Raw genomic sequence first — 61,063 nt, 5'->3', positions numbered from 1 at the left:
CTTTTCTCCTCTCTATAGCTATACGTCCCTTTGCACTCTCTCAAAACTTTTTAATTGTACTATATACAGATAACTTAAATTCAAGTGCTAACTTCTACCACAAGGGAGAGACGTGAGGCTCAGGTGTCTTTTCCATTACAGTAAGAGTTTGGGGGACAAGTTTTACAATAAATGTTAATTAATACATTTCTGGTTTACTGTATTTCTAGAACTCTATGTTCACCTACACAAAAAGTAGTTAAGTGCATTTGTTCCATTTCTCTTATTACTTAGCGATAAACAAATCGTGTCAGCACTCGCTTACAATACCATAAGTTCATTCACACCTAAATTTTTAGTTTATACCTTAAATTATTTCATACCTATATTTTTAGTACATATATAAGTTTTTAGTTTACTTTTTTTTTTTTTAGCTGAAATTAGACCAAACATAAGTGTTTTGTTAAATTGGTTCATACGTGAGTTGTTGTTTTTTTTTAGTTTATATCTTAATTTAGTTTATACATGCCTAAATTTTTAATTTATATCTTACGTTAATGCATGCATACCTAAGGTTATAGTTTATACATTAAATTAGTTCATACTAAGTTTTTAAGATCATAACTAATTTTTAATTTTACCTTAGAATAGTACATACTGTTTTTAAGTTCATAACTAAGTTTTTAGTTTGTAACTTTAATTAGTCTATACTATTTTTTTCATTTATACGTTAAGTTTGTGCTAAGCTAGTTTAAACTAGGATTTTAAGTTTATACCAAAGTTTTGAGTTTATCCCCTAGTACATTTTATTAGGTTTCATGGTCCGCTTGACCAATTCTTTTCAATTAATGAAGGTTTTGGTTGAGATAAAAAAAGTCAGTGTCACAAGCGGGATTCGAACCCACGACCTTCAGCTAAATACGCTGCTGCTCTACCACTTGAGCTATCCCTTAGGTTATTTCATACTAAGTTTTTGGTTCAAACCTTATGTTAATGCATACCTAAGTTTGTAGTTAATACCTTAAGATAATTCAACCTAAGTTTTTGTGATAGTTCCACATTTCCAGGTATAAACCTGTAAATCAAAAACTTTCCACTCTTGTAAACTATCTAGGAATATAATTGAAATGGAGGTTCTTGAATATATAATGAAATAATATACTTAAATAAACATAGTAATATACATTTTAAACAGAATCATGAATTACATTGTTTTAAATTAACAATGAAGTTTATTTTAATTTAAATCAAATCATGTCATTCAGTGTTTCAGTATGCTTTTTTTCTCAGACTAAGTTAGTTGTACATTAGATTAGGTTTTTTGTTTTAGCTGAAATTAGATCAAACATGTTTTTTTTTAAGTTTTATGTTAAATTGGTTAATACTTAAGCTTTTTAGTTTATACCTTAAATTAATGTATGCATACCTAAATTTTTAGTTAATGCCTCGAATTAATCCATACTGTTTTTTATGTTCAGAGCTAAGTTTTTGCTTTGTACCTTAAGTTAATTCATACTATGTTTTTGGTGTAAACCTTATTTTAATGCATACCTAAGTTTTTAGTTTATACCTTAAATATTGCATACTTTTTTAAGTTCATAATTAAGTTTTTTGTTTATACCTTAAGTTAATTCATACTAAATTGTTGATTTAAACCTTATGTTAATGCTTACCTAAGTTTTTAATTTATACCTTAAATATTGCATACTTTTTTAAGTTCATAATTAAGTTTTTTGTTTATACCTTAAGTTAATTCATACTAATTTGTTTATACCTTATGTTAATGCTTACCTAAGTTTTCAGTTTATACTTTCGGCTAATTCATACCTAAGTTTTTGTGATAGTTTCCACATATTCAGGCATAAAATTATAAACTAAAGGCTTTCAATTTTGTAAACTATCTAGGAATAAATTGAAATGAAGATCCTTGCATAAAATAGTGTACATATATAAAAATAGTAATTCATTTGAAACATTGAAATCATGAACTGCAATGTGTTTATTTAACAATGTATTTTATTTTAATTTAAATCAAATCATGTCATGCCTTGTTTTTTCGTTAATGGTTTTTATATTCTAATGAAATTATTTCTTTAGGTCGAAGTAGATCTGAGTAGAAATTTTTTTCTTTGTTAATAGTGTAGGACCTGCACGGTAGCCTGGAATGTGCAACCGGTGCAGTTAGAAGTTACCTCCTCCATGAGAACAGTGAAGTTTGTATCACAAATTTAAAATCTGAAATTTGTAAATAATTGGACTTATCACAACAGCCACATTTAACATGAAGAGCCGTCTTTTTATGGTATCGTAAATATTTTCCGTGGAAACGCTCTTTTATATGGAATTTCAAGAAGAAGAAAGAGAAGTCGTCCTCTCCATCTACGATGGGGATCCGGCATTTAACCAGGTCTCCCCTGTTACATTTCAGTATAAAGTAAATATACATATTCTTAAATAAAGATTAAATCGCGGATTTTATGTAATTTGTATCTTCCAGTACGGAGAAGAAGGCCAAGCGAAATCATTCCTTCTCGAGCTGACCTGGGGCGAACAGTACCCAGATGAGAAACCGACATTAAACATGGACATTTTTTACAATAGGCATATGTAATTGTTTTATTTTATATTGTTATTTATTAATGATTTGTTTAAATAATTGGTTGATGCAACTTGAGCAATGAAACTTGTTCAAGACAAAAAGTAAAGTGGCGGTCTGCTTGTCAGAATTAATTTGTTCCAAGATGTAAGATTGGCCAAATAACTTCAATAATACAGTAGCAAGCATTGGTACAGGTTTAAATTGCACCTGGGTAATCTCTTTTTCAATAATCTTGTACCTTATAAAATAAAGTTTTATAGGTCCTGTGCTCTGTTATATGCTATAGCGCTCAAGTCTGGAGCTTTTAGGCCTATGATCTTATGAAAACATTTCAAACATTTTTTGTGAAGAAACTTCTGTTTACCACCTTTTTCCCTAAATTACAAGCAAACCCTAGAATCCTGTAACCCCCCCCCCCATGGAGAATTTCAACGACAGTGTATCACAAACCCTGTGGGGGGGGGCAGTGTTTTTCAAAAAAGCCCATTTGTAAGTATATCGGGTTCACCTGGACGTTTACCTTACATTGATGAATGCCGTGTCTGCCTAAACTGTTGCAGTCACCGACACCCCCTAGGATTCTGTTTGCCTCCTCTATTTTCTTTGCCTTTTCCTTCCACCTAAATTTATCTAAATATTATATAAAATTAATTATTCTTTTTATGTAAGGTCTTGGTTGAGTCAAAAAGTTAACTTCACGAGCGGGATTCAAATCACGTGAAGTTCACATGAGAAAAGAAAGAATTCACGATAGTTCAAGTGGTTAGAGCAGCAGAGTATTGAGCCGAAGATCGTGGGTTTGAATCCCGCTCATGACACTAACTTTTTCATTTCAACCAAGAACTTACATAAAAGAAGATTAATTGAGATAATATGGTCAATCACACCCCTAAACATAAATAGATAGACATCTGAAATGTTGAGCCTATCAGCGATAGGGGTAAAAGAGGTGGCTATAAGGCCTTCTGCACCTCGACCTGAGTAGATTATTGTGCTCTGAGCCTCCCAGATGATGAACTGCCTAAAATTATTGCTGTACATTTCTTTTAGATCATCCCAATAAAATAAACGAAGTTCATCGTGAGGAAACTGAATAGGGTGAAAAGTACAGAGGTTTTACTTGTATAAGACAATTTTCAATGAGCACTTATTCCAGTATCTTAACCTTAGGGATTCTTGTTGGCTTTTCAAATTAAGAGGAGAAAAAATGAAATCTGTCCACTCTGTAAAAATAATGCCCGGGAAGATTCGTATCACTTTTTTGGAGTTATCTATAAGGAGGTATCTTACTTAGGAAGGCATGACATCCAGAGCTGAAATACTGGAATATCTTTTCAATAAAAAATCTGTTTCTTTGCTTGGCACACCTGGATCGTGATAAGATTAGCACATAGGTCATGGACTTAGTCGTGACATTGTCCACATCCATGAAAAATTCCAGGACTATTTCCATATAATACCATATTTGATGCCTTGCACCTGATGCACACTTGCTGCAAAAGTTATCGCAACGTTCTTTTCAATTGTATAGAAAGAAAAGTAAATAAACTATTCGAGAGGTTTATAAAAGACGCCGACATGACTCCCAATAGTTATCAAGGGTGACTCAGATACCTATGGGATGCGTGTCACATCTTAACACTTCGATACCTAGCAGTACTCAATTGTCAGTTTGACAGTGCACATCTGCCACAGCGTCCTATCTCATATCTTGTTAAAAACAATCCATCTTGGTTGGTGGCAAACGAGAAATTGGGAAAGGATAGGATAGGATGGGAACCTAGTGTGCATTGATTCGCCGATAATGTGCAGGTTGAAATGTCACGGCATCACAATAATTTTGCAGCGAATGCCTTCGATAGCAAGTAGCCTGTTTAAATCATCCATAGACTTCCCTGCCTGATATTTTATTGTTTAGCACCCGATTAGTCTTCAATGCTGTGCTCCTAATGTGATTATACATCTATTTCTCTATTGTCTTCTGTATAAACAATGAGAGACTGATCGGTCTGTATGAACCAGGCGTCTGTTGCCCTGCCTTCGTTTGGTATAGACAGACCACTTTCACTTCTTCCATGCTGTGGGTCAATAACTGACATAATACCATTTAAATTTATTTAGCAAATACAAAAACAAATGTATATTTTGAAATGTATTTAAATTAGGAAGACATTTGGATTAGCAGGACTCCACCGTACTATAGTGTAATTATCACAAGAATATTAGTAATTTATATTTTTTTTTTGTTCATTTAAGCAAAGATGAAGTGAAAGCAAGGATAGCTAAATTTGTATTAGATGAGGCCGAACAGTTAATAGGTTCTCCGATGACATATTCGCTTTTTGAATGTCTGAAGGATAAATTCGAAGAGCTTATAGGAGATGAAGACATCAGCGGGATCGGCGACGTCGTTAATCACAACGAACCGTGTTCGGAGGGCGAAGATGTAAGCGTTTAATTTTAAACATCAATTTTTGTTTTATTCATTCCTTAACGGTTGAAAATTCTCAGAGCGAGCATGAAGACGTCACATCTTCGAGGAAAAAGAAAAAGGAACAACTGACAAAAGCGCAGAAAAGGAAACAATGGGACAGGCTGGACTGTAAAGGCGAAAGGGCGAGAGGATGGGATTGGGTCGATATCATTCATCATTTGTCTCAGTCAGGCTCAAAGAACTGTCCCATTTCTGAATCATCTTAGCATCTTTTCATTACTGCCTTATCATTTTGATTAAATAAAAAGATCTATGTATTTTTCTGTTTAAAAAACAATTGTATATAATATATTTGTATGAAAATTTGTCTTTATATATTTTCCAAGAAGTAAAAAAATAAAGCAATCAAGAATCACAGTTTTATAAAAATATAATTGAATTTGTTAATAAAGTTTCCCTATGAAAACTCAGAAAATATATTAAATATAAAATGCAATGGTTTAAAGTGATCTTACTCTTAATCGCATTCATCTTACTGGTATTTAAATATTTACTCGTGTGCAATTACTAAATTTTTGTTGAACTAAAATAAAAATGTGGCATAATGTTATCGATTTATCATTAAAATTGATTTTATTCTCAGCTCTTTAACAAAATACTTATTTTGCCAAGAGCAAGATACAAACATGAACACATATAAATAAACATAATTAACAAACATATTTAACAAAATAAAAACAAATAGTTTTGTCAAACAAACAAAATATAATTATTTGTAATCTCGTATCAAGAGCACTCTCTGTGGACCTGACTAAGAAGACTCATTCTCATCTGATTAAGAATAGGCCATGCAAGGTTGACATTAGACACTTACTTAAAGCCTGCATATGTGCCCGACTCGTAGAGAAAGGTTGCTCGATGTGTCCCACCCAGTAGAAGGGTGCGATACCTTGGCTCCATATAGAGAGCAAGTAGAAATGCTACCCGATATAGAGAATTATACTTGCGCTGGGGTCCCCTATTTAGATTCTTGGAGGGAACAGGGTTATTTTACTGTGTATAGTTCTGATATGCCTGTGCCCCTAGTGTGCTGAGAGTGAATGTATTTATTAGTGTGAATGCTTAATGTGAGTATATCGTGATATTGGGTACCCCATCGACCCTCAAGTAAGCTAGTTATATCGTTAGTTTTTAAAAAAATTATTCTTCTTTATGTAAAAGGCTCGTAGGACATGTTTTTAGGTTTTTTGTCAAGAAAAATGCAAAAAATCCAACTATCGAAAAAAAATTCATTGTCTTTTTCGATGTAGGACACGTTTTTTTTTCAACAAAAACCCAGAAAATTGTTTATTCTTTTTTTATATAAACGTTTGATATAAAATGTGAGTATATAGTGATATTGGGTACCCCATCGACCCTCAAGTACCCTGAAGTAAGCGAAAACGCAAAAAACCCAAAAATATCTAAAAAAATTTTATTGTCTTTTCGATGTAAAAGTACGAGCCTTTTACATTGAAAAAGACATATTTTTTTGTTCTTGCGTTTTTGTTGAAAAAAAGTGTCCTACGAGCCTTTTGTTTTTTTTTTCCAAGAAAAACGCAAAAAACTAAAAAAAAATTTATTATATTTTTCGATGTAAAAGACTCGTAGTACATGTTTTTATATTTTTCCTCAAGAAAAACGCAAAAAATCCAACAATATCAAAAAAAAAATTATTTTCTTTTTTGATGTAAAAGGCTAGTAGGATACGTTTTTTTTTTTTTTTTTCAACAAAAACCCAGAAAAATTTTTGCCTTTTTTTATGTAAAAGGCTCGTAGGACACGTTTTTTGTCAAGAAAAACGTAAAAAAAACCAAAAATATCGAAAAGTTTTGTCTTTTTCAATGTAAAAATACGAATCTTTTACATTGAAAAAGACAATACATTTTTTTTTCGATATTTTTGGATTTTTTGCGTTTTTCTCGAGAAAAAAAAGTGTTCTGGGAGCCTTTTGTGTACATTTTTTTAAAGAAAAACTCAAAAACCCCAAAAAATTGAAAAAAAATTTTTTTTTTTTTTTTTCAATGTAAAAGCACGAGTCTGTTACATCAAAAAAGAAAATAATTCTTTTTCGATTTTTTGCGTTTTTGTTGAAAAAAAGTGTCCTTGGTGAATTGTTGGAAAAAGTTAGTAAAATTTTTAAACGAGGTTTTAGAATAGCTTTTAGAAACACGGGTTCACTTAAAAACATCCTCTCACAACCTAAAGGCAAGGTAGACAACTTGGCAAAAAGCAGCGTTTACCAACTTAATTGTAATGATTGTGATATTAAATATATAGGACAAAGCTGTGGAGAAATAAAAACAAGAGTAAAAGAACACTTGCCTAAATTGAACAAATTTTCGCAATTTAAGGACAATCTAAAAGAAACAAAACAAAATTTCAATTCAAATTTAAATATGACAGTGTTACGTAGTTTCAACAAATGGAGAGAACTAGATTGGTTTGAGAAATTTGAAATTAAAAAATGTAAAATTGAACATGGAGATAAATGCATTAATAATATAATAGATTTTGATCTACCTTTCATTTTAAATATGTACATAAATAATATGTATTACAAAACTTAAATTAAACATCCAAATAATTAAATTAATTTTTTAAATTGTTATTATTTTTATAATAATAAGGTATTATTCTAATTTTGTATCTTTAATCATTAATTTATAATTAATTCCTTACAGAAATTACCGTTATAATATTTACTTGTGTTATAATTCCTGTTTTTCGCACGTTCAAATTGAGCACCATGAAACCAGCTCCTCATTGGAACGTCGCGTTGGCGGGGGTATTGGCAGGTTCACTTTTGCAATTCATGTCGAGAGACATGCTTGTAGAAATCCTTCAACCTGATGATGAGCTAAGGGGCTCGAAATCCGGATCATTGGAAAACAACTTACTGTGAGTAGGAACTATCTTTTTTAAAAAAGGAAATTCCAATGTATGAGTTTAACTAGCCAGCTTTTATTATTATGATGTGCCAGAAATGGCAACTACTTCTTTTTTAATCCTCGGGGTCGGTGATATGCTGAGATGCTGTGTCCTATCCACTCAACCTGTTCTGTAACTGGAATTTATTAAAAAAATGAATAGAAAAATTTTGGTTAAAAAAAATTGTTACTAGTTGGAGTACACTATAATGGTAAGACATAAAATCTTGTATGGAGAAGATATTGGGACTAACCCTCCTCCACCATATGATAACGAGAGCAACATAGAAAATCTATCACTAAAAACCATTCAATAGGACAAAACTTAAATGATGAAATAAAAGCCTAATTAGGGAACATAGCCCCCAGGGACATGTTTAAATTAAAAAAAAAAAAAAAATCCGAACAGGCCTAGAAAAAAAAAAATAGGGAACGATCCAACGTCAAGAACTGCACCATCAGTTGGTACACTGATGGATCTAGAACAAGAAGGTATGAAGGCAATGTTCAATCTTGGAACCGACTACTCGTAACTCATGAAAAAGTACTCCAGTATCTTCCGGTCCATGCAATCGAGAAATGTACTCAGTTCAACTGGGGCAAAGCATGAAGCTCTAACATCATTTGCACAAATGGTGCTAATGTGCAAACAACCAAATAAATTAGGTATGCACCAACCCTTTTGGGGTGTAGGGGTGCACACTATCAATGAGTATCTTAGACAAAAAGACAGGATGAAAATGTGTTAACAGTAAAATTTGCTCACTGGAAACACTCCAAGAACCTCCTAGTGAGTTTTGGAAGGAAAGAAACAACAGAATGTATCAAAAGAAGCAGCTAAAAAATAAAAAACTTAACAGGACACCGAGACAGGTATGAATATTGGTTTAATCCAACACGGTATATGCAGATTCTGCAAGAAAGCAGAGGAGTCATCAACACACCTAACAAACTGATGCTTGAACTCACAGGAGAAAGTCTTTGGGATGTTTAACATAAACGTGGAAGAAAGTGAAAACAGGCTTATAAATCAAATTTCTTAATGGACTAGGACGGGGATACAAAAGCTTTTAAAGGACCCTGTTTATTACAGACCCTAAATATTAGTTGGGTGTTTAAAAAACTAACCAAAGTTCATTTACTGCTTTCATGAATTATTTACAATCATGGTCTATCAAGTTTATGTTTAAATGCCATCACTAGCCAGTTTTTAAATTATTTTTAAGATGTGGATCCATCGACACGTCCACTTTACCAGGTCTGTTTACAATTAGTGGTTAAAATTTCCCTCATGCATTTCAGCTTCACACCATCTTTGGTGAGGATTCTTGCCAGTAAGCAAATAAATAAAAGAGTGGAAAATAAATTCAATAAATATTAAGACAATGCATTAATTTTTTATTTTTTAAGGAGAACCCTAACCCAATTTTATTAAAAATACAAAAATTATAAACATAAAACTAACAGTTTGTTTTTAGATATTATATATATATATATATATATAAAAGAATAAACAACTTTACAATTTACTTTGTACAACTTCCCTTAATTTGCTTATTACTTCTGAAGGATTTGTAGCACCAGTCACAGCCGTCCCTGATACAATCATGTTGGCACCAGCCTGTAAAAGAGCGCTTTTGTTTAAAAAATTACTTTTGTTTAATTTTATTTTATAATTTAATTTATTGTGGATATCAGGAACTGGAGGAGTTCCCTGAGCACTGCAGCTTTATAGCTTATTGTACTCCTCCCTAGCTACATTTTTGGGAGCTCGCAACAACACTTGTGTGAAACAAAAATTTGAACCCCTGGTGTGCCGGTCTTCTTCCATCAAAGAAACTCTTTTTTGAAAAGGGTAGGGACTGAATTCAGAGTAGCTGAAAGCCGATCCCATACCGGACCTTCCGTTAGTGAGTACCGTGCCAACTTTGTGGACATCACAAAATAAACATTTTTCTAATTTCACCTAGAAAAGTCTTGTGGTCTGAAAAACAAATAGTGCTAATGTACAACGCCAAGCTTTCGAAGATATATTTCTTTATTGTATAGTAGGTGCAACAGCACTATTTGTTTTTCTGACCACAACCCTAATCCACAAGACTATTATAGAGTAAAGGCTGGTCGATCGCTTGGAATATACACTGGAGGTCTAAAGTTTAGGATCACCTGTATATTTAAATCAAAATCACTTAAAACAGCGATTATCTAATTTTAAATACATGCTTACACACAATACCCTGTAGAAACTTGCATTTAAGGTCAATTCTGTTAATCAGATGTAAGAAAAACTATGAGAAAAATTAAGATTGTAATTAAGAACAATTTCATTAATTCTGTCAATGACAATGCCCTAATAATCGTTAAGAATTAATTGTGTTTGTTGTGTCTAGAGTTTTGTTTACATTCCGGTCTATCTACATTTCTGACATTAGTTTCTTTTCAGTGCGTTTCAGACCACAAAGTTTGAAGATTTTAATTGTCTGTTTCTATTTTTCTGTTTTCACTTACAAAAATGGTAAAAATTAGGAATTTTCTGGTAACCTGCGCAGTGCGATTTACACACTACACAAAGTAAACAAGCCAAATTGCTGCTCATCTATTCTACCATTATTAGACTGAAGACAAATCATGGCCTATGGGGTAGCTACAAGAAGAGATTCGATTTGGCATTGTCTCCGAACTGTCCCACTTGCGATTGCCCTTCAAATCTTTCCCACATAATTTTCGAATGCCCAGAATACGAAAAGGAAAGAGAAAAACTGCTAAAAAATCTGAGCAAAGTCCCAAACGTTCCCAAACCAATAAACTTAGAATCTGTTCTAATAAGCAACAATCCAGCAGCATTCAACATAATCTATAGATTTCTAAAGTTGATAAATGTTACTTTTTGATTAGCTTCAACCATTAAAATTTAGAAGATGATTGAGCGGAGTGAGTGGGTGCGGGCATGCGGTGGGGGCCTGGTCCTGGTCGGCCAATCCTGTTGGGGTGGACAGGGGGGAGACAGGGTGAATTAGCCCCAGTTTCCTCGAGGACGTGGACTTTTCCAACATTATCTCAATGTTATTGGGTCTTCCTCCTCTCCTGCCCTGGTGGGGGGATGTGGCGGGGGCGGGGTTTTTCGCCGGGGGATTGTGCCCACGATCCTGCTCGAAAGTAAAATTTAAAAAAAAAAAGCCGCTCAACTGAAAATGTCAAAAACAGGGTTCTATAATACCATTGCTCACTTCAAGGTGCTCTCATCATGACAAAGCTCGATCAGGATAACCCAGAATAACATCTAACCAGGAAGATAGTATTATTTTGAAAATCAAGAGGGACAGAAGACTCACTGGTCCCAGATTAGAGCTGAGGTTAATACTACCAAAAAATCAATTTCTGTTTCAACTGTAACAAGGAGATTCAGGGAGGCCAACTTGTTGTGGCGTATCATTACACTGAAACCACTTTTACGTCCTGCTAATAAGAAGAAAAGATATCGTGAGCACTTGCTCATAAGTATTTTACAGTGAAGGATTGGAGAAACGTACTCTGGACTGTCAAATCAGTTTCATGTATTTGGATCAAGTTGTAGGATTATGATTTGTCATACTTCATCAGAAAAGTTTATTCCTCAGTGCATAATCCCAACTGTTAAGCATGGGGGGGGGGGTTCAGTTTTTGTGTACGGGTGTTTTTCGGGCTTTGAACAAGGAGATGTTGTACAAATTCAAAGAATACTCAACAAAGAGACATTTTGAAAGACTGCACAATCCCTTCTGGTTTTTGTTTAATTAGTTCTGGTTTTATTTGTGTGTGGTGTTTTATTATGCAACAAGATAATGATCCTAAATAATCATCCAAACTATGAAGAGGCTTTCTTTCTTACAAGAAAAAGAAAATGAAGGTGTTTTGAAGAACATGACTTGGCCAGCTCAATCTCCAAATCTCAACTGAATGCTTTAAGACCTGGATATGAACATCCGAACTCATGCCCCAACTTCACAAAAACACCTTTGGTAGCTCCTCCAAAGTTGTTGGAATAACATGCCTTTTGAAAAATTAGAAAAACTTGTAGAAAGAATGTTACCAGTAGTCCAAGCCGTCAAGCAAGGGGGGATTTTTGGATGAAAAAAAAACGTAGAGATCAATTTTTTCTACATTATTACTATTAATACATTGCTGTATACCATTTTATGTACATTTATTTCACAGATATCTTATCATTGTTTTAATAAAAATTTTGTTTGAAATCTTTATTTTCATTTTTTTATTGCAAAAAATTGAGTTGGTCCTAAAATTTTGACTGGCAGTGTACAACTTCACCTAGAAGCTAAATATATCCTATTCTTGTGAAGAATTATTTAGAATTAATTACATACCTCAGCGCATTCTTGAATGGTGTTAAGACCCACACCACCGTCAACTTCAATATCCATCGTTGGAAAGTTGTCCCTAAGCCATCTGACTTTCTTCATCATGTCACTCATGAACTTCTGACCCCCAAATCCTGGTTCGACCGTCATGATCAGTATCATATCAACATCATCAACGTAATGTTTGACTACCATAACATCAGTGTTCGGTTTAAATGCCACACCGACCTGAAATTTAAAAAGAATATTTTTCTTTGAAACTACCCAATATGCCACAGTATTGTGGATCCTAGCTAGTTTATAAAGCACTGAGAACTGCCCACAGGTGTCTTTTAGTATAATCTCCTATTTTGAAAATAAACTTCTAGTTATTTTCCCATGGATCTTAGCATTCAGTAATACCATAGTAAACTAGATTTTCTCTAGTTTAAATGGAAAATAGGAAAAATAATGAAGTTACTATGTAAAGGTAAATAAAACCATCCAGGGGCTTATACTAAAGAAACTAACTTGTGAGAAACTTTAGTATATGCTCCAGTTATGATTATGCTGTCTGATCACTGTTGGTTCAATCTGTTTATCAACACCTTCTTCAATATCAATAATACATTTCAATATATAACAGTAACAGTTACATAGTTATGAGTTAAGTATGCAGAGTGTAGCAATATTTTACAGTCTTGAAATGGGTCTGCTTTCCTGAGCCGCACATATCTTTGCCAAAGAAATTCTGTGAGGTGGTCACGAATATTTTTAAACCCACTATTGACAGAACGCCATGTAGTCTGTTTGCGCTAAACTTTTAGGATCTATGAAGTGGACTGAATGATTGTTGGTGTTCAAAATTCTGAGTTGCTTGTCTACTGTAAGCACTGATCAGAAATAATTGTGATACCACCTCGCACATTCTTTAATATACTCACAGTAACAATTTAAGCCCGGTTCACATGGAGGCACGAGATACAAAAAAGTAACCAGGCGACTAGAATCAGTCACCTCTCCTCCATCTCTTCTCAATCCTCTCCCGAGTGGTTTAAAGATCTAGAAGTTTTATTATTTTGACGAGTTAGAAGCTGTAGCTCTTTGGCATTTAATTAGGCGAAAAACAAGTAAAAGTATAATAATATGGGTTCATCCAATTATTATGAAACATGACACAAAAGGCTATGAAATAAAGAATTTTGGGATGGTTCTAACAAGTTCTTCAATTATTACCGCATGTCATTACCTTCTTTTGAAAATCTGTTATCCAAAATACAATGCATGATCCAGAAGAATACCAACATGCGAGATAGCATTGCACCGCAGTAATTCAGTAATACTAAGGTAAATTGAAAATATAATAATAATAAGTTTATTGCATACAAGAAGAAAAAAAAATTACATATAATTCAGACAAGAAAATAAACTTAACACGGCAAGGTAACTGTCTGCCGGAGCTTGGATTAATTATTGACTAATCCTATAAAATAAACGTACAAATACATTAAACTAAATCTATGCTAAGCGTAATATCTATAACAAAATACTAAATCAAAAGGACACAAAACTGAGAAGTAAAAATCAATGAGTGGAGCTGAGACCGGAGAAACAAAAACACCAAATATCAAGGAAAAGAGCGGGAGCAAAAACATGGGCAGTAAAAGAGGAAAAGAAAAGAGAATTACTAATTAAATTAGTTTACTATTAGCCTTCGATAGGCCCAGACCGCTTTAGCATAATTTACTAAGTTTGTCCAATCTGGTCCGTTGAGCAATCTGATACATCTGTCCATTGATACTGTTCTTTCGCCGAACGCAGACAAACGATAGGGGGACAGAATGGGGCATTCCGCGACAAAATGGAACATGTCTTCCTTTACCCGGTAATTGCATAACTCACACTCCTGTTGGCTGAGGAGATCATACGGCTTATGCCGTAGGTTCAGCAATTCTCCCCTCAGTTTTAGGATCCAACGTATGTCTGTAATGTTCTTATTTGGCTTTTGGTCCCCAACAAAGCTGGCACATCTAACTCCGTGATCCAGCATCCTATATATACGGTATCGATGGGAAGCCTGCACTCGCTCTATGTTACTCACCATAAAACTATCTTTCAGTCGACTAATACTTGACTGGAGTTGAAGAGAGAGAGCCTTACTCTCGGGTTGCAAAACGGACAAATCTACTCCCACCCTGTCCGCCAGCTCCCCCAGTTGAAAATATAATTTAACTATATTATTACTGAAAATATTTATTATTATATATTATCAACATATGAAATAACTATTCAAAAGGTATAAAATGTTTTTGTTTTTTTTTAATATAAAAGGTTGAGCGTACAATTTTATATCATTAGAAATTGAAAATTTTAAATTAATTTCAGGATTGAAACCTCTGAAGCCGAAAGTTGGGAACCGTCTGGGTTGATGTAGTTTGTGAGTTGCTTGGTTGAGACAATCAGTAGGAAGTCAAATCTTGTTGAAACTGGAGTGTAATGAGCATAAGAACACGAAATTGGCATGATTATAATTAAACGATTCATTTGACACAAACATTTCGGGTTGGGACCATCATTGATGGCAGTTACGATATTTATTTCATCTGCCGTCTCTGAGAGGATAATAGAAATAACCTATCTGAGTCGTTCTCTATGGCTTCTTCTCTTTCCTGCCTCCACTTTAATCTGTGTGCTAAAACTTCGGCCAGATGCTCATTATTTTCATGTTGTGATTTCCTCTTTCTTGATAACTTGCTATGCTATTCAGTGGGTGGCTCCTGAAGATCATATAATTTTCCTCAATTGGGCCGAATAGGACTGAGATTCAATACACTACTTTAGGAATTGACTACTACAATATTAAAACAATTGTTATTAAAAGGTAATTTAAAAAATGCCGATTTCGTTCTTCTTTTGCACATCCCAAATAAATCTTCTTCTTGTAAAGCGATTGCAACACATTTAACCAAGCATTTTATTTTTTAACTTTATCAGCATAATTGGGGCCACTGTTGGCCTAAAGCTATCATGGGATGTGTTTGCACTAATGAAATTAGTTTGTCATTATCAAAAATGTCACTTCTATCCATTTTTAAAAGTTACAAGGTAAAAGTTTTTACAAAGGTAAAAGTAAAACAAGAATCGAACTGAGAAATCTGCTCGATATATTCAAATTGTTTGAATGACACCATGCAATGTCCTGTCAGTCACCTTTAAAAGTATCAAGCGACTAAAGCCCCCCCCCCATACACCTTCGATCAAATTGTGCCAACGTACATTGTACAATAGGCTGTTCTGCAAACAAAGGCCCCATACACTATACACATTTTTTGCACACTTTGTCTTGTTTTAATGGTAGCATGGCGTCTCACAACACGACCTGTTTAGCCATAATAATTTATATTGCGTCCGATGTTGGTGTTCAAAACAGAAAAAGGAAGCAAAGAGTGGTTAAAGAGAAGATCTGTTTTTCACCACGCGAATCTCCTCAAAGAACTTCAATCGAGTTCATCACTTGACTATAAAAATTATTTGCGAATAGACCCCATAACTTTTGGTGAATTACTAGAAATGGTGACACCATTTATACAAGCAATGCGACAGTTGCATAACACCACTTGTTGTGCAATTAATTTCAAATAGTTTTGAATTTCTGCAACTAGTTGCATAGCACCTCAAACACCACCATGTAGTCGTAGATGTAGATATAGTTACAGGGTGTAGTATACTGCGCCCTTTGAGAGCTATTGTATCCCCCGAGCTCTGCCTAAAGCACATCAGTGAGTCCTATTTCATCAAGAAACTTGATTAGTAGGCCCGGTTTCAATGGTTGAAGTCTTCTATGGTCACATTATACATCCCAAAACATTTCCTCCTGCAGGCTAGTGTGGCTCCGCAATTTGTTAGTAAATGTCTCTTCTACCTCCTTGCAGAATCTGCATGTGCCATCTTGGATTATTCCAGTCTTCTTTAAGTGTCCATTTAACTTGCAGTGTCCTGTTAGGAATCCTGTTACGATTCGCAGTTTATTCCTGCTTCCCTTGACACATTCTGAAATTTCTTTCCTTCAAAAATTGGTTAGAAGATTCTTGGATTGCGTCCAATGAGTGAATTCCATAGTTCCCTCATTTTCGTTTTGGGATTTAAGTAGAATGTTTATTCAGCATCAAAGCAATGTAAAAAGGCCATAAAATTTATAATTTTTGCCCATGAAGATCAAACTGCAGATAACTAATGATAGTGTAGGTAGATAGATGGATACTTTTTTTTTAATGTATTTTAAAAAATTATTTACATATTAATTCATTCTTTTTACTACAATTTTTGTACATTTGATACAAATTTATACACAATCATGTACTTCTAAAATTCCACATCTCTTTGGATTTCTTAGACAATTTCTTCCCATTTTTTTAAGTGTCCATTTAATTTGCAGTGTCCTGTTAGGAATCCTATTAGGATTCGCAGTTTGTTCCTGCTTCCCTTGACACATTCTATAATTTCTTTCCTACCAGTTGGTTAGAAGATTCTTGGATTGTTAGTGTCCAATGAGTGAATTCCAAAGTTCCCACATTTTCTTTTTGTCCTTCTGTCTGAGAACTCGTTAATAATGTGGGGTTCCTATGCTACAGAAGGGTTCAGGTCCTATCAGCGGTATAGCAGCCCCTTTTCTTGCAAGGGTGTCCGCTTTCTCGTTGCCTTCTACTCCCACGTGTCCTAGGACCCAGCAGAGGCTGACTTTGTTCTGCGTACCTAGTATGTTTAGTTCGGTTTTGCAGTTCAGCACCATCCTTGAACTAATGATATTTGAGCATAGTGCTTTGATGGCTGCTTGACTATCTGACATGATAGCTATATTCTTGTTTTTGTACCCTTTACTTATGTTGAGTTGGGTACATCTTTCGATTGCATGAATTTCAGCTTGGAAGATACTGGTGTTTTCCCATGGGTTCTGAGTATTTAGTTCCAGGTCCAAATATTCCTACCTGTGTACGTTCTTGTATTCTAGATCCATCTGTGCACCAGAGGATGGTGCCATTTAAACACCACCATACACTATACAATTGTTTGCACAACAGCCTCAGTTGTGCAATTTGTTCGTAACTGTATGGGGGTTTTAAAATCGTTATCTTATACTGCCAATCTCCCTGTCTGAATCACAGTATCTGTCCCTGTCACATCGATTTCCTCAATACGATCTCTCATACCTCCGTGTAAACTGGGCTTTATTCTTACTTGTACAAGTTATAAATCTAAAATGGTACTTATTATGTCAGGTTGTTCTAATGGTCTTACCTTCATCCCTAATTCACGGACCTTCCTGCAAGTGGCTAGGACGTCGTCTGAAGCCTCGACGTGAAATGTGTACTGGTCCAGGCCACAATCAGCCATCGGTTCGATCCACTTTAAACAGATATTTTAGAAACGAAACATCAGGGTAGAACTACCCATCGTTACCTGATCTGGATTAGAGACCATCATATGTGCCTCCATGAAGGCATTTACGAGCTTGTTACGAAGGCACTTGACTACCGGGTGGCCGAAGGTGAGGTTCGGCACGAAGTGTCCGTCCATCACGTCCAAGTGAAGATAATCGGAACCGCTGTCCAGCAATTTCTGTGATTCTTCGTACAGCATCGAAAGATCCGCGTTCAATATCGAAGGGCCTATTTTACACGTTAACGGAGACATTATGACGACGAAATAATATTTTAACTATGGAAAACAGTTATATAACAATCGATAAACTTTGAGAATAAAAAACAAAACAAAAAGCACGTGGCTACTAAAACTAGACGCAACACGTGGTTGCTATGACAATTGTCTAATCAAAACCGAGCAATGCTCAGTACTGATCTGAATTCTGAAGTAGCCAATTACTATCCTCTGTCTCTGTCCTCATGATGCATGCTTGACCTGAAGCATGGTGGCGTTGCAGTTCACACTCCAACCTTTAAATTTCCAAGAAAACACTAAAAACTCAAACACTTCCAACTGTATTATACATAAGTGTAATTTAAATAATTTTCATAATACTCAAGAGTCCATGTTACCATGTTATGCTACGTACGGTCATGTTACATGGTTGAACCATTGTTATTGGTTATTACTTATTATTGCTTTCATTTATTTTTCTTAGGAGCATCCGACACCTTGGTCACCCCCGAGCGCATGCGAAATATTACAACACACGTTCAATACACATTCACACTAATAAATACATTCACACCTATGTACATTGCATTCATTCTATTTGGTGGATGGAGTACTCAATATTCCTCCATCGACCTACATACAAGAACAAACTAATCTAATCGGGGTACTTTTATAAATATTCCGCCGTTCACCCAAGTCACGTACACAGCTCGAGGGGCGATGGGAATGCTATTCCACCATCAGCCCTTTCCCATTCACTCTAATAAATACACTCATTCATACAAAACACAGAAACACAAAACCTATTTTGACGGCTAAATACAATAAAAATTTCCACTTCCCCTAATATATACGGTTTATTACTAATGATATTATTATTGGTTATTACTATCAATGGGTCTACATTTCCATCTATGACTATATATCTTAACTTTATATACCTAATTTAAAATTTAAAAAAAAGATTCTGATGACGGGTGTAAATTCCCGAATGCAATTTAATGTAAAAATAAAGCAGGAAATTTAGTTAAAAAAACCACACGGAAATTTTTTTTTTACCACAAATTTATTTATTTATTCATTCGTTTAAACATATGCCCCAAATACAAAATATTGACCCTCAATTAGAATTTATAGTGATATAATGTGTGGAGGATGGAGGAATATTGAGTTTAACAACACTCTGAGTAAATGGTGTTTAGAAAATAATGTATTTAAGCGTGAGTGGATCTAGACACTGATTGCGTAGGGTGCTGAAATGAGCTAGCTGTTGAAAGTCGCTGGAGCCTATCCTCGGCTGTGAGAGAGATAGAACCGAGGACTTACCGTAGACTGCCAAAACCCGAGGCTTGCCAGTAATTTATTGTAAATTACCAAAAGCGGTAATGGCAATTTAATTGATCCATTGTTATTTTAAACATTTATTACAGTGGGTCAAAAAAGCATTGGCACACCCCACGTTTTTCTTAAATTGTGTAAAAAATAAAAATTGTGTGATACTAAATTTATTTTAAAACTAGCATCAAACATTAATTTTTGCTCGCAACAAATTGAGCACATTAAAAATAAGATAAAATTAATAAATATGAATATCAATTTTAAGGGCCAAAAAATATACATAAATTATATTGGCCCCATAGAAAGTGTTTTTTTAAATAAAATTTTATGTATACAATTTGCATCAGTTACCTGGAGAATTCATGGCATTGAAGATACAAGGTAGTGGCTGGCAAGTGGGAAGTGTTAGGTTCACAACTCTATACATGTGTATGTATGTATATACACAGAAATGTGTAGAGATTAGTGACCGTTAATCGATAGTAATTCAGATATCGTGAGATGCGGTCGGGTGTGATGTAGGTTTCAGAAAAACATTTTCTTTATAGTGCCAACGTTTCGATCTTTTATTGAGATCATCTGAGTGTAGGCACTCTCAACACAACACGCAAGGATGGCACAATTACACAGAAGACAAACACTTTGAGCCCTGAAGATGATCTCAATAAAAGATCGAAACGTTGGCACGATAAAGAAAATGTTTTTCTGAAACCTACATCACACCTGACCGCATCTCACGATATCTGAATTACTATATACACAGTGTTGAGCCCATATAAATCAGAAAAGTGAGTGAGCGAATAGAAAAGAAATAATCAGAATATCGGGTAAATAATTGTAATTCTTTTGAATAAAATAATATTACATAAAGTATTTTGATATACCAAATAAACTTAAATAACATTAGTATAAAAAAAAAACAACTATATGTAGTACAAATTTACCATATTTACAAAATACAACTATGATCTAAATACTTACCTGTTTTAAAAATTAAATATATATATATAAATAAAAAATAATAATCTATGGCTGCAATATAATATTTTTCTTATTATAATTAAGTAATTAGTAGAAAATTGCTAATTTCATACACTTGTATAAAGACTGTGTAAACAGTGTAAATTACATATGTTTTAATTCTTACATGAACATTAAATATAACCATTATGTGACAAGATGTTTTTTGTTCTTCTTTTGCTTATACCAATTAAACAAAACCTGTCTAAATAAATAAATAAACCTCATTTTAACACCATCTTTAAATAATTAAACAATATAGTATTCGCATAAAAAAACATGTTCTGGCTGCAAAACATTTATAAATCATTGGATAGACGACTGAATCGACACAATAGGATAAGAATAAAATTGCCAAAATTGAAAAGTCTCAAAGATTCAAGGAGCGGCTTGTGTTTGTATGTTATTTTATGCACAATTATGCACAAGGCTCAACATAATTTCCAGGAAAGAGGCCTGTGATGCCATCCATGACGCCTTCCCACCAGCCGTCGTCGTTCTTTTTCAAAACGTAAATAATAGCAGACTCTTGGAAACTCAGCTCATCATCTTTGTCTGCATAGTAATCATAGATAGCCACAACTATAAATTATTTGTACGAATTAGAACAATATAAAAGTATTCAGTACAAATATACGTCAACAATCAAACCTTTTTCAATGTAATTTTTGGGAACCCAACCAGGAAGGTCCAATTCATCTGTGACAATTGGCATGGGAGTGAACATTGGTGGAGGTGGTTGGTCAATTGGAGCCGGTGGCGGCGGAAGAGGAGGTGAAGATCTAGCCATATGAGGAAGTGTCATAACACCACCCCTCGGATCGATAGGTTCCATTCCTCCATGGGCCAATGTAAGTGGAGACGGTGGAGCTGCAATATTGAAATTATAATGTTAGAACAAGTGTTGAGTCAAAACACAAAAGAACATACGAGGCATGGAAGTATGATGATCTAAAGTGTACGAGTTGATGTTGTTGCTTGAAGGAGGAGGTGGAGGAGTGTTAGGCTGTGAGTGATGAGCGGGATTACTTGCAAGTGGAAGAGTACTATAACCTCCTCCCTGTCTCCTAGCATGGCCCATCGGGTAGTTTGGAGCATAATGACTCGGCACCTGCAAACCATTGCTCATTAGAGAACAAATTTATAAAATAATTGCATTGTTAATGTGCAAAGCAATAAAATGTTACATTGTTAACAAAGAACGTTACATCCAGGGTTACACTTGCATCCAGAAGTCTTTTAAAGGAAAAAAGCTAGGAGGGGTTAACAACCCGGCGCCCAATAGTTAAGCATACAATAAAGAAGAAACCTTTACTTTTGATATACGATGGCTTGCCTTAGAACCAGCATTCGCCTTGAAACCAAATAGACATCAGTTAAGACCTCAGAAAAAAAGAATAATAAATTAATGCTGCGAAAGTAAAACCGTTTAAAATTTGTCTGAAGATACAGAATACACTAACATTTTTTTCCTTAACCAAAAATTCAGCTTTTTTCCACTTTTATATCTTTATGGCAAATTGTAATAAATTCCACACAAAGTAATTAGATCACTTCAAACTATTTAAAAAAAATATTAATTTTTAAATATTTAACCTTCTGACATGTACATACAGAACAGTTGCTCCAAACTAAACACTGTTTTACTTTTAAATTCAGTGTCAAAATCCCTTTAACAGAATGCAATTCGACGATTATCTTGCCATTTGCAAGCTTAAGAAGAATTTAAGAAACTAGATAAAAATAAAAGTTTATGTGCCTTGGGGATTTTCCTGAAATTGTCCTAAAGGGAGAAAAAAAAAACGACGAGAAGTTAAACTGACCCATGAGCACCTATTTTATAAATTTACTAAATTTGAAATTAAAATAAATTTTATTTAAAAATGTAAATGTAATTTTTGAAAACACCTGCCAGAAGGTTAAGCAATAAATTAAAAAATAAAACAAATCGACTATCTAAATTATGATGGTAAAACAACACAGATGCATGTGCAAACGTGCTTGTATATAAATATCTTTCCCACTGTACATTTTTAATGATGCCCCTTTAAATTCTACACATAAAAAAGCATTTTTTTTTACAGCTTCACAAATAAACAATCATAAAATTTCCAAATTAGGTGTATGGTACAATTCTTATCATCAGGATTATAGTACATTTTTAATTATAATTTTTAAGAACAATGGTCAGGTGTCAAAGTAGGCCAATATTTTTGTAAGAAAACAGAAATATTTATTCCCTTTGCAACATAAATTCTAGAAGCTTATGACAGTGAATGTTTTCAGCTCGACTTTTTAAGCTTATTACACATTTTGTTTTTATTCTCTACATGGTAAAATCATTATTAAAATTCCTGGGTTGGTCTGTATAGTCATTTCACATTATTTATAAATACACCACACACACACACACACACGCACACACGCACACGCACGCACGCTACTATCTCACTGATATAAAGTTTGGAGCAAAATAATAACTGCTTCATTTTTAAAATATTAATTAGTTAATTACATACGTATTTATTTTGTGACTTAAATAATTAATTTTAATTTATTTAGACAAAGGAGTGGAATAAAAAATGAGCTGATTATAATTTTCTTTGTTCTTGACTTATTTCCAATCAGTTTGGACACGCACGCACGCTACTATCTCACTGATATAAAGTTTGGAGCAAAATAATAACTGCTTCATTTTTAAAATATTAATTAGTTAATTACATACGTATTTATTTTGTGACTTAAATAATTAATTTTAATTTATTTAGACAAAGGAGTGGAATAAAAAATGAGCTGATTATAATTTTCTTTGTTCTTGACTTATTTCCAATCAGTTTGGACACAATATCTCAAAATGAACAAACAAACAAAAAAAAAAAGAAAATGTGTCCATTATGTTTTACTGGATATAATAAATTCTAAGTTTTCAATTTAAAAAAATCTCAACAAACATTTAACTAATAATAAAACAATAATTTTCATCATGGTAAAATAAAAATTAGTTGAGATATAATAAATATTGATAATTTGTTTACAAATCATTTGAAATTGACTTGATTATGAAGTCATTTTCACGAATTTTTTTACCTGAGGTGGAGCCACTGCAGGAGGTGTTCTGTACTCTCTAGAACCTTTGCTAAGCGACCCAGTCGACCTTATTGCTGAAGGTGGGGTGGGTGGCTTCGTCGTTGGAGCTGGCCCGACACCGCTCATGACCATGCTCGATTGGGAAGAAGTTCGTGACTTGGTCACCCTTGACGTATTTGACTTGTACCCATGGCCAATCTCATCGAGTGCTAAAAGTTAAATCAAATAAAGAAAAAATAAAATTCAAAAACTTTTAATCTACTTACCATTAAAGTCTATCGGCATTCTAACGTATTTAATAGGCTTTTCTGGTTCTTGTGGGGCTGATATTTGGTGTTGTTTGATTATGGTTTTGCTTGCGGTCAAAACACCTATTTCTCTCCTGGCGACTTTTTCTTTATGAATCATCACAGTCTGGTTGAACAAACTTTGGTTGAACAAAAATTGTTACAATTAGTTTTATTTCTTTTTTTTAACTTACTTGTTGAATATGATTCATTTGAGCTTCCATTTCTTCGAGCTGTGATGATTGCAAATTCAATAATTGTAAAAAATTATAGGCCAATGTATTAATTTGATAAGCCACACTGGCTAGAGATTGTGTTGTGTAATTTTTTGTCTCTTCTAATGCGTATCTTTTATTTTCAGCCTATAACCACAAAATAAAAATTTGTATGATGAAATTTCAAAATAAAAACTTTAAAAGTTTTAAAATCAGAAAATAGTTTAAGTAATCAAGTACTTTTGCTATATTGTACCTGGAAATAATTAGCCTCGCAATATTCAGCGACTCGTTCTAGATTTGTGTAGTTGTCAGTGAGGTTGTTCTGCCCCTCGGGGATCTCTGTGTTGAGGAGGGCAGCAAGTTCGGCCATGTTGTCGGTATCGCTGCCCAGGCCAGACTCACGGCTTGGGTCCATCATTCCTAAAGCAGACTCAATTAGAAGGAAGCATCAATAAAATTCCAATTGGCCTATAAAAGAGGGAAATAGAAAATAGGGCCAGCCCCCACCAATACCAATGTCCAACAGGCAAACTACTAAAATAAGTATACATTTATTTATTTTAATGAGCTTATTGACTTTATCCTTTGTCTACAAATTTATAATAGCAAATGGTACACAAAATAAAGCAATAGTTACCATATGAAACTGAAAACTACTATAATGAAATACATAATTAATCAAATCATTTAATAAAATCCTAGGCTTTGAGCAGATAAGCGATCGGATTTAGTCTTCTGAAAAAGAATCCCATTCTCCAAGAGAGCAGTTTGAAGCTGTTAATGACTGTTGGAGAGGGTGAACGAGGGTAATCCATAAGCGTACTATATGAGAGAACATGCTTGCCTATTCATTGTGTAAACCCTATATTCTCCAAAGTAATGGAGAATCTTGGGACTTAAACTTGAGATATATGTGGTTGAAGTCCCCAAAAAATGAATCAGCTTCCAGAATAACTTCTTAAATGGATCTTAGTGCGCTCAAAGATTCATTCTGTAAGATTATCACTTCGGTATGGGCTTTACCTTGATTCCCCCTGTGTTATATGACGTTCACATACCATCACTGGTTGTCATTGAAAAACAGTCCCGGTCATCTGATTGCTACAAACCAAACCGGCACACGTCTGTGAAAAGAACACTCCCCCCATTGTTCAAGAATCCAAGTGAGATGCTGATTTGCGGCAGTCGTTTTTCTACTCAGACCCTTTCCAATAGTAATGAACCCGACGTCTAGCGACCAGGCTATTCTCAAGCCTTCTGAGGACTGTTTTAGAGATCACACTTACATTACAGACCATTTAGAGTTAATCAAGGAAGACTTTACAGGATGGTGCCATAATGCGGTAAGAGCAATAAAAAGATCATCTCTAGCTGACTTACACCGCGATCGACCACTACCTTCTCTTCGATTCAGACTTCCCATGACCCTAAATCACTGAAGACTATCATGGATGGTAGAGCACAACACACCCAAGACGACGCCATGTCCAGCATTGGATTAATAACTCTATAAGATAATAAGTTATTAGTGTAGTGTTTACGGTTTAAGTCAACTATATAAATATTATGCCTAAATTATTATGGAAATTAAACAAATAAATACAAGTGACCGGTTTTTCTGTCTTTGTGTGTATAAAGTTCAACCATTAATCTTTATACATGTAGTTTATGCACTTACTTCCATTGGCTTGTGAATTTTTATTAAATCATGGAGATCGTTAAAATATTAATGAATATAATAAAATGCACCAGACTTCATTACTTACTTTTGGCGTACATGATAATTATCACATCCAACGGAAACGAGATAAAGAAGATAATTTTTGCCTTCTATAAAAGTATGATAATGCCTGACGTTCTTAGTATATGAAAATTATTGGGGAAAAAACTTTTTGGTTCTTCAAAAAAATGTTCGAGTAACTTGGGGTAGAGTCGAACAATTAAACTATACACAACTATCAATAACATAAATTTTTCAATATTCCCTGAAATAACATCCCACTGAGCTTTAAGCACCGTCAAGTGTCAACCTCACCCTAAACTCTGTGAGCTTTCAGGTTCGCCAACAGAAAAAGCTCCTGAAAGCTTTGGCATGGTTTAATTTAGTTTAAACCGCCGGATTATATTTTTATATTTTGAAAGTAAAACAACTTAAACTTGGGTGTGGATATTTTTTATTCCCAAAAAATATTTCTAATGACTCACCAGAAATTAATCAGTTGTAATATGCAAAAATACTGCAATGATCTTGAGCACTGTTGCAAGTAGGGTACTTCATTGTTTATTATTTTTGAACCAGGTTACAATCAATTGTTATAATGTTTACTTATTCAAAGACTGTTAAAATTTAAAATATATTTAAAGTAAGTAATCTGTGACAAAAATGAAACAGATTTGTGTTAAAAACGGCCAGAGTTATTACATCCACAGTGATCTGAGTGATAAGAAATTTTCAATTGATATCACCGATCTCAAATCGATTTGGAGGAAAATTTTGAGTGAAGATAGCCTCTTGAGTGAATTCAAGGTATAAAAGTGTAAATTTTCGCGTTTTTATTTGATCCTCGTTATAAATTGTCTCAGGCGGTGAACCCACTGGTGCAGTCCAGCGATGAGAAAATCCTTGAGAGCGTATCATCCATGCTGTCAGACAGCAATTCTTGTGATTTGAAAGAGGAAGGCAGTTCGTTGGTGCTTGACGTGAGCAAGAAAATAGGACCAGTCAAAGTCAAGCTGAAATTTCTACTCGATAAGGGAACAATGCAGGATGTAAGCTTGTCGACTATTCATATTTAAAATAAACTTGATAAAGAAAGATCATATATCACATTTATTGAATGATAGTTTCTAAAGAGCATCGAGGTTCTTAATTAAATTGAAAACTACAATTTGTTTCTCAAGGTTAGTCAGGTCAGCTACAGTTAAAAACACATTCAACGAATTAATCACTAAACTGCATAACATTCTGGTGAAATATGCATTACAACATATTAAATTTCTTAGCCCAGAAAGCTTTAAGAAGTTTTATCCCTTGATGGTGAAGTACAACTGATCAATGCTATTTAGTGACAGTTAATTAATGGTTATTTGGCGTTCGTGAGATGTGGTAGAAAAACATTTTCTCACTCTCAACACGACACACAGCAATGACACATCTACACAGAAAACACACACTTTGTGTGAGTACAAATACTTTGTACCTAAAATTTCTATCATTGTGTAAATTCATTTTCACATCTTACATGTATTTGTTTAATTTAAACAATGTTTATAAATCCCAGGACCTGGAGATGATCTCAATAAAGATCAAAACATTGGCACGATAAAGAAAATGTTTTTCTAAACCTACGTCACACCAGACTGCATCTCACGATTTCCAAATAATCATTTGCATAGTTCATGCTAATTCATGTGTCAATTGTGGTTTTTGTTGAGTTCTCAAGCTAGGGTTTCAGACTGGTTGCTCATGGACCAATTTGCCAATTGTAATGTTTCACTTTTTTATTTCTAAAGGTTTGTTCTCAACTTTGTTGACCAATAAAAGCTTAAAGAGGGTTGAACCAGTTTTTGTTTGAAGTACTACTGCGACTACTCGGCGCTACACCCCTAGTTATCTCTACATTTCTCGCTCAGTTTCTTCTGCCCTCCACACGTCTCCTCCATTGTCCAATCTGCATCTTTCTGAGGTTGTCCTTTAAGTCATTCAACCATCTCTTTCTACGCCTTCCTCATAGCCATCCACCACCTGGCTTACCCAAATAAACTTTGTTTATAGTCCTGTCGTCTGGCATCCTTTTGTTTGAATATTTCAATAAAATTTGGTCATCCTTTTTACAAACCATTGAATGTTCTTTCTTACTCTCAAACAGATTATTATAAGTAGTAATTACAAGTATAAATATCATTATAATTGGCTGGTTATGGGCCGACAAACAGCTGAGATCATTGCCAGCCCTCTACGCACTTCTTTTTTCTGGTCTTTCATGTGTATTTTTTTAAACTGCAGCCTTTTGAGTGTCTCAATCACTGACTCTCTGTTTTTATATGTACACAATGTAGATATCCTAAAATGTTACCCTCTTGTTTGTCAATTACCAAATAAACACAAAAACATGAATAGAATAGAGAAGAAGAACATGAATATAAATAGAAATAGCATCTGATAACCCACTAGCATTGTGGCCAGTGAACATCCTGCTGCGCATAAGAGTCACACGCCCAACATTAGTAGTACTTGATTCCAACAACACTGGTATCCATCACCACCCGATACATACAAAAAGTATGGCCACATTCACTCCCCCGGAGTACTTGGTATTTCTCGGGCAGGGTTGAACCCATTCTTATAAATAACTTACTTATACTCCTCAGATGTTACACGCTTACCCCAGAGGAACATTCTTCAGGCACAGATAAACAACCCCAGAGATTCATTACGGTATTTCAGTAATATTGACGACACAACTCTGCTAAAGATTGGCCAATGAACATTGCATTGCCTGGTAATCCGAGGCAAAAAGCAAATATCATAATGTTGTAACAATAAATCCGGCAGTAATGCTCAGGATAAAATTCTACTAATTTTAGCATCACTTGTCGCACATTTTTATTGTTTAACTTTATTATAAAAAATAAACAAAACACACATGTAGTGAAAATGTTAAATAGGAAAAGTCAACTGAGATGTTCACATATTTGAAGCCATGTTTCAGCTTAAAAGGAATGACTCATAACTTGAACAACAAAAGTTTGACTGGTTTCCTTGACAAAATCTGTTTCTGAATAATGTTTTCGTTGCTGAGCTCACTATTCAGTACAAAATCAATTGCTACAGTTTCAGCCTAATTGTTCTTGCATCCATTTGCCAATCGTTTCTTCTCACTTAGTATAAAATAATATGTCAAACGTATGCTTTCCAGTTTTTCAGTGGAGTTATGCTACCGATGGTTGTACTTGTAAATCAATTGTCAGAACAGCAAAAGGTTTTATGCTCAATGCTCAAAAGCAAGGACTTGGAGTTGAAAGAATACAAAATGGAAGGTGCTGATATTTCAAGGCGTAAGTTATTAAATTTTATATATAAATTTTAGTTACAGTTTTCTAAAAATATGATTCTAGGTAATGTTGAAACTGATAACTTTAACGAATCCGCTTTCCAGACTGATTCTATAGAGAGTTTTAAGAAAAAAAACTCTGATAGTATTGTCGAAACCAAGTTGGAGTTTAACGATAATATTAATAAACTTTTTACAGAGACATACAGGTGTTTAATGCTAACGATTACAAAAATTGTTTTTATCATTGTAATTTCTTTTTCTTTTTAAGGATGATACAAAAACACAAAGACACCAAAATAAAAGAGGAACCGGTTTTTGAAGAAGAATCAACGGCACATGAAACCGGACAGTCTATATTAGATGTTCGTTGATGGTTTTTTAAATTTATTTTTAAATTGAAATTTTATTTTTGATTTATTTACAGAATTTGGTCACCAATTATGATGAAGTATGGAAGGATGAAAAGAAAAGGTTGGTTCCCATCGAGAAGAATTGTGTTGCAAACAGGATTAAAAAACCAAGGAAAAACTATTTTTTATAAATTTGTATTGTGTCAAGTAACCTACAATATGGTTTTTTTTATTATATATATATATATATTTTTTTTTTTTTTGCATCAGCAGTCAAAGTTTTACTCACGCTGGTCGTTTACGGCACCATCCCTTTCAATAATTTCCCTATTTCTTTTTTAAAAATTAATTTTTTAGTATTATTGTTGTGATTTTATATTCTTAAGATAATTAATACGTAAGGTATTATCGTTTTAAAAATTGTATTTTTCTAAATTGTTAAAATTTTTGCTTGATAATTGTATTTTCTTGTTTAATATATTAATTTTTATATCCTAATTTGTATTATTTATAAATATGTTTTTCACCTAATCTGTAAAATAAAAAATAGATTTTATATTTTTAAAATTTGAAATTAAAATTGAACAAATATATAAATATATTGGAGTTAGTAAAATTTTCATTATTGTTATTTTTAATAACTTGTTAGATATTGTTTATACGATGTATTGTTTCCTCCTACCCACTCATGCGTGGCTTGAGAAAGTTCCTTTTTTATCCAATCAGGCACCTGCACAGAAAAGAAAAAAATTTGAAAAAAACAATTGAAATAATAAAATTGTGAAATATCAGAAATGGCTTTAGTTCTAACCGGTCCAGAAGTATCAAAGTCTGCTTGTTTTTCTTCTTTCACCGGCGGTTCAGGGTTTATTGGTTCAGACATACTCAATGGTGCAGTTGTGTCTACAAGGACAAATATGCAGTGCCAGAGGGCACAGATAGAATTTAATTTTACTATTTGCCCTTTAGATATTTGTTCTGGTGAAGCATACAACCTGAAATAAATATAAATGATGTAGTTAATTAGCATACAATCATCTTTTAAGAGAATATATTACATCAATACTTCCTGAGGGTCTTTAACAACTTGAGATTCGAGTGTAGACATGGATATCCGAGCTGAGTCATTGGATCGTTCAATAATCTACAAAAATGAGATTTCTTGTTGAGATCTACAGGGGGTGATTGACTTTTACTTTGGTCGTTTTTGATCAGTCAATACTGTAAGATACCGAAACGACCTGACTACAAGTCTGTAAATATCAAATTAAAAGTATACGAAAAATTGTGATCCTGTAGATTAACCATCAATGATCGGTGTGATTATATCAGACGTATTTTGACACTTTAGTTTGATAGTTGGCCTGCGTGTTAGATTTTCAAACAATGTAGATACACCCTTAATATTTTACAATTTAATGGACAAAATAACACAGACCAACCATTGAAGTTAGTGAAATGTGTTTGATATAAAAAAAAATAAAAAATAATAGACCAATTAATACAATTAAGCTAGAAATTTATTTTTGTTTTAATTAAAAATAAATACTTGGGTAAACCTGGTCCCCCAAAAGTATATCGCATTTTCCTCAGTACCAATAATCGTATATGTCGGCCCACATGTCACCATCTAGATAATTTGTAGCAATTAGTAAAATATTCAGTTAAAAATTAGACAAACTTTAGATACTAACAGTAACAACTCTGTCTGTGACAGATGAGACGATTGAAGGTGATTTCTGATTATGGCCCAGTTGCGCTTCCAAGTTGCTCCCCATCGTTATGACATATCCATCTTTTGTGAGCACTACTGAATGATTTCGACCAATTGAGACTCCAATGACAAACCACTTTTTCAAAGCTTTCACATGCGTTAACTTTTCAACTTTTCGAACTTTACTCTGAACAAAATAACAAACAGCCTTCATAAAAAATTAGCATAAAAAAGTAAGTGTTGTATTGAATTATTAGTGTAATATGTAATTTATGGCAAGGAATATTTCAATATTTCTCAGTAGAATAATTGAATATTACTGACAAATAAATGTCACCTCATAATTTAGAAGAATTAGATCCAGTCCTAGTTTGTTATATGTATTGTTTCCACATACAAACAAACTACCCGAGTTAGTTATCATAGCAATTGCATCTGGACCAGCGACTACTGATTTAGGAACTGCCTTGTTTGGAATTTCTATTAAGCCTGGAGAACATCTGTAAAAAAATTTTGTTTAATGCTTTTGTAATTTCTTTTGTAATTAATATTTTGTGTATGCAAACAGTACATGTTATTTCCAGATGGAAGCATTCCCCAAGTGTACAATTCGCCATCTCTTGTTAAAATCACTACATGCGACTCTCCACTACTTACATGGACAATGTCAACATTTAAAAGTTTTTCTACAAAAAAACAAAAACCTTGGAAATATTTTTATTGGAAAATTATTGTTTTTAACTACCAATTAATTTAGGACATTCTTGAGTCTCCCAGTCTCCATGGCCTAATGTGCCAAAACTGCCATCACCGCATGTGAGAATCATACCTGAGTCGCTGACAAAGACACTAAATCCATTTCCAGCGGCAATTCTTTTAAATTTCAAACGGTTAATAATTATTTACATAATTTTTTTTTTAAGCTTACATATGGATGGATTTGCTGACAAGACATTCGACAAGCTTCGGCTCATCTATCCAATCAGGACTTCCTTCTAAACCGAGCTGTCCTCGTTTTCCTTCTCCCCAGGTGTATACCAGCATATCTGGAATTTCATACTTTTTTAAACTGATAACACAAACAAAATCTTACATCTTACCAGAAGTTAGTGCTACATAGTGTGTGGCACCAATTGCGACACTAAGTATTTGTGCTTTTGGAGGTAAATCAATTGGCTTCATGGAAAAAGAGTGTTGATGACCACTGATATTATACAAAACAGACCTGAATATTTAAAAAAATGCATATTAATATTTATAATAATATTAATTAAGAAAAATAAACAAATTTAAACAATTCAATGTGCCAAATTTAGCATGTAATTATGAATTTAACATATTTAAAATATTTTAGGATCAAATGTACTTACCTAACATTTTGCGAATTTCTACAATAAAATTAAAAAGATTATTTTAATCATAATCGCATTTTTTTTTTGTTTTTTTTTTTTGTAAGGTACTTACTTGTAGTTGTTGAAATGATTGGAATTAGCAAATTTCTTTTTCATCTTTTCATAAAGGAGATTGACTCGAGCCAGAACAACAGAAGCAGGTGGCCGAAGAGCCGGATCTTTTTGCAATAAGTCACTAACAAGAAGTTTCATGCCAGAAGAATAAACAGTCGGTAACGGTTCATAGCTACCCTAACAATTGTACAAAAGTAAATTTAGTTTTGAAAATTAAAAATTTATGTGTGGTGATTAGTGACCGTTAATCGATAATTATTCAGAAATCGTGAGTTGTGGTCTGGTGTGATGTAGGTTTCAGAAAAACATTTTCTTTATAGTGCCAATGTTTTGATATTTATTGAGATCATAATAAAGCTAATAAGGGCTCAAAGAGTTTGTCTACTGTGTAATTGTGCAAGAATTTCACGATTTCTGAATAATTAAAAATTTATTTTACTGACCTTCATAATTTTATTCACAAGGGCGGGAAGATTTGAACCTTGAAAAGTTTTTTCCCTGCATGCCAGCTCGTAGAGAATGCATCCAAGGGCCCACATATCTGACTTTTCATCATACTGTTTACCCTCACACTGTACACAAATATATTTTTTCTTTACTTAATTTTAACTTTTTTTTTTTTTTTCCAAATAACTAATCATACCATTTCAGGGCTGATATAATACGGAGTGCCCAAAACAGTTTGTGCCTGAGATTTAGTATTCATAACTTTTGAAATTCCAAAATCCCCAACTTTAATATCCAATTCCTTTGTCAGGAAGACATTGGCAGTTTTTAAATCTCTAAAAATAATGTTAGCATAATTTAAAAAAAAAAAAATGTAATATTCTTCAATCAATCGTATATTTGAATTTTAAATTTATTTGAATAGTTTTCTGTCACCTGTGAAGAATATTGTGTTCGTGCATGTACTGTATAGCTGCGACTATTTGCTTGTATAAGTTCCAGATTTCCAACTCGTTGATTGGATTCTTCGATTTGATTATGAACTGCGATAGTGTACCACCATCTGCGTATTCCATTTCGATAATGAGCATACCATTTATCTCAAAGCTACCGAGGTAACTGAAAAATAAATGTTTGAAACGCTGATCGGTCTTGAATAAAGATTGATTAAACGATTACCTAATAATATTTGGATGGTGTAAAACTGACAAAACCTCAACCTCATTCAGTGCCATTTGTCTCTCGGCAGCATTCAGTTCTGTCATGTCTATCTCTTTCAGTATCACCAGTTTTGAATCAGAAATTCTACGATATAGAATAGCAGTACCGAATGCGCCTGTAATTTTAAAATATGTGCTTCATACAAAACACTCTTTTTATTTTCAAGAAATATATATTTTGTTGCATACAAAAGAATTAATAAGAATATATTTAAGTAGTTTTCTTTTGGCCTTAGTTGTACAGTCTGGAATTATTTTTTTGTCTGTAGAGGCCAGGGGTGTTTAGTAAAACACTTTGGCGACAGCCTAGGAAGGAAAATAGGGCTAAAACATTGCCAATGTTAAAAAACATATTTTTTGCATTTTTCCTAAACAGCCCTGACCTGTACACCCCAATAACACCGGAAGAATATATTACCAGTTAGAAAAAAAATTTAAAGTGTGAATCTAAAAATGGAAGATTTTAGTTTGCATATTCATAAAAATAAATTCCACATTACTTATTATGATTACCTATTAATTAAAATTAACATAATATCCTTTTAAATGAGAATAATATTTGTATATGAACAACCTTTATTAGAATTCAATTTACCTTTCCCGACAGTTCTAATTTTTTCATAACTGTTTTCAAGGCTTATGATCTTGGACGAGGAGGAGTTTGAAGACTTAGAAGTGTTTAAGCTTTCTTGAGTCTGGCTGTTTGAGTCATACATTTTTAGCCATTCATTGATACTGAAATGTTTAACTGCTGAGTGCATGAGCTGCTGCTGGCATACTATACACATTGCCCTGGCATAGAGTTCGATAATCAATATTGCAGACATGGTAACAAATAAGGCAAACAAAGGAAAAAGGCTCTATGTACAAGAAACATTTATTTAAATATTCTACATAAGTTTGTTTTTTTCCAAGCTTCGCAGGTGTTGTAACAAAGTATATTTGGTATAACCATATAATTTACAACTGTGAGGAAATTAGCACCGACAAGCTGCTGATGGTCCCAATGCATACATTTGATGTCTGTAAAATAATATCTGCTATGAACAAATAACAATTTAGGATTTAATTCCTATTCGGTATAAATTTGATATCCAATTTTATCACCCGTTGCGACATTAGAAAATATTAATCACCTTTTTTTTAAAATATGACCTTGAGTTTAATAGAATATATATGTACAGTATAAACATAATAATTTAACTATGTACAATTTTATAAGTACATTTCTCGAATAATACGCTCTGCAATAGAAATCTTTAAAACCACGGTGAAAAATTGATATTGATTTAACAAGAAGCATAACAACAGTTTTCTAACACTTCTGACAACAAAAAATAAATTAAAATCTAATTACAACTTGCTGCTTTATAAATATATTATTTACACAAAAGACATCTAAGATAGAATGAAATAAATTTGAGCTAATTAAAGCTATTTTCATTGAAACGTTTTCATCTGCAGTTATCCCTCATGTACATGTCTATATTCAAGTCTTTTTGCTCTCTATATAAAGAACATCTAAAATACATACAGATCCATTTAAAAAATTTCCCCTAGGCTTTCTTCAATAAAAATTACTGTCGGTATATATCTGCATAAAATCAATTTAAACAAATAGCATTTGTGAAATATTTCGAGTGGCTCAAAAGCAATTACACTTATGAGACTTGTGTGTTCATGTTGGTATGCATTTGAGCTAGCATGCGCACTTCCACTGGTTCTTTATGCTGCTCTCGAATAGACGAGACTTCAAATCTAAATGTATATTCTCATTCTGTCCACTGTCTAAGTGTTCAGTCTGTAAAACAAATTTTTATTCATATGATCACATTTTCAAATAAAAGAGAAATCATAAACATACCTGTGTGGACCTTTGATCCCTGATTAACCTTGCCAATTTTAAGAAAATTGTTTCGATGTTTATGTTCTGTTTGCATGAGACTTCATAAAAAGGTATATCATAATTTTCAGCGATCTGAAATCAGTTTTATGTTTAAAAATGAACTGTAACATTAAGAGTATTTGTAACACCTTTTGACCCATTTCAGTGTCGACTACTCGCTTTGCAACATCGCATTTGTTTCCAGCAAGTACCTTGACAACATCTGGTGATGCATTCTGAAAAAATTAAAAAAAAAAATCTTTTCCACTCAAAGGAACCATCTCTTAAAACTCACCTCTTCTATATTTTTAAGCCAGTAGGTCAAGTTGTTGAAAGACTCGAGGCTTGTGACATCATACATCAGAAGAATACCCATTGCTCCTCTGTAGTAAGCGGTCGTCAATGTTCGAAATCTTTCTTGGCCCGCAGTGTCCCTGAAATTATTGACATTTTTAAATTGACATGCTCTAATTCCGCAATTTAAATAGCTGATAATCTATCAACCAGATTTGCATTTTGATTGGGATTCCATCGACGCTGATTATTTTCTGCTTGAAGTCAATACCTAAAACAAAAAAAAAATTCATTTCTCTATCAAAAAACAATTCATTTGGTTTAAATAATGTAAACTTAAGAGCTAAGAGCTTCAAATATAGTGTTTTTGTTTAAAAATATAATTATATAAAATAATTTATTTAGTGAGAATTGTATCCCGTGGTCTGTATAGTGTTTCATACCGCATCAGAAAGATTTTGATGATACTATTCAATGCATTAACTTTTGCTATTTACTCGCCTGCATATTGTTTCTTGGTTAATTGTCAGTCTTTTTGTATAAATAATTAGCAGTCCTTCGCTCGATAACATAGTAATTTCCATAATTACAGTGTCATTAAGTCAAAAAAAAAATTTAAAATAATATTAAAAAAAGAGATTTCAATTCATTTAATTTCCTGGTCTGCCTAATTTCCTAGCACTTCACTTGTCCTTTTTTGTGTTCTTCTAAATGCCAAATGGAAACCGGATTTTGTTCTAATTGATTGATTGAATCTTTTGATTGATTAGAAATTCTGCTGAAGATGATGAAAAAATTCAACATGTAATTGAAATAGCAAACTTACTACTGTTGGACTAAGGAAGTTCAAACTTCTTGCAAAATTTTGAAAAATTTTCAGACCCCTAAATAAAAACATTTGTAAGACTTTATGAATGCAAACCAAGCAGAATTGACGTGTTTTTTTAAAAAAATTTTTATTTCCCCAAATATCTCTGAGAAAATACGGCCATTGTTTAATGTATTGTGAACCTAATCCTATCAACAAGCTGTAGCTTACATATTAATAATATTCTTGATGTAAAGAAAATATGAATTGTTCTTTTAGTGTGATATTTTCACAGATCAATTCTAAAGAATCTGTTTGAAATGTCTTTTATTTTGGCCTCAAGATTCTTTAGCAAAATCAAGAAGAATGCCCTTTTTTGACTTGAATGAAATTTTAATGACTCCGACTTTGCAGATCGTTTACAGGCTTGCAAGCAGAAATATGGGCCATCTCCATTAGAAGATTTCTACTTTAGAATTTAGGGCCAATTTGCGATCATTGCCAACTTCAACTATGACTAAATAGTGATGAGTTGAAAAATAAAATAATTGAGAATTCCACACGAGCAACACGCGACTTTTTATTTTTGTAGAGGTGAAAAATCTACTGTTGGCTCGTTAAATTTTGGAAAATACATAAAATTTTAGTTGTTTAAATTCCTTCTGATAATTTTTCTTTTAACAAAAGCCAAATTACATATTTTCCCCCGTATTTTAATTATAATTTCGATCAGAATATCTTTTTATAATCGATGGGTTTTCTGTTTTAAAGATGCTATCAAATTTTCGACTTAGAGATGAAAAATAACCTTAACACGCAAATTTTTTTCTCTAAAAAACTTGTTTTATTATATTGTAAAAAACCTTTATTTCGTTGGTTAAAAATTAAATTGGTTAAACTATTCATTTCAGCGTTAAATTAAAGTTTAACACTTCAAAAAACGTAACTATACATGACAATGTCAAGTGTTTTGATGTTTCTAAGTCAAAAATTTGTAGGTCGGGATATTTACCTATTTGCCTCATAATTTATAAAATTCACACTTTATTTCGTTAATCAAAAATTTTATAAATTTAATTGTGAATACTTGAAAAACTTAATATAGGCACTAACAATCCTTAGGTAAAAGAAGGGATTTTTGAATAGGTTTTCATTAGAAACTACGACAAAACAATTTCCGAATGCTTATTATATGTATATTATATTATTTTATTTTCGGTTCTTCGTAGAAGTAGGATAAGGCACACTAGTATTGAATTTTCGTTTAGTACCGCAGTTGCTGGGGAGTGAGGATGACTCATCCACCCTCCCCAGCAATTTTTTTAAAAGCTGCCGATTTTAATTTTACAACGAATGTTTAAAGAAACATTTACAAAACTTCTCTTTTGATATAGTAGATTTCAAATTTTGTAAAATTTCCCTTTGGGAAATTGAAATTTTGGCTGGAAAACGCCACTTTCTTCTAGGAACGAAGTTTCTTTTTTAAACTTTGAACTTTTTAAAGTTTGGTTACTTTAATAATTATTACACTTGGGCGTTGTATTATAACTAAGTAAATTATTGTACTAATTTATAAATTAATATTTTAAAAAATATTACACAAGTATGTTAAAATTAAACGTGAAATTTCAGGACAAACTTTAGGCTGTAAAGTTAAAGTATTTTTTTTATGTTTATTACATCGTAATAAAATAAATGTTATTTTAATTATTGTTTTTATTACATAATAAATTGTGTTGTCTTAATTGTACAATAAACCAAAAAAATATGAACCAGTTTTGAGTTATAGCTAATTGCTTATAAGCATAGATAGTGTTTCAAAATTTCTCGTTGAGTTCAGTTAAAATGGCTTTTATGTTTAAATAGATTGTTCTCTTTTAGAATTATTTTTTAAAATGGATTTACCAGTTGAAAGGGTGCTCACCTATTGTCGAGGTGTACGTGTCGTAGTATGTCTCGTCGCAGTACCTGTGTACGATGCACGTTTTCCCGACGTTCGAATCGCCCAAAACCAGAACTTTGTACGTGGCCTGACAGTCGAGTGCCATTTTACACCGAGATGGATCGATACGGGTCTGCGTGTTGGACGTTTCCCACGAAGGCTCACCGGCCACTGGTTCCGGGCATGCGACTGCTTCTGGACTGGATCTGCCAGTGGCCACTGGACGATATCCTTGTTTATAAACATTCCCTCGGCTGGGATCTGTTATTATTGGTCGGATGAATTTGGCCCGGATCTTTCTTCAATGATAGCTATACGGGCCATCTATTAACGCCACAACTTGCAAAATATTTATTTACAAAAATTATCTTTTTACTGAGACGATTGCAGATCTATTCAAGTTGAAACCGATCAAAGCTGCAGAATTCATTGGTTAAACAATAAACCATGAATGACACCCCACAATTTTTTTTAAAAATTTTTCTTTTATGTGCTTGGGTTGGTCTTTTGGTGTACATACACCTTCAAACCGATAATAATCCAAAGTTAGGTGGTACATATTCCCTAGATCAAGATCTAACTTCTTTACAAGTTGCGATTTTTTTTTTAACCATAATCTTCATGCACAGTTTCAAGTGATGATTTACAACTCCAAGCACGTTTGCTAAACATTTAACTTCATACACTGTTCATTACCATCCAACTCGGATAGCAAGGCGGCTCTAACTTACCTCACCGGTAGTAAAGCCCAAAGCCGTTTGGTACTGCATCAAGCCCCAGTCAGACATTGAGGAAAAACAAAATTACTCTTGTTTGGGGCATACAGAGCAACGAGGCCCCCGATAAATTGACCAAGGAAAATTCCATCAGGACAGCTATCGGCCCTGAACACTTTTGCACCATACCAAATTGCCAGAAACGTAGATCAATCAGGCAAGTGAGATTAAGAATTAAAAATAAGCCCTCGATTCAATGAAAGTTTATTCCAGAAAAGAGACATGAAAAAAATTCATTAAAGATCGCAGAAACTATCAGCAGGACTATGAATCCTACTACGTGTTAGAGCTAGAATAATAGTAGGACTGTTGATCGGAAACTGTAGATTCTGGAGATATGTATAGAGCAGGAGAAACAAGGGCAGAGGGGCAACGATGCCAATGATAAATTGGCCAAGGAAAATTCATTCAGGACACCTATCGGCTCTGAACACTTGCGGTATACCTAATTGCCAAAAACGTCGATCCCTTGATGGGTAAAGAATAACTCTTCGGTTCAATGAGAATATATTTCAGAAAAGAGGCACGAGAAAATTAATAGACCATCACATAAAACTAACAGCAGAACAACTAAGCCTAGGTCGTGTTAGGACTAGAATGATAGTAGTACTATTGACCAGGCACTGCAGACTTCATAAACTTATGACTTAGGAAAAGTAGAAACAAGCCTGTATATATACTGCCAAAAAGAAGACGGTGGAACATACCTTCTGCTGGTGCGAAGGCCTATGTGTGCTGATATTCCTACTCTTAGGTGAGAAAAAGCCAAAGCCTACCCACGGGAGGTCTTAAAAAAGTTTGTCGTCTGGTAAAAAGTCCTTAATGAGGAGCTCTAGTCAACGATGGAGATTACACAATAGACCAATACTGGTCGCGGTGCACAAGGTAATCAAGAGACCGACACTTTTTTAACTGTCCAATGTTAAGGACCAAAGAAGAAAAAGGTTCAAAAGGTAACGTTTTTTCGATTAAACTGATGAATTGAAACTCATACTAAGACCCTAATGCTTCCACTGTAAAGGACGATGTTAAGGATCAAAGCAATAAAGACCACCAAAACTGAGATAAACCGGACTGATGAATGCATGAATCAACAACAAACAAGAAAAAGAAAAGAGCTCACAAATTGAAATAAACTAATGTCAGAAATTCCAAGTACTAGCATTTAACACTCAAATGCTTTCTGTTGTCCTCTCATATCCAAACCAGAATTCAAATAAAAAAGGAGGCGCACTAAGTCGACAATCTTCTCTGATTGGACAAAAAAGGAGAGATGACAATTCAACATTTTTTGAGGTATATTCTCTTTCTCGAGATCTGCGGGGGTTTCGTGTCCATGCCTCACCCCGCTTATACCACTTTCTGACCAATTATTTATATATTGTTTTGGCGTACGCAAGATTAAGTAGTGTTGAACTAAAAATTAGCTGAAAGACAAGAGTAAAGCAGGGTGCACACTAAAGAAATTCAAGAGATCATGCACACCGAATTAAAAAATCAATTTCACGATGTCTTCGGATGAAGAAGTCTTTGGTGGTGGTTGGGGAAAAAAGTGGAAGCACTGGTTTCATTCTTATACAAAATCGGGAACACAAGTGGCTTAAAAACCGAGGGCGGATGAAGAAAAGTTCCAAAGGCTTTTCAAATCATAAAACTCGAGTTTCATGAAACGCGTAGTCCATATAAATTTCAATCAACCGGCTTCATGAAACTTTAGTTTCAGGTTTCATAAACAAGATCCATGAAACCAGTTTCTTTGCTGTGAACCCTGCCAAAAGTGGCCTGTTGTGGTTGTAGAGCTATGGACTTCGCGAGCCAACGACGTTTTTTCCTAGTTTCAACTTTAGTTATAAATTCAAAAGAACGTACATCGAACAGTGTTCCAGTTTATTCTTGAGACGGACAGAAAACATAAAGACATTATGCCATACTGAATATTTCAGTACGTAAAAGATCACGACATTTTTAGATGGAAATAAAATTTTACATCCGCAGTTTCTAAGTAAATCTATAGAGCTTTCTTCTTACAGCACCTACCAGAAAAAATTCTACATCTAAAATGTACATTGATTCTGCAGTATTACAACATTGTTGAAATTTCATACTGCCTACACCATACAATCTTAGATTGCCTATACCTATTCAAATATTGGCATTGTTTATTACTTTAAACCATGTCTGCTAGACTAAAAATGTCTCTGATAGTCTCATTTCCTTGTTTTGACTCTTGTCATGCAGTCTTAGCTTATTTTATTATCTCGTTTATTATTAACTTTATTTTTGTATCTCTTCTAAGCAGTAACTTTTTTTAAAAATATCTTCATTTTCGAACCTTGTTGAGGTCAAGATCAGTCGGTTACATATTACTTTCTTTGATTGAGGAAGATTTCCAATCCCAATAAAATTTCCTGCTTAGGTTAGGTTCAAAAGTTTTATTTGAACTCGAATATCTTACTCACTGGAACTGTGTCAAAAAAACAATGACTTTTTGCTGCAGGTTCTTTCTACAGTAAATGTTCATGTTTCCAGACTGTATGAACGTTGTAGGATTTTAGTTTTAACGATCGAGTTTTTTTAAATTTGAAAGTATTCTTTTCTATTCCTTTTCTGGTTAAAGTATCCTGGAAAAATGATACATTTTGCCAAGTAGTCGTGATTTGCATTGAACTACATAGTTCAGTTTTCAGTTTCTTTTTCAGTTGTTATAAGAATGTATAATGACGTCACTAAGGTTTGAACCTTAGTTTGCTTAAGGTCTGCAGTCAAGGTCCTCCTGAATCTAAACCTAACTGATAACGGTTTTCACTGTTACTGATAAACAAACCGGGCATGGAGTAAAAGTAAAACTAAGTAAACACCAAATTTAATTAAGTTTGTACACTTTGACGTACATATTTTACAAAAATCAAGCCATGAATTTGATCAAACCTTACCCACACATATAATGCCATGTTGCTCACAATTGTCAAATTTGGTTTTGAAAGTGTGAGTAGCCTTGCAAATTCTGTTTCAAATTTGCAAAAATGCTCGAAAACTAGGAAGCTGACAGGACCACCCTGGAGAATATTATTTTTTGGAACTGACAGCTTCTCCCTTGCGAGCCTTAAGTCACTATGTGCTAAACTGTAAGTAGCATTAGGTCTGGTTTGTTTTAATGAGTAAAACTCAAGGCTTGATGGGTTTGATCCTGGTTGGATCAAACCTTTTCTCCTAAATTGAGGAAGTTCCATTGGTTTTTAAACTAGAAATTGTCAGTTTCTCTGTGAAACAATTACAAAATCGCTCTAATAACTCAAATATAAAACATGTTACTATTCTACCTGCTCACTCATATGAAAAAAAAATTATATGCTGAAATAAACCTACAATCTATACACTATTTAGGAAATTATTCACTAAATACTTAAATTTTTAATTGTCATGATCACAACAGATTAATATAACATGGATATGGGATGTACTAAAAATATAGCGTGATTTTGCTTTTACGGCTTGCCTAAAAGTCATTATTGAGCCTTTATTATGTAGTAAATTATTAATGTGTTGATATGATATGTATCCTGATGATTAAAGTTGTGTAAAATATATTTATTATGATGCATGCAAGATGAACCTGTTGCTTGGTCGCCCCTGATCCCATGTCAGCCTATTTTCACTGTCAGACATCATCAGGCATCCCACTAAATGAAAAATGGCAAAAGCGAGAATTGGCTGACTACGTAGATTAAAGACCAAGTTGACAAGTTGTGCTTGTTTAATTTAAAATTTATATTTTTTATAATTCTTGTTAAAATGTTGAAATATATTTTGAAATTATAATTCCAGACACACAGGGACGCTCATAAGCGATCTGGCGATTGTGAGCAAAGCTGGAACAGCTGTAAAAAAATTCGGAGAAGAAGAGAATCTGATTTGTCATGACTGGCCACTGCAGCCGAAAGAAATCGCGTCTAAGTATGACATAGGGATGGTTGTCTCTTTTGGTAAACTCATCCCAAAAGACATAATAGAATCTTTTCCTCTGTACGTCCAGTCTGACTGATTTAGCACAATGTAAGTTGACTTTGTTTTATTTTACAGAGGTTGTCTTAATGTTCATGCGAGTATACTGCCAAGGTGGCGAGGGGCTTCGCCGATAATCCACGCAATAATGAATGGAGACTTTGAGACTGGGGTGACAGTCATGAGAATTCATCCTCATAAGTAGACTACTTGGTCTAATAATAATCCTTTTATATTTTCGTTTATAAAGAATATTCTAGGTTTGATGTTGGAGAAATCGTAAGGCAGTATAGGATACCTATAGGCCCAAATGAAACTTCGGAGGACTTGCAAAATCGTCTTGCATTTCACGGTGCTCAGCTTTTAATGGAGTGCATCAGAGACATGCCCAGATGTGTCGAAATGGCCATCCCTCAGCCTCAAGAAGGAGTTACTTACGGTTGGCATGTTTCTGAATTATAAACCCAAAGAAAATTAATAAATTAAAATATTTTCAGCTCCAAAAATCAATGCTTCTATGTCTGAGGTAGATTGGTCAAAATTATCGGCACTGGAAGTATACAATCTTCACAGGGCTTTGAGTTCAATCTTCCCTTTGAAAACTCATTGGCATGGTCAGAGTGTAAAACTAATAAGCCTCGAACTTGACAAGGAGTTGAAGAAAATTGACAACGAAATGAGATCTTCAAGTCAAAGTGCTCTTTCGTTTCTCAATGATGGATTCGAAGGAGTTCCTAAAACAACAAAAATAAAGAAAAGTGATACAAATGCTGGTAATTTGGAATTTTGCAAAATAACGAAGATAATTAAAGTAAAGTGTTGTGATGGGAACAATGTCATTGTTAGAACTATCAGGGTTGGAAAGAAAACTATTTCTGCTGTTGATTTTTTCAATGGTTTCATGTCTAAGAAATCCAAAGAGATGTGGAATTTTAGAAGTACATGATTGTGTATAAATTTGTATCAAATGTACAAAAATTGTAGTAAAAAGAATGAATTAATATGTAAATAATTTTTTAAAATACATTAAAAAAAGTATCCATCTATCTACCTACACTATCATTAGTTATCTGCAGTTTGATCTTCATGGGAAAAAATTATAAATTTTATGGCCTTTTTACACTGCTTTGATGCTGAATAAACATTCTACTTAAATCCCAAAACGAAAATGAGGGAACTATGAAATTCACTCATTGGACGCAATCCAAGAATCTTCTAACCAATTTTGGAAGGAAAGAAATTTCAGAATGTGTCAAGGGAAGCAGGAATAAACTGCGAATCGTAACAGGATTCCTAACAGGACACTGCAAGTTAAATGGACACTTAAAGAAGACTGGAATAATCCAAAATGGCACATGCAGATTCTGCAAAGAGGCAGAAGAGACACCAACACACTAACACCTACTAACAAACTGCGGAGCTACACTAGCCCACAGGAGGAAATGTTTTGAGATGTATAATGTGACCGTAGAAGAGCTTCAACCCCTGAAACTGGGCCTGTTAATCAAGTTTCTTGATGAAATAGGACTCACCGATGTGCTTTAGGCAGAGCATGGGGAATACAATAGTTCTTAAAGGGCATAATATACTATACCCTGAAATTACATCTACATCTACATCTAAAACCCAAAATATGAGGCAGATACAAATCAGCCCAACCAAAAAGGAAGACATTCAGAAAAGAAAAAGAATGCAAATTAATTAAGAATATAAATGATACACTTTATACCCTACAGAAACCTGTTTTATGTTTTAAATTTAGATAAAAAACCCTGATATTATCAAGTCGAAATTTTATATGATGCAATTTGATTATAATGGCGATAAACAAAATTACTTTTGATTAATTTTTTTCCTGAACAAAACTATTTTTATTTATTTATTTTTTACGAGGGTTCGCACTTCGCATCAGCAGAGGTCATATAAACCCCCAGGGTGCCGGTGTTTTTGAAAAAAAACAAAACAAACAACATTTGTAAGCATGTCGGGTTTGAATGCAGGGCCGCTGGATTTGAACCCGGGATCTTCACCTTACAGTGGAGAGCGCCGTGGCAATGTCTAAACCATTGCGGCCACCGATGCCCCCTGCAAAGCTATTATATCTTGTTTGTTTAAAACTTCAGTTAGTTAAAATACCTTGAGAATTTGTATCATTTATCTGGCAGAAGAAAAAAACAATTTTTAACTCAAAACAACTAAAACAATTTTTTTTAAACCCTTCAGGGTAAAAAAAGCCCATTTAATGCAGAGCCGCTGAATTCGAACCCGGGACCTTTACCTTACAGTGATGGGTGCCATGTCCGCCCCATTCATCCCTAACCAGCTACTGTTTATTAACAACACAATTAAATATTTTGTCATTAAAGTAATTAAAATAGCCATGAACTTGCATACATTCTATTATTTTCCTAATTCTTTCTCATACTAACTTTCTATTCATTTTCTTGCAAAGTTATCTATCATTCCATCCATCTGCCTACGTTATATTTAAATGTCAATCTGTCTATGTTTATATATTTTTGTAGCAATCGATTCCTCTGTATCTCTCTTTCTCGAGTCTATTTATTGAGGAATTCTCCTAATTATTTGCCAACCTGTAAATATAACTTCTCTTTCTCTCTCAAGTTGGATTTATCCTTCCTGTTCTCTCTATCTCATTCTCGTTCTTTTTTTTTTTTCTCTGTGTATATATTTATCCATAATGAGGGTTTTTTTTTGGCATCAGCCTATCAGCCACAGCCAGACCCATAGTGAGTTATGTTTATATCAAGGTATCCATTTGTTTAACTGTCAATATGTCTGTATATCTATTTATCAATCATATATATTTATTCATCTCAATCTACCTCTCACTGATATATACAAACTCTCTCCTCTCTCTCTCTCTCTCTCTCTCTCTCTCTCTCTCTCTCTCTCTCTCCTCTCTCACTTTCGCTCTCCTCTCATATATACATATGCCTATATTTATATATTTACGTACCTGTATGATTATAAATTTGTATTTTCATCAGTTTAATCAATCTTAACTCCCCGACAAAATTATAGGCCACCGCACATTTTTCTAATAATTTGTATACATTTCTGAATTTATCCAAAACAAATAGAAGCAATCGCAAATAAAATTAAAATTATTAATTGTATTCGGTTCTGGATGTATATTAATGTCAAAACGTACATCCGACAACAGTATATGCCTTGTCTGAGTGCATGTATTTATTAGCGTGAATGGCGAAGGGTGAGGGGGGGACCTTGGGCCAAAGCCCGCGCAGGTGCCCCTTAAGCAGAGAAAGGTTGCTCGATGTTTCCCACATACTGGAAATATGTCATACCTTGGCTCCCTACACGGAGCGTGTAGGCATGCCATCCAATCTGAAAATGGTACTCGAGCACTGCAGCGTGATTCTGAGTCCCTTTTTCTGCTTTTTAGGGGAAATTGGGGTTTTTTATTGTATAAAATATGTCTTATGTGTTGTGTCTAAATGTTTTGTCTGAGTGCATGTATTTATTAGCGTGAATGGCGAGGGGTGAGGGTGAAATATAACGTCATCATCGCCCCTCGAAGGTTGAGAGCGTAAGAGTGTGTGTTCGGGGTTGATGGCGGAATATTTATGAAAGTACTCCATCGACCCCAATCTAGATTAGTTTGAGTATAGTTCAGTGGAGGAATATCAAGTACTCCACCGACCAAATGGAATGAGTGTACTGTATGTATGTATTTATGTGTATGAATGTATTTATTTGTAAATGTAGTGTTTGAAAGGGTAAATAGAATATAGACTTAGTTGGGGGGCTGAAATGACTAGATGTCGGAAGCCCCAGTCAAAAAAAAGTATATGCAGTATATATAACAGTATAAACAATATATAAAACAGTATATGCCAGTTTGTACTTTTTTATTTCTTTTGGCTGGACGACGATTATGGCCGAAAGATGAACAGAGACAGGCTTGGACAACAAAACCTCATACAATTTATTAAAATTTCTGATACAAAAAGGAAATGCAAATATATTTTCTAATTTTTTTTAGTTAACTTTTACTACGTTCCGTCTGGGAGGTAAAACCGGGTCAGTAGACATAGACGGGTAATTATCCTTATACATTTCGTAATACACACTGTTTCTGATTGTAACTTGTTAATATTTCCTCTAAAAGACATGGTTTCCCGTCCGAGGAGCGTAACGAAAACGTGCCGTCCTGGAAATAATTATCCCGTGGATGTTGGGTCGCGTTTTCAATTCCAGTCAGGAAATCTATTTCTATCTTAGGCCTCCATTTATTGAAGACGAGCCGGCTCTTAAGGCTGACATCCGGTTTCGTCGGCCTGCGCTTCTATTGCAGATTGTGATTTCATGCTTTACAACTTTCGGAGATGTCAAGGACCTATAGCGGCTTGCCTTTATCCTATCATTAAAACTGTCTTTGGAGTGCAATGAAAAAGCGAGATTATTGGCCTGATGATGATGACCTTTGTCTGATTCACATACCTTCGAATCTTTGGAAAGTTTTATTTTAAATTATTTTATTTGTACCGTTAGTGCATTTTACAAATGTGATCACAAAACTTTTTTTCACGCGGTTACAGCACTAACATTAATGCCAACGCTGCACCAGGAATAAAGATTTTATTGAGAAACCGACCACTGCTGGCACTCAGTGTGGGGATTAAGGAGCAAGGAGGTCTCGAGGTCATCGTCGATTAAAGGAGACATGGCGGGTTCTCGGGATATTGGAATGTGTAGCGAGTGCGCGTGCAATAGGGTTAGGCTGTTGGTGGTGTGAAACTTTTGGAATTTGAAAAGGATCGTTGAGGTCGTTGTGGATAGTGAGATTCGTGAGGTATTAAGGAGCTTTGACGATTTGTCTGAGGACTTTTGGATGGCAGAACTTCACAGTTACGCTCCGTATCTCCAAAGGGGGCGCAAAGTCTTATACAAGGTTAGGTTGCACATGCACCCGATAGGAGTACAGACAGAAGAATCAATGTGCGGGCGCCGCCAGGAAGAAGAGGAAACCGCAGAACATATTTGGTGTTTTTGTGAACGTCTAGGTGCAGATTCTGAGAGAGGAAAAACCGTAAACAAGATCCTACACTAAGGAACTGCTTGCAAGGCTGTGAAGGTTGATTAACAACCTAATTCACTACTTTCGTGGTCCGCTTGACCAATTAATACATGACAATTAATTAAGGTTTTTAGTTGAGATGAAAAAAAGTTAATGGCACGAGAGGGATTCAAACCCATGACCTTCGGCTAGATACGCCGCTGCTCTACCACCTGAGCTATCGTGACCTCGATGGAAAAATGGCAAAAGGAGGGAAAACTCATAAGGTGGGTGGGGTTGAGATGGGGAGTTGGTGTCCGAGTGGATCGAGGTCACGATAGCTCAGGTGGTAGAGCAGCGGCGTATCTAGCCGAAGGTCGTGGGTTCGAATCCGTCTCGTGCCATTAACTTTTTTCATCTCAACTAAAAACCTTAATTAATTAACAACCTAATGTTGGCAGTTAGTACAATTGCTGGATATAGCTTGGTTATGATTCGAGTTAGAGGATAAAATTGCGGTATCATCGCGGTGATGATGGTATTAGGGTTTGTAAGTAGGTCAGCAGTGTAAATGGCATAAAGAATGGGACCAAGAATGCACCCTTATGGGACGCCGGCTTGTATCTGTTTGACTTCCGAGAACTCGTCGCACCTCACTCTGAAGAAGCGGTCGGTTAGATACGATTTCAACGATTTTCTATAATAACATTCAATTAATTAAGGTTTTAAGTTGAGATAAAAAAGTCATTGAAAAATGGCAAAAAGGAGGGAAAATTCAAAAGGTGTGGTTGCGATGGGAAGTTGATGTCCGAGAGGATCGAGGTCATGATAGCTCAAGTGGTAGAGCAGCGGCGTATCAAGCCGAAGATCGTGGTTTCGAATCCCGCTCGTGCCATTGACTTTTTTATCTAAACTAAAAACCTTAATTAATTGTAATAAGGTAGTAAGTACTTAAATTTATAAAGCATGTCCGGGTATCAGACAGCATCAAAAGTCTTGTTGGATCGTGGAATGATATCTTTTGAAAGAAGTCTTTAATGTGTAGAGATTAGTGACCGTTAATCTATAGTTATTCAGATGTCGTGAGATGCGGTCGGTTGTGATGTAGGTTTCAGAAAACATTTTCTTTATCGTGCCAACGTTTCGATCTTTATTGAGATCATCTTCAGGGCCTGGGATTTACAAACATTGTTTACATATTACAATTACATTTTGGATGTGGAAAAGTGAATTTATACAATGTAAAATATATTTTATATATTCAATCAAAGTATTTCTACTCACTCACAGTGTTTGTCTTCTGTGTAATTGTGTCATTCTTGTGTGTCGTGTCGAGAGTGCCAGTGAGATTTTGCTATTTTGTGTTTATATACGTTGTACAAATCTCACTGGCACTCTCGACACGACACGCAAGAATTATTCAATTAAACAGAAGACAAACAGTTTGAGTGAGTAGAAATACTTTTATTGAATATATAAAATATATTTTGCATTGTATAAATTGACTTTTCCACATCCAAAATGTAATTGTAATATGTAAACAATGTTTGTAATCCCAGGCCCTGAAGATGATCTCAATAAAGATCGAAACGTTGGCACAATAAAGAAAACGTTTTTCTGAAACCTACATCATACCATACCGCATCTCACGATTTGTAAATAAATATCGATTAACGGTCACTAATCACCAGACATTTAAATATAGATAAAATATATTTACTAAAAAATTAATTAGTTTGAAATTAAGTTTTTTCGATTTGAACTTTTCTCCCTAACATTGGAGGTTGTATATTACATAAGAAAGTCTGTATAGTGTTGCAGTATAGCTCTTTACATAAAACTTTTACACGAAAAACAATAATTTGTTCAAGGAAATCGACTGTTCATCCAACTATAACAATGAAGGAAAATGTTCTTCTCAGTTGAATAACACATTGGAAATGACATGTCTAAATTGTTTATACAGAAATTATTAATTTTAAGTTATGTGTAAAATGCTTAGTAACAATGTCCAAATTACGTAATAATTCTGGCCTCCGATTTCGAAAGCTGTGACATCGACAATTTTGTGCATTTATCGGTTCTTAGTACGGAATATTTCACCATTTTAACTCATCAATGCAATAATGGTATCAAAAATCGAAAAAAGCATAGAACTTTAGCTGGTGCTAAACATGCATGACACAATTGAACTTTAAACGTTACATGTGTTCAGAAAAAAGATTATGAGTTTTTTATTTCTTCTAAAATCTTATGGCGTTAATTTTTTCATTATTTTTCATCATCTTATGTTCATGTAGGATTTTAACATATATATGTATCATTTTCAAGCAAAAAAAAACTAATTAGTTGGCCTATCTTATCTACAATCACAATGCAATATACTCTACTTTCTCTATGAACTTGCTCAACTTGCTCTTGCATTATTCACCAATGTCTTGAGGCAAAATTCATTAATTTTTCATACGTGTTTAACATTAAAACCTTAACGGATCTGTTTTTAGACATTTTAATAAGCAAACTCCCATTGGGAAATTTTTAATGTTAAATGTGTGGTGTTAGTGACCGTTAATCGATGATTATTCAGAAATCGTGAGATGCGGTCTGGTGTGATGTAGGTTTCAGAAAAACATTTTCTTTATCGTGCCAACGTTTCGATCTTTATTGAGATCATCTTCAGGGCTCAAAGTGTTTGTCTTCTGTGTAATTGTGCCATTCTTCACACTTCGAGCCCTGAAGATGATCTCAATAAAGATCGAAACGTTGGCACGATAAAGAAAATGTTTTTCTGAAACCTACATCACACCAGACCGCATCTCACGATTTCTGAATAATTTAAAGTTAAACTTGGGACCAAATTTGTTTTACATAGGAATTTCGCATAAGATGTAGCATATTGTTTTTTTTTAAACCAATTTTTACCGATTTTTGACAAATCATCAGAAATTAAATATAAGCGAATCCTTTGCGAATTCTGTTTAATGCTTATCTTTTGCAAGTCTGGTCTAAGTCTATATCGTCCAACGATGAAATGTATTTTTATACAGAATCTATAGTTACCGTACTTTTAAGAAAGGACTTTTCTGTTTTTAAATTTAAGTCCCTTGTCAAGTTTGGCATCCAAAAGCTTTTACTTGCTCTTCTTCACCATTTATGGGGGAAATTGTATGTAGTTAGCAATCGGAGAACAAAACTTTTATCCCATTTCCGATAAATAGGTTTACGTAAATTATTAAATGTTGAAATAATAAGACAAATAGTTTTTATTTTGTTATTGGTATTTTTACATTTTATTGGTAAGAAATATCTTCCAGAGAAACATCCTGTAAACTAGCTAATATTTAAGAGTTAAAAAACACGTAAATGTTTAATATTCGCCATCAAGAATAGATAAAATAAACAATTTGTTAGATGCCATTAATATAACCTCCAAAATACTTCTCCAAAACACATCATATTTTTAGTATGGCAGAAACATTTAAACATTTCAAGTTTATCGTTTAATCTCCAATCAGGGTCCTTTCCTAGTACAGTTTTATCTCTTATTATTAGTAATGGGTTAAATGGTCAGGCATTCGCCATCAAGAATAGAAAAAATACACCATTTTGTAGATGCCATTGATATAACCTCCAAAATACTTCGCCAAAACACATCATCGTTTTTGTATGGTAGAAATATTTAAACTTTTAAACTTCACCGTTTAATTTCCAATCAGCATCCTTTCCTAGTACAGTTTTATCTCTTATTACTAGTAATGGGTTAAATGGTGAGGCATTCGTCATCAAGAATAGAAAAAATACACCATTTTGTAGATGCCATTGGTATAACCTCCAAAATACTTCGCCAAAACACATCATCGTTTTAGTATGGTAGAAACATTTAAACTTTTAAAGTTTATTGTTTAATTTCCAATCAGGGTCCTTTCCTAGTACAGTTTTATCTCTTATTACTAGTGATGGGTTAAATGGTGAGGCATTCGCCATCAAGAATAGAAAAAATATACCATTTTGTAGATGCCATTGATATAACCTCCAAAATACTTCGCCAAAACACATAATCGTTTTAGTATGGTAGAAGCATTTAAACTTTTAAAGTTTATTGTTTAATTTCCAATCAGGGTCCTTTCCTAGTACGGTTTTGAACCTCTTATTATTATTGGTGTGTTAAATGATATTTCACGAATAATACGGATTTTGGTTTGGCCAATTTGATGAAAAAACAAAGTCGACTATTATCTTCCAAGCTTTCGACCTATTTTAAGTTCATCGTCGGGGCAAAACAATCTTAAAGATGTCTAAAAACTTACATAATTAATTTTTTAAAGAATGGTTTCAAATGTCTTTAAACATAGATTCAGTCTCAACACTGATAAGGACTGTGTCTTGTGATCGGTAGATCTAAATTTAAATGATATATGGTCGCCGTCAGGAGGTAAAAACGAGAGCAGTCCATTTTCGCAGGCTGAGGAGACCCCACAATCCTCCTAGGCGCAGCACGAAAGGCGAACCTATCGGGTACGCAGAGGGGGTGAAATTTCTCGGCATAAAATTCAACGAGAAATTGAGATGGCGACCACTTATAGGAGAAATTGAAGTCCAGTGTAAAAGGTCATCAACCTACTCAGATATTTATCAAGTTACAAGTGGGGAGCATCGAGAGAGGTTTTGACGACCCTATTTAAATCGTTATTGTGCACAAAAATCAATGAATTATGGCCTCCGTTCGGCAAGGAGAACGCGCCTCAGACATACAAAAGGACTGCGACGAACCAATGGCGGGTTCAGAACAAGTTCGCCCAACTATCTGTGTAGATTGTAGAGGCGGGGGTCTTATCCCCCACTGTTAAAAGGGAAGAGAGAAGTCTCAAATGCAATAATATGTGAGCAAATGGGCAAAGCCGACCACTTCCTGCACAAACCCTTTTTGTCCCAAACAACAATGACAACTACGAACTCCTGAGGACCCCTGATGAAACCTTTAGCCATAAGGACCAAAGAAATACTTTTGGCAAGGGGAGTAGCCTTTGTCTGAATGGAGGAGGAAATACCTCTGAACCCACCATTGACACTCCTCCTAATCCTTGACCGATGGATGGCAAAATAGAAAAAAGAGAACGACAGATAACCCCCCCCCCGAAATATACAAGAATGAATTACAATCAATAATGGAGGAATTTAGTGGAGCCACATCTACACAGATGGGTCCAAGACAGCAGCCGGTGGGAACTGAAAGCCATATCCCTCGTTCTAGTGATCGTCGAAAGAAATCAAGAAAATAAATTCATTATGCGCAGACTCACTAAACGATACACAGAAACTCAGAAGAGCATCAGAAAAATGTATGAACAACTTAAAGGGATGCCAGTGGGAAAAGGGTCGTCCTGGCATGGATGCTCGGTCACGTTGGTATAACTGGAGTCCTTCAGCCTAAAGGGTCAAAGAAATACTTGTGTCAAGGGGAGTACCCTTGACAGAGTGGTGGAGGAAAAACCTCCAGAAACCCCACCATTTGGACACTCCCCCTAATTTTCGTCCGATGGAATACGAAAAAATGGAAGAAGGCAGATGCACCCCTCCCCAAATATACAAAAATGAATTACAATCAATAATGGAAGAATTAGCGGAACTAAGCACGATACAGAAACTCAGGAGAACAGCATCCGCTTGACCCATTTGATTAATGGGGACTTAAAGAGCTTGAAGTCATGGGGAAAAAGGTCGTCCTCTCATGGATCCCCGGTCACACAGGAATAACCGGGAACGAACAAGCAGTCACCCCGCCCACTACATACGTTCAACGGATTTACAAAGAACGATTGCTAATGATATAAAAATGAATGGAAAATCCGCTGGAACGAAAGAAACATCTAAATTATACAAATGTAAAAAAGACAACGGTCCCTGGCCTGCGGAGGATCTAGTAAGGAAAAGATCATACCAGGTCACGCATAGGTCGTACCAAGATCCCACACGGACATCTTTTAATGGAGGTGAGACCACGTAGGTGTAGTGTGTTATGTACACGTATAATAACAAACTGCAGAGTATTAAGTCAACAAAGAATCCCGAATGACCTATGCGCGGCCTTTAGGCATGAGCAGGCACAGATCATGACTGTTTTTTGTTCAAACTATTTGCCATAACTTTGTCATTTTTGTGATTTTTTTAAAGTCCGATTGCACCATAGTTTTCAACGTAAACAATCCTTTAAAATGATATATCAGGATGTACAGGGTCGTATTCGAAATTTTGAAGTTGAACTGGGCCTGGGTACCCTGTATTAGTTTTTGTCCAAAAAAGGTAAACATTTAAAACTAGACTAAAAAATATTAAACACATATTTTTTGATTTTTTGGTGGTGTTATTGGCTCAAGTGAAATTCAACCGGGCTATCTTAAAAGAACACCCCGTACGTTATTTATTTATTTGCTTGAATGTAGGGGCTATCCCCCAAATACCCCGAGGTAAGAACTCTGGGGTAGTGTGAACGATTTGTGCTGTGTATATATAATCTATTAGCGTGAATGGAAGGGTTTATCCCCAATTACCCCGAGGAATATCGAGTACTCTGGGCTAGAGTGAATGAATGTGAGAATGTATTTATTAGCGTGAATGGAAGTATTTATGCCTTATTACACCGAGGAATATCGAATACTCTAGGATAGTACTAGTAGTCTTGGATAGTGTGAATGCTAACCAGACTATCTTGTTTTTGTTTCTGTGTTTCTGTGTATTCGTGTTTGTTATTTGCCTTAGGTTATCCACAATTGACGTGGACCTGCGGTACAGCGAGGATAGCAATAGGACAAAGAAAAGAGAGAGAGTTGTCGCTAGTGAACCATAAAATATCATAACAGCTGGAAAAACAATCGAATTAGTGGGATTAAAACGCGAGAGAGATAAGAAAATAAATGTAAAGCTAAGGAAGAGAGGGCTGGCGATGACTATTGTTATTTGCCGGAGTCATCACCTTTTTTAGTAAGACAGTTATAGTACAGTTTAAAAGTTTATGGTTCTATTTTCATTGATGACTCTTTTCTAGTAGTGTTTCTAATCATTAGTGACTTAACAAGATAAATTCATAATTTGGTGGACTCGATTGATATCCACCTCCAACATACTTCAACTTTTAAGTATCACAATTGATTTTAACTTATTTCATCCCTACAAAGCAATGAATCACAAATTGATAATAATTATTAAAAGTTACTTTTTTCATTTTAAATGCAAATTGTCATTGTTCGACAAATGAACATTGTAAAAATTTTCATTGTAAATTTTCTTAATGTCAGGAATTTTTGTAAATTTAGTTTTATATCCAGGGTTGGGTGCGAAAATTTTGAACTCAGGAAACCAAAACGATCAGACAAGAGAGTTGTTTTTTATTCACAGCAAATGAATTTCTCTGCCAATAGTCCCTCCTTTTAAGGGCTTCATAGGTCATAGAATCATTTGGAGTATGTTTACATTGGGAACAAATAAAAAAAACTAATCTCAAGGCTGATCATAATGATTTTAGGGTTTATGTGTTCAATATTTTGACACCCATCCCTGGATACAATAAAAAATTTTAAAAAAAGAAGAAAACCTAAAAGAAACAAAAAAAGGAATGGTAATCACAGATTTGTTGGACGTACTTTTACGTTAGTTTTTTTAATTTTAAATTCTAATTTGAATCAAATTTTGTCTCCGCCTTTACGATAAAATTTATAGATTACAAACAAATTTAATAGTAAGTTGTAAATATTAAGTTATTGTATATTGTATTAGACATGAAAATAGAAAAAAAAAAGAAAAAACAATAGCAAAAAATTAATCTTTTTATGTAAGGTTTTGGTTGAAATGAAAAAGTTAGTGGCACGAGCGGTATTCGAACCCACGATCTTCGGCACAATACGCCTGCTCTATCCACTCGAGCTATCGGGACTTCAACTTTTAAGTATCACAAACATTTAAACTTATTTCATTGAAGTCAAGATGCTCAAATGGTTAGAGCAGGCGTACTGAGCCGAAGATCGTGGGTTCGAATCCCGCTCGTGACACTAACTTTTTCATTTCAACCAAAACCTTACATAAAAAGATTAATTAATTGAAAGAAATAATTTTGTCAATAGACCACTAAATGGATTTAATAGCAAAAATGTTTAAATGGTAACTGTCACGATTGAATATATGTATATCTCAGCGTTAGGGTTCAGGAGGTACGCAGTTATATTTTTTCAAAATTTTAAGTAAATAGCGGAAGTAAACAGCGTAAAATTACTCTTTAAATTTTCCTAAGGCCATGACTCGACTCAAGTCGTACTCAAGAGCGGAAAATGGAAATATAGTAATTTCCCAAAAAAATTGCAGACCGGAGGGGAACCGGCGTCGGACAAGACCGTGCAATTATTTCCCAGCACCAAGTCGGTGAACCGGCCAAGGAAGGGGAGTGAAGTTATAAATAAAGAAAGGAAAAGGACTCAAAGCACATTAAGCAACCATGCTCCGCGCAATTGTCTTCTTGGTCGGACTGGCCTTTGTTTCTGCCCTGTCAAGCGAATTCATTTGTAAGTAGGAATACAAGAAAAACCTAGCCATATACTTAATTTTCGGCAAAGCCAAACTTAAGGTAGATTAGGCGGTTCATTTTTTTGTTAATATCTACATATATAGTAGTGATTATTAGTAAATAATTTACTAACAAACTTTGAAACATGATTTTATTCATTTTACGTTCAACTCCTCTGTGAAAAAAAAATTCAAGTATTTCATAGAAAATTTTACAAAATTTGCGTATTAAAGTTGTGAATAAAAAAAACAATTACAAAACTTTCTAGCAAACATTAGAAAGTGAGATTTGTAAGATGAACCCTATGAACCCGTGTCATCAGCTTCTTAGTTATCTGCCGAGTCGGAATTCGCGCTAGTTTGCTCAGAAACGGCATCACGCCATCATCACTGATTGATGATTCTTTCGCCGAGAGTCATAAGCCGAGTATAAACCGTACAATTATTATCACACATAAAGATTCACCTGTCGTGAAATACCCGTCAAAGTTGGGAAAATCACGAGTTTTCAAGTGTGAAAATTTACAAAAACCGTGACATTTACTTGAATTTGATGACTATTTGATTTAAAAAAAAAAGTCTAAAAAAATCTCCGACAACGAAAACAACTTAGAAAGTAAAGTGTTTTTGAAGGACAAGACAGAAAATAAACCCTATGAAATCCTTTAATTAATCAGTTTTGTAAATATATCAATGATGCCTTTTATTTATCATATTCAACTTCACACCATCATCAGTGAGGATGTTTATAATATTTTTCGAAAATTTTAAATTAAAACTTGTAACGATCAGTTAGCCTAGATAAGCTCTGGAACTTCATCATTTATTTAGTTTTTTAGATAATAGATCTTTTTTTAAATTTTATTGTTCGTCATATTATAAAAAACGACAAGTGAGTAACATAAATGTCGTTGCAATGAATTTTTTTTAAAATTATACCTATGCCAGGAACAAGAGTTCCATCGTGGAATCTTGTTTTAGTTTGTCGTTTATAGTCATTTTTTCACATCATCATCAATGATAACGATGGGTTTTTGTAATTGCACAAAACAAAAATATAGGAGAAATTGAAATTTGCTGCCTGGCACAAAAGATCCTTTGTAGAATCTTGTGTTTCCATTTGTACTTTATAGTCATCTATCCTTGAAATATATCAGGTCACACCATCATCAATGAAAATGATGTTTTTTTAATTGCCCAAAACAAAAATATAAGTATCAAAAAAACATTTCTGCCAGGTACAAGAGATCCTTTGTAAAATCGTGTGTTTCTGTTTTAGTTTATAGTCATTTGTTTTCGGAATTTAGTATCAATTTAGAAACATCATCGATGACAATGTTTTTTTTAATTATAGTAAAAAAATATAAAATTGAATCACAGGATTCTACAAACGATCTCTTCTGCCAGGCAGAATTATACTTTTGATGTTTTCTCTTATATTTTATTCTTTGGATAATTAAAAATCAAATCATTATCACTGATGATGGTGTGAGGACTATATAAAAAGTACAATTCTGCCAGGAACAAGAGATCCTTCGTAAAATCCTTTACCTATTACAGTTTGTAGTTTATAATCAATTGTTATCATAAAATTAATTTTATGCCATCATAGCAATGTTTTTTTGCACTTTTCCATATTTCCAAACTTCTCGTTGTACATTATTGCCTGACGTTTATGAATGCTGGATGGACAAATAAAAATTCACGATGCAATGTGCAGTTTCATAAAATAAAACTTCTTAAGCGAAATAATTTATTAATATATAATCGAATAGTTTTTGAGAAAGCCCTAAATTCGAGGGACTTGAAACTTGAAAAGGATCAAACTTCTCCATAAATCTACGAAGCAGTAGTTTGTTTTGCCGAAATTTTCAAAAAAACCAGGTCAATGAAGTGTTTTGAATAATCTGCTAACTTAAGAGAAAAAAAAAGTCACGTTGAACCGAAAAACCTTAATTCAACGCGAATAAAACGTAATTAGACAGTCGAAACAGCCTTGATTTTTCTAGGACTGACTACCACATGGAGAAAATTGAAGTCACGGACTTTGATGGCTGATTTTAATGCACTTCTTCCTTTCAGTAATTAAGTACCAACTCCCGGGGCATATTTTGAAATAACAACATTTCCACCTTTATCCAGGAGTCATTTTCCGGTTTCCTGACGTCCTACTAATTGGTGTTTATGTCCACCGTGGTTTTTGAAATATCAGTGTTTAGTTTAATAGATTGAGTGTGTGTTTCTGAGTGTTCCTTTGTGAATATTAAAACCTTGTGCTTTTTATAACAACATGCTTTAACCTGTCGAAAAAACACACATCGTTTGGATGATCCATTGTTTGAAAAATCGGACTTTATGGACAATTGGAACAAAACCTAAATTTTTTTTACAGATTTTTACTATTTCAACTTTTATACTAAATATTTAATGCAGAAATGTTGCAAGCTTTTGGATAATGGTTTCATTGAATTTTGTCAAATTTTTGATCTTAGCTATTACCTACTACTGATGCCAAAATGGAAAAATATATTAAAACATCCATCAGTTTATAGTAATTTTATGAATTCTAATGATTTATGCATTCTGTTACAGCAAATTACACTGTCGCGTGCAAGAGAAGTTCGCCCGATTTTAACAAGTGTATGAAAAACGCCTTACAAAACATAATTAATGATTTAAGCAAAGGTAATTTCTTTTATTATTTATAATTTTATTGCTCAATATAATTAAATCCCGTTTTCATAATAAACTTCAAGATATTTATATGAAACAGTTCTTCCCTTACCGTCTTATTTTTTAATTATTACGAAACTTTTAATAGAAGTAAATCTTTCCACCGCAGTAAAACAGACGGTTTTTAGTTTAGCTTTTGATTTGTCTATTTTTCTTTTAAAGGACGACTGCTTATGTAACAATCCAATCATCCAAAACGAAAGAAAGAAACGAATTCTATCACGAGTGACAAACTCCGACTAGCAATTACAGAAATAGCTATTTTCTCTCACTATCCGGCTAATCTTTTTTTTTTTTTTAATCTTTGATCAAAAATCTTACAATTAACAATTTCATGAAACCTGCAGTTAATTTTTTAAAATCAAATGTACAAAATTGTTTTTCAAGATTGTTTTCCCGTTATAATAAGCAATAACTTTCACTACACATTCAAATGAGTAATTACACAATAGTTGCATTATGTTAAAAGTTATTCGTTAAATATTAACTGAAAAAAAAAAATTATCACCAGAACTTCATCGTTTATCTCACAATTGTGAATGCTTCCTTGACACACTATCCGTGTGATTATATGATTTCTAATCATAAAAAATCATAGATGTTTGATGATTAAACTCATTAAACGTACTCTGTGATTATAAATGGCAAGATAATTAGAGAATTTTTCAAGTTTCTAATCGTTTTTTCATTGTCCTGATATTTTTCGTGTTGCAAATTAATTGCACAAATCATTACCTGGAAATTGTCTATCTAGTTATCCATTTACAAGTACGCCTATCTAGTTATTTTTCTAGTTTTTGAAAATTATAATTATATGTAGTTATATAATTAAGACATATTATAAAAAATATAAATTTTATTTTAAATGGAAAGTTGTTGCGTGTTTTCTTTACATATCTTTCATTTTTTATCAACTTGTTTGTGTATTCTTCTATCTATATATTTACTTTTCTATTTATTTATCTAATGGCTTGTTTATCTATTTATCTACATATCAGTTTCTCTATCAATCTTTTGATCTATCTACTCATCTTAATTTTTTTTATAGATCTCTTCAAATAACATCAATCTTTCTGTCTATTTATTTATCTTTCTATATATCTAACTTTCTACTAAACTATTTTTATGACTGTCTATCTATCACCTTTTTGATCTATCTGTCTACTGCCTACCTGTCCACCTACTTAGCTTTTGATAAATCTGACTGTAGTTAATAATAAAAAAAAATCTATTTATCTATCTTTAAATCCTTCTGTTTATCTATGTGTATTTATGTCTGTCTATATATTTATTTAACTGTCGGTTTAACTATTTATCGGACTATCTATTTTTTAATTTATCTGTTTATCTAATCTAAAT

General features: G+C 33.9%; 8 protein-coding genes across 13 annotated transcripts in view; 4 read left to right on the top strand and 4 right to left on the bottom strand.

The window, feature by feature from the left end:
• The first annotated feature begins 1,989 nt into the window (after positions 1 to 1,989).
• LOC106664574 (RWD domain-containing protein 4) lies at positions 1,990 to 5,281 on the top strand. Its single transcript, XM_014390423.2, has 5 exons — positions 1,990 to 2,192; positions 2,250 to 2,413; positions 2,477 to 2,586; positions 4,835 to 5,024; positions 5,090 to 5,281. The coding sequence occupies exons 2-5, from the start codon at positions 2,318 to 2,320 to the stop codon at positions 5,276 to 5,278; spliced, it is 585 nt and encodes a 194-aa protein (XP_014245909.1). The 5' UTR covers positions 1,990 to 2,192; positions 2,250 to 2,317; the 3' UTR covers positions 5,279 to 5,281.
• A 4,179-nt stretch (positions 5,282 to 9,460) lies between these two features.
• LOC106664655 (ribulose-phosphate 3-epimerase) lies at positions 9,461 to 18,347 on the bottom strand. The gene is made up of 4 exons (XM_024224740.1): positions 17,773 to 18,347; positions 17,611 to 17,718; positions 12,343 to 12,564; positions 9,461 to 9,602 (listed from the first exon to the last, which is right to left on the bottom strand). Exons 1-4 carry the CDS (start codon positions 18,004 to 18,006, stop codon positions 9,501 to 9,503), a joined length of 666 nt encoding a protein of 221 aa, XP_024080508.1. The 5' UTR covers positions 18,007 to 18,347; the 3' UTR covers positions 9,461 to 9,500.
• A 1,967-nt stretch (positions 18,348 to 20,314) lies between these two features.
• Positions 20,315 to 26,207, bottom strand: LOC106664595 (abl interactor 2). 4 transcript variants are annotated; one of them, XM_014390469.2, is made up of 9 exons: positions 26,126 to 26,207; positions 24,174 to 24,340; positions 23,897 to 24,064; positions 23,682 to 23,829; positions 23,416 to 23,624; positions 21,644 to 21,682; positions 21,259 to 21,439; positions 20,980 to 21,198; positions 20,315 to 20,910 (listed from the first exon to the last, which is right to left on the bottom strand). In XM_014390469.2, exons 2-9 carry the CDS (start codon positions 24,336 to 24,338, stop codon positions 20,747 to 20,749), a joined length of 1,293 nt encoding a protein of 430 aa, XP_014245955.1. In that variant the 5' UTR covers positions 24,339 to 24,340; positions 26,126 to 26,207; the 3' UTR covers positions 20,315 to 20,746. The 4 variants fall into 4 exon arrangements, with proteins under 4 accessions (XP_014245955.1, XP_014245954.1, XP_014245956.1 ...); XM_014390468.2 differs by lacking the exon at positions 26,126 to 26,207 and adding an exon at positions 25,687 to 25,979; XM_014390470.2 differs by lacking the exon at positions 26,126 to 26,207 and adding an exon at positions 25,599 to 25,621.
• LOC106664596 lies at positions 26,208 to 29,779 on the top strand. Its single transcript, XM_014390472.2, has 6 exons — positions 26,208 to 26,447; positions 26,504 to 26,689; positions 28,840 to 28,978; positions 29,039 to 29,183; positions 29,246 to 29,339; positions 29,402 to 29,779. Exons 1-6 carry the CDS (start codon positions 26,304 to 26,306, stop codon positions 29,516 to 29,518), a joined length of 825 nt encoding a protein of 274 aa, XP_014245958.1. The 5' UTR covers positions 26,208 to 26,303; the 3' UTR covers positions 29,519 to 29,779.
• A 130-nt stretch (positions 29,780 to 29,909) lies between these two features.
• Positions 29,910 to 34,540, bottom strand: LOC106664449 (serine/threonine-protein kinase Nek8-like). 2 transcript variants are annotated; one of them, XM_024224742.1, is made up of 17 exons: positions 34,269 to 34,540; positions 33,633 to 33,789; positions 33,390 to 33,572; positions 33,151 to 33,289; positions 32,951 to 33,079; positions 32,506 to 32,684; positions 32,412 to 32,429; positions 32,142 to 32,266; positions 31,970 to 32,087; positions 31,787 to 31,914; positions 31,613 to 31,745; positions 31,379 to 31,541; positions 31,022 to 31,228; positions 30,877 to 30,957; positions 30,386 to 30,471; positions 30,139 to 30,322; positions 29,910 to 30,057 (listed from the first exon to the last, which is right to left on the bottom strand). In XM_024224742.1, exons 1-17 carry the CDS (start codon positions 34,498 to 34,500, stop codon positions 29,962 to 29,964), a joined length of 2,358 nt encoding a protein of 785 aa, XP_024080510.1. In that variant the 5' UTR covers positions 34,501 to 34,540; the 3' UTR covers positions 29,910 to 29,961. The 2 variants fall into 2 exon arrangements, with proteins under 2 accessions (XP_024080510.1, XP_014245638.2); XM_014390152.2 differs by having other exon boundaries at positions 31,613 to 31,727.
• Positions 34,541 to 34,584: 44 nt separating this feature from the next.
• On the bottom strand, positions 34,585 to 38,832 carry LOC106664667 (ras-related protein Rab-13-like). Its single transcript, XM_014390601.2, has 6 exons — positions 38,585 to 38,832; positions 36,063 to 36,123; positions 35,854 to 35,992; positions 35,708 to 35,794; positions 35,538 to 35,651; positions 34,585 to 35,474 (listed from the first exon to the last, which is right to left on the bottom strand). The coding sequence occupies exons 1-6, from the start codon at positions 38,706 to 38,708 to the stop codon at positions 35,373 to 35,375; spliced, it is 627 nt and encodes a 208-aa protein (XP_014246087.1). The 5' UTR covers positions 38,709 to 38,832; the 3' UTR covers positions 34,585 to 35,372.
• A 3,325-nt stretch (positions 38,833 to 42,157) lies between these two features.
• On the top strand, positions 42,158 to 44,418 carry LOC106664433 (methionyl-tRNA formyltransferase, mitochondrial). 2 transcript variants are annotated; one of them, XM_014390135.2, is made up of 5 exons: positions 42,158 to 42,503; positions 43,204 to 43,332; positions 43,459 to 43,581; positions 43,641 to 43,819; positions 43,878 to 44,418. In XM_014390135.2, exons 1-5 carry the CDS (start codon positions 42,328 to 42,330, stop codon positions 44,324 to 44,326), a joined length of 1,056 nt encoding a protein of 351 aa, XP_014245621.1. In that variant the 5' UTR covers positions 42,158 to 42,327; the 3' UTR covers positions 44,327 to 44,418. The 2 variants fall into 2 exon arrangements, with proteins under 2 accessions (XP_014245621.1, XP_014245620.1); XM_014390134.2 differs by having other exon boundaries at positions 43,204 to 43,401.
• A 12,445-nt stretch (positions 44,419 to 56,863) lies between these two features.
• The window catches only part of LOC106664677 (circadian clock-controlled protein-like), a 6,270-nt gene continuing 2,070 nt past the window's right edge, over positions 56,864 to 61,063 (top strand). The window contains exons 1-2 of the mRNA XM_014390611.2: positions 56,864 to 56,970; positions 59,564 to 59,656. Coding sequence (XP_014246097.1) covers positions 56,904 to 56,970; positions 59,564 to 59,656 — 160 coding nt within the window. The 5' untranslated portion in view covers positions 56,864 to 56,903. The remainder of the gene's footprint in view (positions 56,971 to 59,563; positions 59,657 to 61,063) is intronic.

The sequence above is a fragment of the Cimex lectularius genome, unplaced genomic scaffold (assembly GCF_000648675.2).
Source record: "Cimex lectularius strain Harlan isolate CLEC.00 unplaced genomic scaffold, Clec_2.1 scaffold8, whole genome shotgun sequence".
Lineage (NCBI taxonomy): Eukaryota > Metazoa > Arthropoda > Insecta > Hemiptera > Cimicidae > Cimex > Cimex lectularius.
The sequence above is the reverse complement of the archived record's forward strand: the minus strand, read 5'-3'. Positions and strand labels throughout refer to the sequence as shown.

Bases quoted from the DNA above. Each gene is read 5' to 3' on its own strand.
- LOC106664574 (XM_014390423.2), top strand. From the start codon at position 2,318: ATGGAATTTCAAGAAGAAGAAAGAGAAGTCGTCCTCTCCATCTACGAT. The intron at 2,414-2,476 runs GTAAATATACAT...TGTATCTTCCAG, and splicing joins CTGTTACATTTCAGTATAAA to TACGGAGAAGAAGGCCAAGC. The intron at 5,025-5,089 runs GTAAGCGTTTAA...GAAAATTCTCAG, and splicing joins CGTGTTCGGAGGGCGAAGAT to AGCGAGCATGAAGACGTCAC.
- LOC106664655 (XM_024224740.1), bottom strand. From the start codon at position 18,006: ATGTCTCCGTTAACGTGTAAAATAGGCCCTTCGATATTGAACGCGGAT. The intron at 12,565-17,610 runs GTAAGACCATTA...TTTAAATTTCAG, and splicing joins TCCGTGAATTAGGGATGAAG to GTCGGTGTGGCATTTAAACC. The intron at 9,603-12,342 runs GTATGTAATTAA...GCTCTTTTACAG, and splicing joins CCATTCAAGAATGCGCTGAG to GCTGGTGCCAACATGATTGT.
- LOC106664595 (XM_014390468.2), bottom strand. The intron at 23,830-23,896 runs GTAAGTTAAAAA...TTGTTCAACCAG, and splicing joins AAATGAATCATATTCAACAA to ACTGTGATGATTCATAAAGA. The intron at 20,911-20,979 runs GTTTGATTGTTG...AATAATTTATAG, and splicing joins CAAAAATTACATTGAAAAAG to TTGTGGCTATCTATGATTAC.
- LOC106664596 (XM_014390472.2), top strand. From the start codon at position 26,304: ATGAAACAGATTTGTGTTAAAAACGGCCAGAGTTATTACATCCACAGT. The intron at 26,448-26,503 runs GTATAAAAGTGT...AAATTGTCTCAG, and splicing joins GCCTCTTGAGTGAATTCAAG to GCGGTGAACCCACTGGTGCA. The intron at 26,690-28,839 runs GTAAGCTTGTCG...TATGCTTTCCAG, and splicing joins ATAAGGGAACAATGCAGGAT to TTTTTCAGTGGAGTTATGCT.
- LOC106664449 (XM_024224742.1), bottom strand. From the start codon at position 34,500: ATGTCTGCAATATTGATTATCGAACTCTATGCCAGGGCAATGTGTATA. The intron at 31,746-31,786 runs GTAGTTAAAAAC...AATATTTCCAAG, and splicing joins AGAATGTCCTAAATTAATTG to GTTTTTGTTTTTTTGTAGAA. The intron at 30,472-30,876 runs GTATTTATTTTT...TCATTTTTGTAG, and splicing joins GGGGGACCAGGTTTACCCAA to ATTATTGAACGATCCAATGA.
- LOC106664667 (XM_014390601.2), bottom strand. From the start codon at position 38,708: ATGGCACTCGACTGTCAGGCCACGTACAAAGTTCTGGTTTTGGGCGAT. The intron at 36,124-38,584 runs GTGAGCACCCTT...TTTTTGTTTTAG, and splicing joins CACGTACACCTCGACAATAG to GTATTGACTTCAAGCAGAAA. The intron at 35,475-35,537 runs GTATGTTTATGA...TTTGTTTTACAG, and splicing joins GGGATCAAAGGTCCACACAG to ACTGAACACTTAGACAGTGG.
- LOC106664433 (XM_014390134.2), top strand. From the start codon at position 42,328: ATGTTGCTCACAATTGTCAAATTTGGTTTTGAAAGTGTGAGTAGCCTT. The intron at 42,504-43,203 runs GTAAGTAGCATT...TTATAATTCCAG, and splicing joins AAGTCACTATGTGCTAAACT to ACACACAGGGACGCTCATAA. The intron at 43,402-43,458 runs GTACGTCCAGTC...TTTATTTTACAG, and splicing joins ATAATAGAATCTTTTCCTCT to AGGTTGTCTTAATGTTCATG.